At 45.9% G+C, this 72,089-nt stretch overlaps 1 protein-coding gene and 1 long non-coding RNA gene across 3 annotated transcripts; one reads left to right on the forward strand and one right to left on the reverse strand.

The window, feature by feature from the left end:
- The first annotated feature begins 18,754 nt into the window (after positions 1-18,754).
- LOC142365698 (uncharacterized) lies at positions 18,755-26,068 on the forward strand. The gene is made up of 3 exons (XR_012766567.1): positions 18,755-19,644; positions 19,721-19,784; positions 25,662-26,068. It is a non-coding gene; the product is annotated as an uncharacterized LOC142365698 (long non-coding RNA).
- LOC142365697 (uncharacterized) lies at positions 20,242-56,257 on the reverse strand. 2 transcript variants are annotated; one of them, XM_075446750.1, is made up of 4 exons: positions 56,223-56,257; positions 55,869-56,017; positions 55,089-55,155; positions 20,242-21,854 (listed from the first exon to the last, which is right to left on the reverse strand). In XM_075446750.1, exon 4 carries the CDS (start codon positions 21,715-21,717, stop codon positions 20,440-20,442), a length of 1,278 nt encoding a protein of 425 aa, XP_075302865.1. In that variant the 5' UTR covers positions 21,718-21,854; positions 55,089-55,155; positions 55,869-56,017; positions 56,223-56,257; the 3' UTR covers positions 20,242-20,439. The 2 variants fall into 2 exon arrangements, with proteins under 2 accessions (XP_075302865.1, XP_075302866.1); XM_075446751.1 differs by lacking the exons at positions 55,089-55,155; positions 55,869-56,017; positions 56,223-56,257 and adding an exon at positions 24,646-24,660.
- Between the last annotated feature and the right edge of the window lie 15,832 nt (positions 56,258-72,089).

The raw sequence follows: 72,089 nt of genomic DNA on the forward strand, positions 1-72,089 counted from the left end.
CAGCAGGCCCGGTGCTGGCAAAAGAGGACTGATGAGTAAAACCACTGTACCGTGAGCTTAATGAATAAGACTGTGTTCTGCCAAACTCCCGGTTGTATATGTTACCCTTTCGTTTGTTTTAAGTGTAAGGTGTGTAAGGATAATTGGTGGGTCCATAATAAAGAAGGAGAATCTACCCCAGATATCTGTGAAAAATGCTATCTAGCTGAAAGGAGATTGACAGAACAAACCCTTAAATACGCAGTAAAAACTGGGCATATTATTTGGCAATCTGATGAGTGGTGGGAAGTATTCACAAAAGGTGTAAATCCAGAACTTAATTGTGTGCATTCTAACGAATATAGGGAAGTGGACCCAGAGATATTCAGAGTGGTGTGTCGGAAGCAAGTGCCATACCTGGCTTGCTCAGCTCCAGAGATAAAGAATAAAAATTGGGAGGCATATAGAATCCGGAGAGAGAGAAAAGGGAGGTCCCCTGAAGACTACAACTGCTGCCAAGAAGATGGAATACCTTGCTGCTCCAAGCAACGGAGCAGGCAAAGGAGGCAGAGGCGTAAGGAAGTTGTGGGGAATTAACACCCTCCACTGTCTGGTAAACAGGCCTCCTGGAATCAAGTCTGGAATGGCAAAAACCGCTCGAACCCAAATTTCTCAAGTTGGGATGCTCGAAAATAGATTCCACCACTCCGAGATAATTACAATTACTATCGACCCACCAATTTTCCCGAAATGGGCATTAATACTGTGGGTATGCTGCCCCCTAACGGCCTTAGCGAATGAGCACCACCAACCTCTTAAATGGACCTTAGTTCGTGTGGAAGACTCAAAGGTTATTCGCACTAATATCACCCCGGGAGCTCCCACATTTGTGGTTACAAATTGTGACTTGTTAGAGCCTACCTTGGGAGATCTCTGTAAAGGACCTTATTCCAGGGTTTTGAACAATTTAAAGGCTACTTATTGGTGCCCGAGCTCCAATCCGGGAAGAGGATATTGTAATTTTCCAGGATATTTTTATTGTGCTTATTGGGGTTGTGAAACTATAGCTACCAGCTGGGAGGTGCCAATCGAGGATAAGAATTTAGCGGTAGAATGGAATCCACGAAATTGTCTCCAGCAGTGCTATGACGTGGCGCAGGATGCACCATGCACTGCTTTAAATATAACCATCAAGATAAGAAATCCCTCCGATCCAGGATGGACTGTAGGGAGGACTTGGGGTGTGAGGTTGTATGAATCCGGAACCGACAGCGCTGGATTTATATTCATAAAAAAGGAGAAAGTAAGAGGTCCTCCTCAGGGAATCGGTCCCAATCCAATTATTGGTGGGCCAGAGACAGCTACTAGTCTTGCCGAAACCACCGGAGATAGAACAGGAGAACCCCCCCTGTGGAAAGTAATGCAAGCTACCTATAACGCCTTGAACCAAACTAATCCAAACCTAACCACACACTGTTGGTTGTGTTATGATGTAAAACCCCCTTTCTATGAGGCCATAGGAGTGAATACTACGTACCGTTTAGACGACCGAACTGCACCACCCCAGTGCTCTTGGGAAGATAAGATAAGATAAGTGTGGTTTTGTGAAGCGGACTGAAGAAACTGACCAGGATTGCCAAGATTGCAAGCCTAATAGGTAAAAGGTAATTCCGGCAGGGGGAGATCGCGACCACCGACTCACTGACCCCCCTACTCAAGTACTACCACCTACTCAAAAAGAAACAATAGAAGAGGGTAACTGAGTCTGCGCAAGAATTTACGTAGGAAGCGAGAAAAGTATACACCAATCGCCAAAGAGAATAATATTGAATATGCATGAATAAAATAAATATGTGTATTTTTGATCTATATAAACTGCATGGAAAAGGTATGAGGTATGCACGTTCGGCAGAATTATCCCTCGTGCATCCAGCGCTGCAATAAAGAATGCCTGCCTTTTAACACTACATTGGTGTTACGAGGTTTTATTCCCGGATTTTCGGTGACACTTTGAGGGTTTTTTTCATTATGTGGAGATCCAACAGCATTCAACCAGCACACGCTGCAATTAAGTAGACTAAACCCAAAATAGTACAATGTTCTTTCATATAAAATACAGACATTAATGACTGCCTGTTACATCATGTCACATACAGTACAGATCATGGTATTCAGCCCTAGTATAACGTATTTTTATAAAGACAGCTTGTAAAGTTGAACTTGTGAGAGATGGACTTCAATACAGTGGGATAATACTTCCTTGGTAGTAGATTTACTCTTGTAATTAAAGTGACAATGACTTATCAGTCAAATAGGAATAGATCTGTCTGTCCACGTCACAAAGTTGGGTGATTCTACAAACTTTGTGCTTTGAGGTTTTTTTTCATTATGTGGAGATTTTTTGTAGTTGTTATTGGTAAATGGAAGGTAAAGGTAATTTAGTAGAGTGTAATCTGTGTTAAAGTATAGATTTGCGGGAATCTGCATTTGAAATATTACTGAACTGAACTTTGTTCCAGTTGCTTAGTTTTATAAGATTCTTGTGGCTTGCTTTATAGTCACTAATTTCAAATTCTTTTCGTTGTGTAGGTTTTACCTCATAAAAACTTTACCATGCTGTCCTATCCCACTCGGCAGGAATAGGGGAAGGTGATCTTTTTGATTCTCTGTGCGGTACTGAGAGTCATAACAATGACCAAGAGGCTTGACTAAAAACAAAGCTTTACTTGGAATGACAGTGGAATTACAAAAGATGATAACTCTGTAACTTCATGACGTTACTTTTAGTGCAGTGGGGTTGGAAACGGACTTGGCAAAAGATTTCAACAACACAACGTCCAATTTCACAAAGCCACAGAATACAGCAGGTTGACAAACTTATAACAACATTACCCTTATGTGCCAAAACAGCCAGAGACAGAGCAAGAGAAGAAATAAGAGAAAAGGTGTCACCACCCTTGGATCCAGCGGCGGTCTCTGAGCTGGTGGTCGGGGTCCTCCGGTGGTGGGTGCGCACCTGGTGGTCTGGGCCTTCTGGTGGCGGGCACGCGCCTGGTTGTTATAGATGCTCGTGCTCAAATCAAATTGAGGAGCCAATTTTTCATTAATCAATTGTGAATTTATTAGCAAGCGATAAAAGAGCAAAGAGCGCTGGGCGGCCGGGGAGCTTTTTACTCTACCTGCGGCGCGCGCCCCACCTTTACTAGAGTCCCTTTTTATAGTGTAGCGGTTCCGGTTCCACGTAGTATATCCTGGTATCCTTCTGCGGCTGCGCATGCTGTTGCTAGGGGGTCGCCCTGGTGCCTCTGGTGGTCGTGAGGATGAAGGCCGTAGTCTTCCTCCACGTTGTGGATCAGTCTCTTTCTTTATTTGGTCTTGATGACCCAATGTATATAGCAGGGAATTACCTAACGGCTAGAGTATTTGGAACAGGCATCCTTTAGTAACCCCCCGCTTTACGTTTTCGACATTGATTAAAGAAGTAATTACACAAGGGTTACACATTAACCATGGAACAAGTATCAAAGGGAGAAAGAGAGAGGGGGTTTCCCTGGAGGAGAGGGGGGCCTCTCTCCCTTCTGGCTGGTTTGAGAACAAATCTCATATGTTTTTGATTTATTACAACTTCCCCCTCTTTTAATTTGTAATAATTTGTTCTTCAAACCGTGCAACAGTCTCTCGTGCTAGAGAGAGAATCAGAGTTTCTTTTTGGCTTGTTTCATCTCCCTCCAAAGGCTTATATTGTTTTCTTAACAACATCAAATGGGCGGCTTCTAATCTGCCTTTTACTAGTTCAATTATCTTACTCATAATACAGGGCCCAAAAGTCAGAACCAATATTAACAATATTAAAGGTCCAGCAATGGTTGACAATAAGGTAGTTAACCAAGGTGAATGATTAAACCACGACTCATATCATCCCTGTTGAGTCTCTCTTTCCTTTTTGCGTTTCTCGAGGCCCTCCCTTAGTTTAGCCATGGTATCCCGCACGACTCCAGTGTGATCAGCATAAAAACACCATTCTTCCCCTAATGCAGCACAGAGCCCCCCTTGCTGTAAAAAAAGAATATCCATTCCCCTTCTATTTTGCAACACCACTTCAGACAGTGAAGTTAATGATTTTTCTAATGCACTAATTGACCTCTCTATTCGTTCCAAGTCTTCGTCTACAGCGGCCCTTAGGGAGCTAAAACCTTGTTGTTGTTGTATGAGGGATGCTATTCCCGTCCCAGCCCCCACTGCTCCAATACCTAATAATGTGGCTATTGTAATAGCAGTGATGGGCTCCCTTCTTGTAATGCGGGGTCTTTCTTCATCCCAATAGTCATAGATTAGTTTTTCTTCATGATATAAGATTCTTGGGACAATAATGACTTGAACACAATACTCACTAGAGGCATTAAAGACAGTCAAGGATACGCATGGGGTAAGACCCGTTTTGGAACAGATCCATTGAGCTCCTTCAAAGGGAATAACCCACTTCTCATTGGTTTTTCTCAATGTGGGCGAGATAAAGCTACAGAGCTTCCGCTTTTGTCCCCTCACCTTACCTATACAAACTCCAGATCCAGAAACGTGTTGCATAGTTATTCCTCTTTTCTTATCTTCCCAAGAGCACTGGGGTGGTGCAGTTCGGTCGTCTAAACGGTACGTAGTATTCACTCCTATGGCCTCATAGAAAGGGGGTTTTACATCATAACACAACCAACAGTGTGTGGTTAGGTTTGGATTAGTTTGGTTCAAGGCGTTATAGGTAGCTTGCATTACTTTCCACAGGGGGGGTTCTCCTGTTCTATCTCCGGTGGTTTCGGCAAGACTAGTAGCTGTCTCTGGCCCACCAATAATTGGATTGGGACCGATTCCCTGAGGAGGACCTCTTACTTTCTCCTTTTTTATGAATATAAATCCAGCGCTGTCGGTTCCGGATTCATACAACCTCACACCCCAAGTCCTCCCTACAGTCCATCCTGGATCGGAGGGATTTCTTATCTTGATGGTTATATTTAAAGCAGTGCATGGTGCATCCTGCGCCACGTCATAGCACTGCTGGAGACAATTTCGTGGATTCCATTCTACCGCTAAATTCTTATCCTCGATTGGCACCTCCCAGCTGGTAGCTATAGTTTCACAACCCCAATAAGCACAATAAAAATATCCTGGAAAATTACAATATCCTCTTCCCGGATTGGAGCTCGGGCACCAATAAGTAGCCTTTAAATTGTTCAAAACCCTGGAATAAGGTCCTTTACAGAGATCTCCCAAGGTAGGCTCTAACAAGTCACAATTTGTAACCACAAATGTGGGAGCTCCCGGGGTGATATTAGTGCGAATAACCTTTGAGTCTTCCACACGAACTAAGGTCCATTTAAGAGGTTGGTGGTGCTCATTCGCTAAGGCCGTTAGGGGGCAGCATACCCACAGTATTAATGCCCATTTCGGGAAAATTGGTGGGTCGATAGTAATTGTAATTATCTCGGAGTGGTGGAATCTATTTTCGAGCATCCCAACTTGAGAAATTTGGGTTCGAGTGGTTTTTGCCATTCCAGACTTGATTCCAGGAGGCCTGTTTACCAGACAGTGGAGGGTGTTAATTCCCCACAACTTCCTTACGCCTCTGCCTCCTTTGCCTGCTCCGTTGCTTGGAGCAGCAAGGTATTCCATCTTCTTGGCAGCAGTTGTAGTCTTCAGGGGACCTCCCTTTTCTCTCTCTCCGGATTCTATATGCCTCCCAATTTTTATTCTTTATCTCTGGAGCTGAGCAAGCCAGGTATGGCACTTGCTTCCGACACACCACTCTGAATATCTCTGGGTCCACTTCCCTATATTCGTTAGAATGCACACAATTAAGTTCTGGATTTACACCTTTTGTGAATACTTCCCACCACTCATCAGATTGCCAAATAATATGCCCAGTTTTTACTGCGTATTTAAGGGTTTGTTCTGTCAATCTCCTTTCAGCTAGATAGCATTTTTCACAGATATCTGGGGTAGATTCTCCTTCTTTATTATGGACCCACCAATTATCCTTACATACCTTACACTTAAAACAAACGAAAGGGTAACATATACAACCGGGAGTTTGGCAGAACACAGTCTTATTCATTAAGCTCACGGTACAGTGGTTTTACTCATCAGTCCTCTTTTGCCAGCACCGGGCCTGCTGGCGACAGGTGGAACTCAGCTGTCTCAAAGGGGAAAAAGGATTCTTGGCCACGAGCTGGCGGGGCTCATTGAGAGGGCTTTAAACTAGGTTCGAAGGGGGGAGGGGACATCGCCCAGCTCACTAGGGATGAGCATAGGCTTGGCGTGCCAAGGCCAGGGGTGAGATTGACAGCCCAGCTCAAGTGTGTTTACACCAATGCACATAGCATGGGCAATAAACAGGAGGAGCTGGAAGCCATTATACAGCAGGACGGCTACGACTTGGTCGCCGTCACAGAAACGTGGTGGGACAACTCGCATGACTGGCATGCTGTCATAGATGGCTACAGACTCTTTAGGAAAGACAGACCAACAAGGAGAGGTGGGGGAGTTGCTCTATATGTGAGGGAGCAAGTAGAATGCATTGAGCTTGGCCTGGGGGCAAATGAGGAACAAGTTGAAAGCTTGTGGGTTAGAATTAAGGGACAGGCTCATAAGGGTGACATTACGGTGGGTGTGTACTACAGGCCACCTGACCAGGAGGAGGAGGTTGATGAAGCCTTCTACAGGCAGCTGCAAGCAGCCTCACAGTCACAGGCCCTGGTTCTCATGGGGGACTTCAAACACCCTGACATCGGCTGGGAAGACCATACAGCTAGGCAGGCGCAATCCAGGAGGTTCCTACAGAGCATCGATGATAACTTTCTGATGCAAGTGGTGGAGGAACCAACAAGGAAAGGCGCGCTGCTGGACCTCGTGTTAACAAACAAGGAGGGACTGGTGGAGGATGTGAAGGTTGGAGGTAGACTCGGCTGCAGTGACCATGAAATGGTTGAGTTCAGGATCCTGCGTGGAGGAAGCAGGGCGATAAGCAGGATCAAAACCCTGGACCTCAGGAGGGCTGACTTTGCCCTCTTCAAGGAGCTACTGGGAGGAATCCCATGGGCCAGGGCTCTCGAAGGCAGGGGGGTCCATGAGTGCTGGTCGCTCTTTAAACAACACTTCTTTCATGCACAGGAGCAATGCATCCCCCTGAGAAAGAAATCTAGCAAAGGAGGCAGGAGACCTGCATGGTTAAACAAGGAGCTTCTAGCGGAGATCAGGCAGAAGAGAAAGGTCCATGGAATGTGGAAAGAGGGGCAGGCCACTTGGGAAGAGTACAGGAATGTGGTGAGAGCGTGCAGGGATGCGACGAGGAAGGCCAAGGCCCACCTGGAATTGAAGCTGGCAAAGGATGTCAAAAACAACAAGAAGGGCTTCTTCAACTACATCAGCAGCAAAAGGAAGGCTAGGGACAATGTGGGGCCGCTGCTGAATGAGGCGGGTGTCCTGGTGACGGAGGATGCGGAGAAGGCAGAGCTACTGAATGCCTTCTTTGCGTCAGTCTTCAGTGCTAAGACTGGCCCTCAGGAATCCCAGGCCCCGGAGGTAAGAGAAGAAGCCTACAAAGAGGACGACTTTCCCTTGGTCGAGGAGGACTGTGTGAGGGATCGCTTAAGCGATCTGGACGTCCACAAATCCATGGGCCCCGATGGAATGCACCCATGAGTGCTGAGGGAGCTGGAGGATGCCATTGCTGAGCCACTCTCCATCATCTTTGAGAGGTCCTGGAGTACAGGAGAGGTGCACGAGGACTGGAGAAAGGCCAATGTCACTCCAATCTTCAAAAAGGGCAAGAAGGAGGACCCAGGGAACTACAGGCCGGCCAGCCTCACCTCCATCCCGGGAAAGGTGATGGAGCAGCTTATCCTGGAGGCCATCATCAAGCAAGTGGAAGAAAAGAAGGTTATCAGGAGTAGTCAGCATGGATTCACCAAGGGGAAATCATGCCTGACCAATCTGATAGCTTTCTACGATGACATGACTGGCTGGGTAGATGAGGGGAGAGCCGTGGATGTTGTCTACCTGGACTTCAGCAAGGCTTTCGACACAGTCTCCCATGATATCCTCCTAGGGAAGCTGAGGAAGTGTGGGCTGGATGAGTGGTCGGTGAAGTGGATAGAGAACTGGCTGAATGGCAGAACTCAGAGGGTTGTCGTCAGCGGCTCTGAGTCTAGTTGGAGGCTGGTAACAAGTGGTGTCCCCCAGGGGTCAGTACTGGGCCCAGTCTTGTTTAACTTCTTCATCAACGACCTGGATGAAGAGTTAGAATATATCCTCAGCAAGTTTGCTGATGACACCAAACTGGGAGGTGTGGTAGACACACCGGAAGGCTGTGCTGCCATTCAGCGTGATATGGACAGGCTGGAGAGTTGGGCAGAGAGGAACCTGATGAGGTTCAACAAAGGCAAATGCAGGGTCCTGCACCTGGGGAGGAACAACCCCATGCACCAGTACAGGCTTGGGGTGGACCTGCTGGAGAGCAGCTCTGCGGAGAGGGACCTGGGTGTCCTGGTGGACGACAGGTTAACCATGAGCCAGCAGTGTGCCCTGGCTGCCAAGAATGCCAATGGGATCCTGGGGTGCATCAAGAAGAGTGTGGCCAGCAGGACGAGGGAGGTTCTCCGCCCCCTCTACACTGCCCTAGTGAGGCCCCATCTGGAGTACTGTGTCCAGTTCTGGGCTCCCCAGTTCAAGAAAGATGAAGAGCTACTGGAGAGAGTCCAGCGGAGGGCTACAAGGATGATGAGGGGACTGGAACATCTCCCCTACGAGGAGAGGCTTAGGGAGCTGGGCTTGTTCAGCCTGAAGAAGAGAAGGCTGCGAGGGGACCTAATAAATGCCTATAAATATCTGAATGGTGTGTGTCAGGAGGATGGGGCCAAGCTCTTTTCAGTGGTGCCCAGTGACAGGACAAGGGGCAATGGGCACAAACCGAGGCACAGGAAGTTCCGTCTGAACATGAGGAAGAACCTCTTCCCTCTGAGGGTGACGGAGCACTGGCACAGGCTGCCCAGGGAGGTTGTGGAGTCTCCTTCTCTGGAGATATTCAAGACCCGCCTGGACAAGGTCCTGTGCAGCCTGCTGTAGGTGACCCTGCTTCAGCAGGAGGGTTGGACTAGATGACCCGCAGTGGTCCCTTCCAACCCCTACTATTCTGTGATTCTGTGATTCTGTGAGTTTTAAGTTGTCCGGATCCTTCGTCGCCTCCCAGTAAGAGTCTTGAACAGGTCCTTTTATTCTAGTGGCGTGAGTCCAACCTCTCTCGGCCGTCTGGACAGCAGTGTCTGTTGTAAGCAACACAAGAAAAGGTCCCTCCCAACGAGGGGTTAATGAGGATTCTTTCCAGGTTTTTATCAGTACTTTATCTCCTGGTTTAACTCGATGTATCGCGATGTCCAAAGGCGGCCTTTGTACCACTAATCCTTTTTTCACTAGCTCTTGCCTTCGCCTCATTAATTCAACAATATATCTCTGTAACCATTGTTCCTCCACTTTTGGATGTTCAGCAGGGGTTTCCAGGTCATAGGGCATCCCGAACAGCATCTCAAAAGGTGAGATCCCTGTATCCGTCCGAGGTTGCGTCCTTAAATTTAGTAAAGCTATTGGAAGGCATCTTACCCAATTCATTTTTGTCTCTATCATTAACTTAGTTAATTGCTTTTTTATTTCCCCATTCATTCTTTCAACTCTTCCTGAACTTTGTGGGTGCCACGGAGTATGATATTCCCATCTAGTTCCCATAGAGTCCAAGGCCTCTTTAATAATCTTTGAGGTAAAATGTGGGCCTCTATCGGAGTCTATTACAGCTATGTTCCCATATCTTGGTACAATATTTTCAAATATTATCTTTACAACTGTTCGTGCTGTAGCGCGGGCCACGGGGAAGGCTTCCACAAAGATGATCAACTAGATCAACTAGAACTAAAAGGTATTTATATCTCCCTACTTTCGGGAGCTCTGTGAAGTCAATTTGAATTTTCTCAAACGGTCTTTTTGCAAGACCTCTTCCCCCTAATACTTTTTCCCTGAGCTGTTGTTTATTTACTTTTTGGCATGTTAGGCACCCTCCCACTGTTCTTTTGGCAATTTCATAAATCCCAATACAAATGTATTTAGTTCCAAAATGATCTACGAGTGCTTGTACCCCCCAGTGAGTTTGCCCGTGTAATTCTTTCATTATTTTCCAGGCCATACCTTTAGGGACTACCTCCCTTCCATCAGGGAGCACCCACTTCCCTTCTTTTTCAATTACTCCCATTTGTTGCAATTTTTCTTTTTCTCGGGCTGTAAAGCTCTTATTGCTCCCAATCACTTTTTCAGGCTCCTTTCCTTCCTTTATCATTAGTAATGCAGCCCTCTTTGCTTCTTCATCAGCCAAATTGTTTCCCCTTATTAAGGCAGAGATCCCTTTTTGATGACCCTTCACATGTACTACTGCTATCTGTTTTGGTCCTCTCAGGGCCTTTAAAGTTTGTTTTATTAAAGCTTCATGTATTAGGTTCTTCCCCTGGGTGTTTATTAACCCTCTTTCTTCCCAAATTTTTCCAAAGGTATGAACGACCCCATACGCATACTTAGAATCAGTGAATATAGATCCCACCTTTCCTTTTAGTATCTGCAACGCCCTCAGGACTGCAAACAATTCACATGCTTGGGCTGACCAGGTAGTATCTAAGGGGCCAGATTCCCTTACTTCTAAGGTGTTTCCATCTATTATGGCATATCCTGATTTTTGTTTTCCGTCCACCACTCTTGATGATCCATCTACAAATAATTTCTCCCCACTTGATAACTCTTCTTCCTCCAGGTCCTCCCTTATTTTGGTTTGGGATTCTATGAATCGAATACAGTCATGGGTCAGTTCTTCACTTGGTTCCCCATATAAAAATTGAGCTGGATTTTGTAAACTAGTCGTTTCAATTTCTAATTTAGGTGAGTGTATCAATATACCTTCATACTTTAATAATCTAGCATCAGTAATCCATTTTTCTCCTTTTTGTTGTAATACCCCTCTTATATTATGTGGAGCGTACACCTTTAATTCTCCCCCTAAAGTAACCTTCTTAACTTCCTCAACTAGAAGGGCGGTAGCCACTATAGCTTGCAAGCAAGTGGGCCAACCCCTACTAACAGGGTCCAGTAATTTAGAAAAATACCCTACGGGTTTCTTTTTGTCTGCCCACTTTTGGGTTAAAACCCTATATGCCGTTCCCTCTTCTGTGTTTACAAACAGATAAAAAGGTTTCTTGACATCAGGTAAACTTAACACCGGGGCATTTACCAAATCTGCCTTCAAATCCTCAAAACATTTCTCGTCGGTTTCGCTCCATTTTATTAATCCTTCTCCCACCAATTTTTGATATAGGAACTTTACCTTTTTGCTATAATTCTCAATCCACTGTCTACAGTAACCGAGCAACCCAAATAATTGTCTCACTTGTCTTTTACTCCTTGGCATTTGTAGTGACAAAATGCCTTTTACTCGCTCAGGACCTAATTTCTTGGTCCCCTTGCTTAACTAGTGTCCCAAGTATTTTACCTCCTCTTCAGTAAACTGTAATTTGGACTTGGATACTTGTAATCCTTTTAGACTAAAAAAATTCAGTAACTTTATGCTCTCTTCCCTTACAGCCTTTTGATTCTCCCCTGCTAATAATATGTCATCTACATACTGTACCAGTGTTACTTCAGGGTTCAGTTCATAGGTATTCAATACTTGTTCCAGGGCCTGCCCAAACAAGTTTGGTGACTCTGTAAATCCTTGCGGGAGCACGGTCCACCTTAACTGCTGTTTCCTATGAGTCTCGGAATCTTCCCATTCAAAGGCAAAGTAATCTCTGCACTCCTCCTTTAAGGGACAAGCCCAAAAAGCGTCTTTCAAATCGATAACACTGTACCACTTTAGTTCTGGAGAAAGCTGACTCAACAGAGTATAGGGATTGGCTACCACTGGAAATCTAGTGAGTGTTCTTTTATTTACTTCTCTTAAATCTTGTACTAAACGGTAAGAACCATCTGACTTTTTAACAGGCGGTATAGGGGTGTTATGAGGCGACATGCAAGGTTCCAATAATCCTTGTTTCAATAATCTGTCGATCACTGGTTGTAGCCCTCTTTTACCTTCCTGGGATACTGGGTATTGTTTTACCCTTATAGGTGTAACCACGGTGATGGAATTAGTTAATCATAAAGCACGAACAATGCTGCTATGTCCCTTGTACAGCCCTGCCCATCTGGACATTAGGTCTGGGAACAGAGGGTTTAGTCCCTAGGTAATCATTAACGTTAAACAATAATGGTGAAGGGGGATTTTTAACAGAAATAGCGTTACCAAATGGTTGCAGGTGTATTTGTGGTACCTATCTATTGTGTGAATTAATTGAAGCAAAAAGTCATACATCTCCCCCCAAAGAAGTTAGTTTTAATTAAAACCAGCAGGTGCCTAGAACTGGTCAAGATGACCCGTGCCGCAGGGACAAGAGCCAGAAGAGGACTGAGTTTGCGCAGAAACTGTGATGAAGAGGATAAGCCTTCATCTTAGGACCCCCGACGACCACCACTAGGAGGCACTGCGCAAGTGCGGGTGGGAGGAGTGTATGAAAATGGACTGATTTGACTATGAAAGAAAGGGCTTATGTAATCAGATGAATATGTATATTTTGATCTATATAAACTGCACGGAAAGGGTATGGGGTATGCACGTTCGGCGGAATTATCCCCCGTGCATCCGACGTCGCAATAAAGAATGCCTGCCTTTTAACACTACATTGGTGTTACGAGGTTTTATTCCCGGATTTTCGGTGACATAGGGACCTCAGGGTTCGTGATAGTAATTTCAAAGGGAGTGATATTTAATTTCCCCACTGACTCAGGGGTGTACCACACTTCAGGGTTAATTCTTGCTTCATCTTCCGCAGTAAGACTGCACAACTTAACTGCTATTTCTTTGTCTTTTACTTCTAAGTTAATCCCTAGCTCAATCATTAGATCTCTTCCTAATAAATTATAGTCTGCCTCAGGTACCAGTAAAAAGGATCTTATGCCGAATCGAGAGGGGGTTTCTATTTCTACCCCTTTTATCAACGGGACCTCAAAGGGCTCCCCTTTTGCTCCTATTACTTGCAATTTCTCCGGGGAGGGAGAACATCCCCAGGGCACTTTTTGGACTGTAGATCTTTCAGCCCCGGAGTCCACAAGGAACTTCACTTCTTGGCGCTGGGGGCCCAATTTCAACTTTATCAAGGGCTCTGTTCCTTTTTGGGTCCCCAGCAAATAGAGCCCCTGACCCCTTCAATCTTCTTTAAACATTTGCTCATCTTGCATCCTTTTCCTACAAGATTTTTTCATGTGTCCTTTCTTTTGGCAATAAAAGCATTCGACTTGCTTCGTATCCTTCATCTCTTTTCGGTCCCTCGGGGTTTTTTCCCTGGGTCTCGGAACACCCGTTCCCCAGGCACGGGCCGGAGTTTTATTCTGCCCCTCCCTGACCGCTGCCATCAGAATCCTTGCCTGTTTCTTTTGACTTTCCTCCTCCCTTCTCACATATACCTTCTGAGCTTCTCTCAGCAACTCATCTAATCCCTTTTCTTGCCAATCCTCCAATTTTTCTAACTTCTTTCTAATATCCACCCATGATTTTGCCACAAATTGAGTTTTTAACAAGGCCTGCCCCACAGGAGTAGCAGGGTCTAGCCCGGAATAAAGCTGCAAACTTTTTCGCAACCTTTCTAACCATTCAGTAGGGGTTTCATCCTTTTTTTGATATTCATTAAAAGCTTTATTAATGTTCTGCCCTCTAGGGACAGATTCCCTAATTCCTTGGACAATGTTTGTACGCAAATCCGACATATATGCTCGATGTTCAGCATTTTGATTATCCCAATTTGGTCATTGCAATGGCCACTTAACCTCTCCCCCGGGACCCTGCTGATGCTGCTGGTCCCACACTCTCATGCCTGCCCTTCGGATCATTTCCCTTTCTTCCATCGTGAACAATATACCCAAAATTGCTTGCAATTCCTCCCAAGTATATATATTAGGACCCAGAAACTGGTCTAATCTTTCGGAAACTCCCAGGGGATCTTCCAGGAGACTTCCCATTTCCTTCTTGAATTCTCTCACGTCTCCAGAACTCAAGGGAACTGATACAAACCCCATTCCTGGCTGTGGACCCCCCATCGCTATTTCTCTCAAGGGGTATAACCCTCCCTTTGATTGCTCAGCTTTTTTGGCCTGGCTTCTAGTCATTCTTTTATTTTCTATAGGGGTACCAGGAGGGGTGGAATGGGAGTCCCGAGAGAGTGGAGAGGGAGGAGGAGAAATGTGATTCAACTTAGGGGCAGAAGGAGGGGGAGGGGTATTGTCAGGGGACGACGCAGGAGAAAAAAAGGGAGGAGGAGGGGGGGGAAGTTCTTCGGGAGCTCTAGTCTTTTTCTTAGAATCCTTTTCTCTTAAGGTAAACACTCGGGTCCTAGTGTCCGTCCCGATCCACAAACTGGCGTACTCGCTTTCCTCTAAACTAAAAGGCTCCTTTGAATTCACATATATATTTAAAGCTCGACAGATCCAATCCTCAAAGGAACCAAAAATGGGCCAATATAAATGGTCCCCCCTTATTTGTTTTCTGCCCCAAACTTGCATACAATAGTATACCATTTTCTCTTTGGTTTTTCCTCGCCTAGACGGCCAATCTCCCCAATGGGCTATCATTAACCCTAAGGGACTGTCTGACGGGATATCGGGTAGCCCTATCTTCGGACCACCCATGAGATCAGAAGGCTTGCTTTTCCTCTGTCCCATCTTCCGAGGTGCCTCCGTACACTCACACACACGCTCCCCTCGTTCGTGGCCCACGCCCTCGCGGGCAATGGGAACCGCACTACAAGAGGGTCCACACTCGCTTCACCCGGTGGACTACTAAGCCCGGTGGACGTCTCAGTCAGTCGCACCTCGGGAAACCCACCCCGACCGAACGGAAACCTTTAATAATACTCACGCGTCCGGGAGTCTTCGTTCGGGTCTTCGTGCACAAAAATTACGGGGTACTGCAGTTTCTTTGCTCAGTTATCGAAATTTTAAGGGGTTCGTAGATCCAGGATTCGGCCACGGCTCCCTCCAGAACAGGGCTATCCTTAGATAGGGCGCCCCCCTGCCCTACAGGGGTCCGTACCAAAGGGCCTGGATCCGAGTCACGGCACCAAATTGTTATAGACGCTCGTGCTCAAATCAAATTGAGGAGCCAATTTTTCATTAATCAATTGTGAATTTATTAGCAAGTGATAAAAGAGCAAAGAGCGCTGGGCGGCCGGGGAGCTTTTTACTCTACCTGTGGCGCGCGCCCCACCTTTACTAGAGTCCCTTTTTATAGTGTAGCGGTTCCGGTTCCACGTAGCATATCCTGGTATCCTTCTGCGGCTGCGCATGCTGTTGCTAGGGGGTCGCCCTGGTGCCTCTGGTGGTCGTGAGGATGAAGGCCGTAGTCTTCCTCCACGTTGTGGATCAGTCTCTTTCTTTATTTGGTCTTGATGACCCAATGTATATAGCAGGGAATTACCTAACAGCTAGAGTATTTGGAACAGGCATCCTTTAGTAGCCCCCCGCTTTACGTTTTCGACATTGATTAAAGAAGTAATTACACAAGGGTTACACATTAACCATGGAACAAGTATCAAAGGGAGAAAGAGAGGGGGGGTTTCCCTGGAGGAGAGTGGGGCCTCTCTCCCTTCTGGCTGGTTTGAGAACAAATCTCATATTTTTTGATTTATTACGTGGTGGTCAGGATGTTCTAGTGGTGGGCACGTGCGCAGAAAGGGGCTGGCCCCCTCTCCTTTTATACCTTTTGGTGCCCATCTCATAGCTTCCTGAAAGTTCTCGAAAATGAGTCAGTGGGCGTGGGGGGGGAGGGGGGGTGGTGGTCTCACATTCCTCCCCCAAGGGCAAGTGCTCAACTTCCTTGCCTACATGACATAGGTGTGTTTCACAAGCCGACACCCTGCCTCCACAGGGTTTCGCTGGGTCTTCCACACTCCCTTATCAAGATGAGGAAGTTCCCAAAGCACATTGCCCGATTTAGGAGTTTGATCAATAGCATCCTCGGTCTCAGCTAAACAAATCTGCAGATTAATACAGTATGCGGACCCCGAGCCATGGGACGGAGACGTCTGGGACAGGGATGATAATGATGAACTGGAGGAAAATTCTGATTATGATGTGGCCCCAGAACCTATACCTATTCGACCATTGATTAAAATAGACACCACCGATGAGTGTGGAGAACAGGCTCGTACTACTGTACGAACCATCCCGTGGTCTCCTGATGAATTGGCAAAATTGCAGGAAAAATATTCCAGGCGTCCAGAGGAGTCCAAGACAGAATAGGTATGTTGAGTCTCCCTCACTGGGGGAGACTGAATCCTCTTAAATGAGGAAGAAGCAGGAGGTTATTGGGGTCCTGGAGTATTCCTAACTACTACTCTGGGTAATCATAATTATTCATTAACTATGCGGGCCGCTTATTGGGCTAGCGGCATGGACCCGCAAGACAGAGGAGAACCTCTTGTTATAAAACCCTCCGGGTTCTCTGATTTGGTGACATCTGCACAAAAGGCTGCCTGAATACAAGCAATGCATGAGAGGGATGTGTTAATAAGGTCCTCAGTGTTAGCCCCTATAGATCCGGCAAGATTAACTCCACTGATCCGCGGCCTCCCAGACAGTTTAAAAACATATGCGGCCAATGTACAGGATCGACTTCAAGTCGCTCGCCCTAGACAAGGCCGATGCCCACGTCGAGGGCAAGATCAGGATCAGGACCAAGATCAAAATCAAGTAATCACTCGCAGTGAATTTGTACAAGACATAGTAAACTACGGGCGCAGGATGGGATGGATCGGATCCTTACAGTAGTCTGATCCGCCACCTTGGCGACTTCGCCAGATTCACAGCCCTAAGGCTAAGCCCGAATGCAAATTAAAATTTGATAAGGAGCGTAACGAGCTCTGGCGTAAAGCTCGAGCTATGGGGTTGCCAAGGCACCTACTGATTGATATATCCACGACCGACCTCAAAATTCTGGTACAGTCATTAAGCCATAAATTTAATTCAACAAAGAAAGGTCAGCCGGCAGAAAACAAAACAACTCCTGTTAACACTGCACCCTCTGCCCCACAGCAGGAGCTAATTGATTTAACAGACACTCAGGCAAAAAAAGCTTATCCCCGGGGAGGGCTGTGAGCCTCCTTCCTCGGCTGGTACTAGCTATACAGTGGCTCTCTGATATACCTCCCAAACCTGTCATTGCCATTCAGGTGGGACCAAAGAAAATATTTTAAAATTTCCTCGTTGGTACGGGTGCTCAAATTTCGGTAATCACCAAGGAGACCGCAACATGCTTAAATGTAAAACCTGGTCGCGGTAAAGTAAAATTTACAGGCATTGATGGAGTCATGAGGAAATGCCCTACAGCAAGAATTACCCTGTGGCTCCCGGGCGAACAAAGATTAACCCGCACTGAAGTATTGGTCGGTGCTGCTAACACTAATATCTTAGGATTTGATTTGATTTGTTGTGTGGCAGAGTGTAGAAACTCCCCGATGGTTCAGTCTGGAGTTTTGCCAGGCGAGAAATTAAACAGAATGAGCCTAAAAAAATAAATTTATTAGAAATGTCCATATCTTTACCACCATCAAAAATTACAAGCACAAAACAGTACCCCTTGCCAGCAGCTGCGCAATTGGGTATTGACGGGGTGGTAAAAGACTTAGAAAAATGAGGCATCACCACTCGTACACACTCACCCTATAATTCCCCTGTTTGGCCAGTAAAAAAACCAAATGGGCAATGGAGGCTCACGATTGATTACAAGCAATTAAATGCCAACACTGCACCTTTAACCGCAGCTGTACCTAGCATTGCAGAATTGGTAACCCAAATACAGGGAGCCTCTCACACGTGGGTGGCAGCTTTAGATATGTAAAATGAGGCCACACTGGCCAGGCCAAGCTGATTTGTATCTGGAAGGCATAGCCCGAGGATGGCCTGTGTCAACAAAACTGTGTGAATGAGTGGTAACTGCCTGTTCACAATGTCACCTGCGACTTAACAAGGATCATCCAAGTAAGGCGCCTCCCATGCACATCCGAAATAAAAAAAACACTGTGGCACACCTGGCAAATTGATTACATAGGTCCATTGCGACCCTCAGGGGGTAAAAAACGTATATTAGTAGGGGTGGAAGTTGTTTCAGGAATTACCATGGCAACGGCTGTCCTGGCTGCAACTGGAGATAACACAGTTTACAGCCTGAAGGAGTGGTTCAGCACCCTCCATCTTCCTGGGGAGATTCAAAGTGACAATGGAACACACTTTACAGCCGCAGTGGTACAAGAGTGGGCAAAAGAAGCAGCAATTCGGTGGGTATTCCATTCTCCGTACTACCCCCAAGCAAATGGTATTGTTGAGCAAACAAACGGGTTCGTTAAACGATTTGCTAAAACCCATGAATCTGGGTGGCATCTGCAACTATCCAGTGCCATCTATCAATTAAATAATAGATGGGCTGGAGACGGCTGTCCGAAAATGAAAGCCTTCTCTGCTTCTGCCACAACTTTGGTTCCAAAGGCAGACGTAAAACCAGGAGAACACCCTACCGGCTTTTACGCAGGCCAGCCAGTGCTAGTTAAAATATCTCAGACTGGAACAGTGGCACTAGTATTAACAAAACCAAAAAATCTTTACGCTTGGGAAGTGAAAGATAGCTCTGGAAAACTGCATCGAATCAGTACTAGATGGATAGTACCTACCTTTTAACCTATTATATGCCGATTTCAATGACAACCGAGCACTTTCCTTTCTTATCTGTTTGCAGGTATTCCAAACGCTGGGAAACTGCGTCTAAAATCACGGACTATCATGTGTCAAAATAGACTGCCCTCAAGGACTGCTGATTTTTTATCTGTGGGACACTTCTATTCCTAATCCATGGAATCATCTGTAAACCAAAGTTCCCAGAGACTCCAATAAATCTGACAAAGAAGATAATAAGTGATTTAATTCTGCTAGGAATACTGATTTCTAGTTTTACTTGTATATTATGTGACTTTTTTACCTTTTGCTTTATTGTTTAGGTTACTGGGTTTTGATGCACAATAATTTTCTTGTGGTTTTGATAGTTATAGACTTGTCAATATGAATCTATTATCATGCATCAGCAGTGGTAGACAAATATGTGTAAGTTTAATATGCGTTTATATATTGGGTGTAATGATTGTGCATGTGTTCCATAGAGATTATAATCAAAAAACAAAGAAATTTTTGGGTATGGTAGAGGAAAACACAGCCTTTAAGTTGTTGCAAGGATTTCTTAGAATGATGAATTGGACTCAGGGAACCACTACTGCAACAAGCCCTGCTGAAAGTATTTTCCCCATCTTTCCTATAGGCCCCCTTCAGGTACTGGAAGGCTATAAAGTCTCCCCGGAGCCTTCTCTTCTCCAGGCTGAACAGCCCCATCTCCCTCAGCCTGTCCTCATAGGAGAGGTGTTCCAGCCCTTGGATCATCTTTGTGGCACTCCTCTGGACCTGTTCCAACAGCTCCATGTCCTTCTTGTGCTGGGGGCTCCAGAGATGGACGCAGTACTCCAGGTGAGGTCTCAGCAGAGCGGAGCAGAGGGGCAGAATCACCTCCCTCGACCTGCTGACTATGCTTCTCTTGATGCAGCCCAGGATACGGTTGGCCTGACGGGCGGAAAGCAGACTCCACAATCTGTAAGACTGTAAAGTAGGTATGTTTATTCGGCGCCGGGCGACACGGGGGGTAGTCCCACCAAAGTCGTGCGCGCCGAGCAGCAACGTGTCTCTTCAATTTATACAATCGAATATTACATATACATTAGATTTCCCAATACACCTATACATATGCATCTATCCTCATTGCATATCAAAATCAGTTCCGAGAAATAATTTCCGTATTATAATTAGTTCCAAGAAGTAATTTCCATAGTCTCCTCCCAGCTGCGCTTGCGCAGTGCCTCCTGGTGGTGGTCGTTGGGGGTCCCAAGATGAAGGCCCATCCTCTTCATCACGGTGTCTGCTGATTGACCTGCGCAAACTCAGTTCTCTCCTGGCTCCCATCCATACAGCAGGGTCGGTCTTGACCGGTTCTAGGCGACTCCCAGCCCCTATCAGGAACTAACCCCTTTGTATGGAGATGCAAGACTCTCTGCTTCGGTTAATTTAGACAATAGATAGGCACTATCAGTTCTCTTTAAATGCACCACAACTATTAGATAATGCTACTTCTACTACAATCCCTTTTAACCCCTTCCTTCAGTCCCCCCTTTTCAAAAAGGTTAGTAAATTCTTTTACTACTCTTAGTTCTATTATAGTACATCATCATTCAGCATCTTCTCAAAATACTTATTGGACTCCAGCTTTCGTCATAATTGGTTCTTTTTCCATTCACTATAAGAATCTCCCGTACTCCTGCAACACCAAAGGCTACACCTAATCAAAATACACAAAACGATACCTAGCATTATGATCAAAAGCATTGTAACAAATAATTGCCTCAGCCATCCTAAATTAGGTAACCAAGAGGTGAGTTTTTCCCATATTTCCGAGAAACCCCAGGATGTATCATCTTGGGCAACTTGATGTAACACCTTGGCCTTTTCCCAGATTTTATTCAAATCTGTTTCTATTCTTTTATTCTGGTTTACATAGGTGCAACAGGTTTGATTAATAACCATGCACAATCCTCCTTCCTTAGCTAAAAGCATATCTAATCCCATTCGATTTTGCTTTACCACCTTGCTTAAGGATTCTACTTCTAATTGTATTCCTCGTATGGCATCTAATGTTAAATTTTCCAGAGTTTCAACAGTAGCCGATATATTAACTATAGCTTTCTCTAACTCGCTTACTCCCAAAGAGGGGATTAACCATCGAACAAAGCTATGAAAGCCAGTACCTCGAATTACCAATGGATTCTCCGCTCTCTTAAAACGAATCCAGGGAGTTCTTAAAAGTCCCGTAAGAGGGGAGGTACCTTCGTGAATGCTTGCTCCAGGCATAAGGTACCCTCTAGTATAATGTCCTTTCCAGCTTAAAGGTAAGCTCATTCTAGCCCTCCCGTCACCGCAAAGCCACCAATATCCAGGTCCCATGTTGCATCTTGGACCCTTGTTCTGTTCTCTACCATTTTCCCTACCTTTTTCCTTTCTTGGTGTTTGAATGAGGTATAAACTTGAAGTCAAGTTTAATCCTATCTGTTTCAATCTTTCCACATCAAAAGTCCCTAAATCTTTGGCAGTAGGACAATCTTTCATATCTATCCACGTTTTGTCTTCGAATCCTAAACAATGACCCAAAATCATTACCTTTTCTGAGAGCGGGAGGTCTAGGTCAAAACTTGGTCCTACTCTTGTATTCCCCTTCCCATACACACATGATCCATTCATGTTCATTCCGTTAGTGTAAATGGTCCAATTTCTAGTCGGTATTCCTATTAAAGGGAGTTCTAGCCCACCCCGAGGGAGAGTATTGCACATCCAACAATCAGATAAGTTCAATATTCTTGACATATTTTCAGTTATTTGTAAATAGGTGTTTTGGCTCCAGGCTTCCCCTCTAGGTAACGTCCATCCTAAAAATATAATTTTTATCAATGCCTTGATACTTTGAGCTTCAAGGGTCCAATTTCTCGTGATGCCCATGGTAGTTTAGGTGCCCTTTTGACTCTGGTGTGATGAATCCAGGCGTTCTGTTCCTTGATCCTGATGGCCGTGAAGGAGGTGAGCAGTACTTGATATGGTCCTTCCCACTGTGGCTCTAAAGTTTTTTCTGCAAGAGACTTTATATATACATAATCTCCAGGGTGTATATTATGTACAGGTCCATCTAGACCCCTCCCCCGGGTCCCAACCACATGTTTCCTGATTTTGTTTAATTGTTTGCTCAATGCCACTAAATAAGAAGTCATAATTTCATCCCCAATTTGCGTGGATATCCCCTTCTGTATCCCGTAGGGTCGTCCATACAGGGTCTCAAAGGGGCTCAGTCCCTCTCTTGCCCTTGGCCTTGTCCGTATACGCAAGAGGGCTGGAGGGAGGGACTGAGGCCATGCCAAATTTGCTTCTTGCCCTAATTTCACAATTTGTTGCTTGATTAAGTGGTTCATTTTCTCCACTTGGCCGTTCGACTGAGGGCGGTATGGGGTGTGGAGTTGCCAATCTATACCCAGGTGATGGCTAATTTGTTGTACTATTTTTGAAACAAAATGTGGTCCCCTATCAGAAGACATAGTTGCTGGAACCCCAAAATGTGGTATTATCTCTTGTATTAATACTTTAGTCACTTCCTGAGCTTTAGCCGTCCTGGTCGGGAATGCTTCCGGCCAACCTGAAAATAATACCAATAGATATCGGTACCCCCCTTTTCTTGGGAGTTCCGTGAAATCAATTTGCCATTGCTGCCCAGGCCCATTACCTTTTCCAATCTGACCCATTTCTGGTTTAGGGTTATTTTTCGGATTAGTCTGGAGGCAAAGATCGCACTGCTGAGTCACCTGTCACACCGTGGTGTATAAATTTCTGGCCGCAATCTCTCTAATTAAATGTTTATACAGAGCCTCTGTCCCCCAATGCCTTTTCCTATGTTCTTCCCTTACCAGATGCCATATCAGACAGGAGGGAATGATTAGTTTTCCCTGTGGGGTTTGAGCCCACCCCTCCTCATTATATGACCCTTCTAAATCTGTGATAAGTTTCTGATCTTCCTTAGTATATTCTGGCTTACCTTCTAGGGGGATTCGTCCGTCAGGGATTAAAACCCTTTCAGTTTTTACCTCTGTTTTAGCCACCTGTTTTGCCTCTCTGTCCGCCAGCTCGTTTCCTTTTTCCAATTCTGAGCTCGCTTTCTGGTGCACCTTAATATGCATGATTGCCACTTCCTCGGGGAGTTGAACTGCCTCCAGTAGTTTCAAAATTTCTTCTGCATGTTTGATGTTTTTCCCTTGAGAGTTCAATAATCCTCTTTCCTTCCAGATCGCTCCATGCGCATGCACAACTCCGAAGGCATACTTCGAGTCTGTGTATATATTCATAACTTTGCCTTGGGCCAATTCCAAGGCACGGGTTAAAGCAATTATCTCTGCCTTTTGCGCAGAGGTGTTTATGGGCAAAGGTCTTGACTCTATGATTTCTTGACTGGTGGTAATAGCGTACCCCGCGTGTCTCTTACCACTCAGAACATAGCTGCTTCCATCTGTGAACCAGTTTTCTCCATTTTCCATAGGGCTGTCTCTCAAATCCGGGCGACTTGCATAGGTTGCTTCAATGGTCTCCAGGCGGTCATGATGCACCGGTTCTCCTGTGTTTCCACTGAGAAAGGAAGCTGGGTTGACAATGTTAGTAACTATAATCTCCACATCATCCTGTTCTACCAGTATGGCCTGATATCTCAGGAATCTTTGTGGAGAAAGCCAGTGTCCTCCTTTTGCTTCCAATACTGCGGATACCGTGTGGGACACCAAGACAGTCATTTTCTGGCCCAAGGTAAATTTTCGGGCTTCCTGTATATTTAATATTACAGCTGCAACCGCTCGCAGGCATCCAGGCCAACCCTTCGCAGTTGCATCCAGTTGTTTGGAGAGATAAGCAACTGCTTGTCGATATGGACCCAGATCTTGTGCTAGTATCCCCAGAGCAATCCCCTGCTTTTCATGAGAGAAAAGGAAAATCGTCTTACTCACATCTGCGAGCCCTAAGGCAGGGGCCGACATCAGAGCCTTTTTCAGTAGTTCAAAGGCTTGCATGGTCTCCTTGTTCCATTCAAGGTGATTTTGTCCAGTAGCTGTTAGTGCATATAGTGGTTTAACAAGTAGTCCATAATCATAAATCCACAGCCGGCACCACCCGGTCATTCCCAAGAAAGTCCGTAACTCTTTCACTGTCTGAGGTCTCCGAGTTTGGCATATTGCCTCCTTACGGGCCTGTCCCAAAGTTCTTTGTCCAGCACTAATCTCATAGCCCAAGTAAATCACCTCGCGCTGCATTATCTGGGCCTTCTTCTTAGATACCCGGTACCCTTGGAGCCCCAAGAAATTTGGTAGACTCACCGTCCAAGTGATACAACCGTCTTCTGTTTTGGTGGCAATCAGGATGTCATCCACATACTGTAGTAACTTCCCTTCTTCAGACGGGATTTCCCAGGACTTCAAGTCTTTTGCAAGTTGATTGCCGAAGATAGTAGGACTGTTCTTAAATCCTTGTGGCAGCACCGTCCAAGTGAGCTGAGTCTTTCGACTACTTTTGGGGTTCTCCCATTCAAATGCGAATAATTTCTGACTGGTTTCATGGAGAGGGAGGCAAAAGAAGGCATCTTTCAGATCTAAAACAGTAAACCAGGTTAATTCGGGAGCCAATACGGTCAACAAAGTATATGGGTTTGCTACTACTGGGTAGAGGTCCTCTGTTATTTTGTTTATGGCTCGCAAAATCCTGGACCACCTGATACGACCCGTCAGATTTACGGACGGGTAGTATAGGGGTGTTAAAATCTGACTCGCACTCTTTCAATAATTCTATCACTGGCCGGATTCCTTCCTTATCTTCCTGTTTTAGGGGGTATTGTTTAACTCTTACCAGTTGCCGGCCTTCTTTGAGTCTAACTTCAACAGGTGGAGCATTCTTCGCTCTTCCAGGGACATCAGTGGCCCATACCCCAGGGTATACCTGGTTTAGGATCTCCTCGGGAATTTTTCCTTCTGTGGGAGGACTGGTTAGAAATAGACTCAGTACCTGAATATATTGTCGATCCTTTACCTCCAGAGTAATTTCTCCTTTTTCAAATGTAATTTTTGCACCCAATTGTTCCAACAAATCCCTTCCCAGAAGTGCCTTTGGGGAATTGGGCATATACGAGAATTTGTGGATGCCCCATTGCTTTCCTAATTTATACTTCAAAGGTTTACAAAAGTATGCCTTTTCACTTTGGCTAGTTGCCCCTTTTACCATGATATAGTCACCCCCCAGGGGCATCAAGGCTTGATTCAAAACTGAGTATGTTGCCCCCGTGTCAACCAAAAATTCTACCCCTCATTGTTCCTTCCCTAGCTTCATTATAACCAGTGGATCCACTAGGGTGGATTCACCAGATCCCCGTCAATCTTCCTTTACACGGGCTATTTTTTCTATCTGGCGGCCTTGTTCCTTTTCCTTATTTTTTGGACATTCCCTTTTCCAATGACCAAATCTTTTACACAGCGCACATTGGTCTTTACCCAACCGGGACAATTCCCGTCTAGGCCTTCTTCCTTCCTCTTCCCTAACAACTGTCACTATTCTCTGCCCTTGCCTGCATCCCTCTTCTCTATTGCTAAGCACACTCCATGCTTCATCCAGCAGGACTTCCAAGTTCCTACCTTCTGTAGGACGCAACTTCTGGAGTTTGTGCCTAATGTCTCCCGTAGACTGACCCAAAAATAGGGAGACTAGTTGTTGTATCCCTACCTCTGACCCAGGGTCCAGCAGTATGTTACGGCGCATTACATCCCTCAATCGATCCAGGAATTCGGATGGAGACTCGGAAGGACCCTGTTTAACTGCATATAAAGCTGACCAATTTATGGTTCTGGGAATGGCCTTTTTCATTCCTTTAGAAATCCACTCTTGGCATGCCTGCAATCTCTCCGTGTGAGCAGACCTGTTAGCATCCTGTGGAGTCCTGGCTGGACGAGAGGGGACATAGTTTGGTGCGTTGAGCAACCCAGGTTCCGATCCGGAAGTGAGCCTTGGGAGCGGCTGACACGGAACCCTGCTGGGAAGGCAGAGCGACGAGCTCGGGACACTGGAGCAGGGGGAACGTCACCGTTTCCTGCCACACTGTCACTTCCTTCCTGCCACGTTGCTGTTTCCTGCCACAGTACTGTTTTCACTTCGAGATGCAGCTCTGCACCAATCACAACGAGTTGCAGTAGTTTTGCCTATATATGGATTGGGGGTTTATTTAACCATTCAGATGCTGTAATAGTTTTGCTATATAAACCTTGTTTTTGCTGACTAATAAAGGTGAACGATCATACTCATATTGGGGTCACATCATTACAACGGATCCGTAACCCACGCCAACATTTGGTAGCAGCGGATGGACGGTTTCCCTGCAGGAGTCCCTCAGTCTGCGGTGAGCAGCTATAGAGGGGGGCGTGGGAACAACGGCTGGGAGGGTCCTGCCTGGGTGCGAACGCGCAGGGCAGACACGGACGGCCGACTCCCAGGAATTTTTGAGCCACACTGGGGCTGCCTGGCGCAGCTAAATTTTAACGTGGAGGCCGTGGTCGCAAGCACGGAGATAGGGGCTGCGGCAACGTTGCTCGTCGGTATGCTCTCTAAGAGAGGAATAGACGCAACGGCAAAGCAACTTGTGAAGGTGATTGGGCCGGGGAGGAGATGGGGTCCACACTGATATAGAAAGAGTCAGCAGTGGTTAAGCTCCTCCAACCCATCCTCTCCGTGAGAGGGTTACAATATGACTCAGCTACCTTGAAGTTTCTGTTGCTGCTGCACGGAGAAAGGACTTAAGCCGTTACTTCTGCTTTCGCTACATTAACACCCGAGGGAGGGACCTGCTTGGCAATAACTCTGCTGTTTCAGGGTCCTAGCCTCCCTATACCACCTGTGAAAGCAGGAGGGGGTCCGAGTCGGCAGCCCGTGGAGGCAGGGAAACCTGCGGTCCAGGAAAAGGAGTACGCGCGGCGAGACCCACTGGCACAGGGGTTTCCACCCCCACCTCCAGAGTCACCGCCACCGCCATTGCGCCGCGGAGAGGGATTCGCTGAGGCGCCACCGCCCGCAGGTCGGCCGGGCGCCGCCGCTGCCCCTTCCGATCGTCCCACGTCCCGAAATCCTGTACCGCGGTATCCTCCACTTCCTCCAAAAAAAAAAAAAAAAAAAAAAAAAGAAAAAAAAAGAAAAAAAGAAAAAAACAAAAAGTGGCCAGAGTCATTCAGAAAAGTCCTTTTGTTGCAAATGTACCACCTGAAGAAAGCCGTGAGCAGGGGCTGGGTCTGTTCCCCCCTCCGGCTCGCTGGAGGATGGGATAGTCACCTAGAAAGGAGCGAAAGCTCCATCAAAAAACTTTTACAGTGAAGTTTGAAAGACCAAAGTCTTGCAGTTTAAAATCCCTGAGAAAATCATTACTTGGAAATCAGTGCATACAGCTTTAAATGCTCTAAAACTTACAGACTATCTTAGAAGCAGCTGCTACTCCTCCTGCACTGTTATCTCAAAAGCTAGGACAGAGCAGCAGTCTGTTGAAATTTAACCCTGCATACGACGAAATTCCTACCGAACAGGAGAAATGCGGGAAGTAAATCTGCCAGAACCTGACGATCCTTTGAATCCAGAGAAATGGGAAGTGGCGTGTAAAAATCCGGCATCCCGAAAGTGCACGACAGGGTCTCTCTACAGCAATTGGCGTACCCGACCTGAGATCAAAACAAGGTGAATTCCGACATAAAACTGCACAGTCCCTCAGACGCTGTACAGCCGCCGCGCCAGCAGTCACCGCATCGAACGGGTCAGCAAACCTTACACCTTGTGGTGTAAGTGGATAGAGAACTGGCTGAATGGCAGAACTCAGAGGGTTGTCATCAGCGGCGCTGAGTCTAGTTGGAGGCTGGTAACAAGTGGTGTCCCCCAGGGGTCAGTACTGGGCCCAGTCTTGTTTAACTTCTTCATCAACAACCTGGATGAAGAGTTAGAATGTACCCTCAGCAAGTTTGCTGACGACACCAAACTGGGAGGTGTGGTAGATACACCAGAAGGCTGTGCTGCCATTCAGCATGACCTGGATAGGCTGGAAAGCTGGGCAGAGAGGAACCTGATGAGGTTCAACAAAGTCAAATTCAGGGTCCTGCACCTGGGGAGGAACAACCCCATGCATCAGTACAGGCTTGGGGTGGACCTGCTGGAGAGCAGCTCTGCGGAGAGGGTCCCGGCCAGCCCAGAAGCGGCGCGGCGAGAACCATCTTTCTGACATTGAAGGACTTGGTTACAAAAAAATGTATACAATTCAATTACTGCAGTAGAATTTCTTGTGAACAAACAGCTGGACTTTATTATCTTTCCAAGGTTCAGATGGTCTATCTAGATTATGTTATTCACTCTGTTGAAAGGTGAAAATATTGACATTATGACTGAAGAGTTGTCCCCTCTATTTACTTTGTCAAAAAGGACTCAGATTTATTATTTTCCCGAAGATTAATGCCAAAAGCAAAAACTGTTTTACAAAAGGTTTCAGATAGAATTGCCATTACCTTTACCTTCAGAATTAATGTCAATTTGCCAACAAATTTGTATATAATTTATGAGGTTTTTTGTTTTCCAGCCTTATCCTCTTTTAGGTCGGTTATGTGCTGATGCGCAGGAGTTGAAGACTCTGGAATGGATCTTTTGATATCATATGGCCAAGAAAATATTAACCACTTCTCGGAAATGTAATGATTATGTATGTTAACATGGCATAAATATCTAGTAAGAGTATCTTTTCGGTACACACATTTGGGTAGAACTATTCCCTGTGCGTTCAGTACCGCAGTAAAGAATGCCTGCTTTCTAGAACTCCAACATTAAGTTTTAGAAAGTTAACTATTTTGCTGCTTTCTAGTAATAGATTTTGGGTACCCAGGTAAGACGCTGCTCTTGAACATCAATGGTCCGAGGGATTGCAGGACCTCCAGCCGGCACCGAGGGATTCTCGGGGAGAACCTCTGATCACTGGACCAAAAAGTTCTGAGCACGAACCATTAATAAGGCAAAGGCATTCTTCCAGTATTGTTTCTTGTTGCCTATTTGTTAGTCATACTAAAAGCTTCACAGCATTGAGCTATATCCCTGACGAGAAGGGAAAGCGTCCTTTCTAATCCTGAATTGAAAAGAGAGTACTCTTCCTGAAACTGAAGCTTGGGAATTTGTCTGTTAAATGTTGAATATTATTGTAAGTCCTGTCTTTGCAATATTTGGATTTATGCTGAAAACTTGGTGTGCCTGTGTGTGTGTGTGTGGTCACGACCATGAACGTGTGGTTTTATGTTACCGTGCTTGTATTTCTGTGTTCTGATGGATTTATTTGGTTTCTGTGATCTAACGGATTTGTCTGGACTAAGTAACAGTTTTGTGTCTTTTGGTTTGGTAAGTTCTGCAGGTATTGACTATTTCTGTTTTTTTGACTTTTGACTGTTGTATTTGGACTCTGATTTATCAGGATTTTGGAAGCATTTGGTGCAGCAGGGAATAGATGTGGTGATGTTTGCAGCTTTATGCTTTTATGTACATTAATTTTATCCTATATAGTTAATGAGTCATAGTTCTAGATACATTGATCTTAACCTAGGTAATTAATATGGATAGCCAATACTAAATGTTATGGATGTTTGTACATGTGATAAGTATACCTATAACCCAAGTGCAAATTTACTGAGCTCATATTATTGATACACTGCTGTTTCGACGCCTAACGCGGTGAGATGCATCCCCTCCCATTGACAAAAATGATATGTTGTGATCAAGCAGTACTTTAGTCCCACCATCCACACAGGAAGAAAATTGGGTACAAGTAAATCCAGCAAGAAAATTGAATACAAGTAAATCAATGTACACCCATGTGCTAGGTAACGGATTTACCATCAGTATGTATCATTCTCAAGTTAATTTAATCTTTCTTTATATCCAGCAGGTTATGGTATGCACTTCACATCTCTGTGTCTTCAATTAGCATTTGTGTTCTTATATCTGTTAGTATTGTAGTTTGTGTGGGCCTCTGAGAAAGTGGTAGCAAGCTGAAGACCAAAATTATGTCAGCTCTCATCATCATCAACAACCTCATCAACTATACCTGGCTTGCTCAAAAAACAAAAAGGGGAATTGTGGAGTCCTGGCTGGACGAGAGGGGACATAGTTTGGTGCTGTTGAGCAACCCAGGCTTGGTAACGGAGATAGACCTTGAAAGTAGCGAACACGGAACACTGCTACAGAAGTAGAGTGGCGAACACGGAACGCTGGGCAGAGAAGCAAGCCAGTGTTACCACAAAAGTCTTGCAATCCCTGCTAGAAGATCAGAGTAGTCTACGACATGCGGTATTGCAAAATAGAGCCGCAATTGATTTTTTACTGCTGGCCCAGGGACACGGCTGTGAAGATCTTGAAGGCATGTGCTGTATGAACTTGTCCGATCATAGTAAGTCGATCCACAAGCAATTACAATGGCTCGAACAGCACGCCAATCAAATACGACAAAACCAGGGATTTTTTGATGGATTTCTCACCTCGCTCTTTGGTAATCTGCCCGCTGGTCTTAACGGTCTAATTATAGAAATCTTGCGCATATGTATCGTGTTACTTACTGTTGGAATTATAATATGTATTTGCTTTAGCTGCCTTAAAAAGGCTCTCTCCAAGATGACGAAGTAAACCTGGCTTGCTCAAAAACAAGAAGGGGGAATTGTGGAGTCCTGGCTGGACGAGAGGGGACATAGTTTGGTGCGTTGAGCAACCCAGGTTCCGATCCGGAGGTGAGCCTTGGGAGCGGCTGACACGGAACCCTGCTGGGAAGGGAGAGCGACAAGCTCGGGACACTGGAGCAGGGGGAACGTCACCGTTTCCTGCCACACTGTCACTTCCTTCCTGCCACGTTGTTGTTTCCTGCCACAGTACTGTTTTCACTTCGAGATGCAGCTCTGCACCAATCACAACGAGTTGCAGTAGTTTTGCCTATGTATGGATTGGGGGTTTAACCATTCAGATGCTGTAATAGTTTTGCTATATAAACCTTGTTTTTGCTGACTAATAAAGGTGAACGATCATACTCATATTGGGGTCACATCGTTACAACGGATCCGTAACCCACGCCAACAGCATCCCACTTTGGGTCTTGGAGGGGGAAATCCTAGTCCGGGAAGATACAGGGCTGTCTGGAGGAGTGGGGATTTCATCCGAGTTCGCATCCTGTTCCTGTGGTCGAGGGGGAGGCTTAAACAAGTCAGTTAGATTAGTGCATCTTTGCCCAATGCTACATGCTGAACAACACCGCCTCAATTTACCTCTGAGTTCTTTATTATTTTCTGGCTCAAGTGCGAGTACCATGGGGTCCTGTGGTGGTATCATTCCACAGTCCCTTTGTCACTCTGGATGGTTTTGGACGGTGAAAAACGTATCTGCATATGAAACCTCATCCCATTTTCCTTCTCTCCTCAAAAACAGCATTAATTGCAAGAGAGTATTATAATCTATTGACCCGTTTAATGTCCACTTGGCCCCATCTTCCAATTTATATAGAGGCCACCGTTGATTGCAATATTTGATAAGGGTCCTTTTACTTTCTATGCCTCCGGTCCCAACAATGTCTTTCCAGTGAGCGAGCACACAGCCTAAAGGACTCTTTTTCAAAATTCCTCCCTGATTGTTACCCATTTCGCGACTTATTGCCCTTTTAACTTGCCCTTTGCTATTCTTTTAATAAGTTTCCACGCAAATCGCTTCTTACAATTCGTTATAGTTTCTTCCCAATCTTTCTCCCAAATTTCCGGAATCAAATTTTCCCTTCCACACACCAGCTTCACTGCCTCAATTTCTTGGTGAGTTCTTTCCCAACTATAAAACCGTGGGGTCCGGGGAAGGCACCTAGGACACTGCGCTCCTCGCCTCCTAGATGCACAGTACCCCTTTTTATCACAAGATTTACACTTCAACAGGACCCAAGCTTGGTGCCAATTCTTACATAATCTAGGAGCTAGCCCACATGCGAAGCAGGGAATTATTCCTACTTGCCCACCAACCCCAGGACTTATAAGGATTTCTGGAGGTTGTTCCCAATCTAGGGCTACCTCTCACCCTGCGGGAGTCACGTATGCCCCTTTCAAATAAAATCTCTCTTCTCCCCTTTGTATCCAATTCCCCCCCTCATTCAAATACTCCCAAGGTTCGAGCCCAAACCACCTAAGGAGTGATTTCTTTTGCTCTGCCACTTTAATAATTAACCAGTTCCCGTTCCCCGTCACTTAGGAGAGTGATTAGGCACTACGGCAGCCCAAGTTGCACATTAAAAATTTACAAGCTTTATAATTATTCCAAGCGCTTTGTCCGTCTCTGGTCGTGCTCCTCGCAGAGTTACGGAACCGCAGATCGGGACTCCCACTCACTTCACAGCAATGCTGTGTCTCAACCACACATACACACGCACGAAGACAAAACTTTTAACATAAAATCCCCGGGTATTCAAATTATAGCATTATCACTTCAGTTAACATTTATACAAAAACCACCCAAACGCAGTTACAGTTAGCATTCATACAAAAACCACCCGAACGCAATTGCACGGAGGTCCGCTTACCCTTCCAAACATTAGCAGGTCCGTCCTGGCTCCCGGCACTGGGATGCAGCGGTAACCTCAGGTTTGCTCGATCTACCCTCAAGATCGCTAGCGGCCGCTCTATCGGTCAGCAAACCCCCCCTTCCTTACCAGGGCACCCTTTCCCCATGGGGACTATGCTGCACGCCAGACGTCTCAGTGCGATTTACCAGCAGCCCCGGCCACGCGTATGACTTACAGGCCCTTCCCTACAAAACATACCGTTTATATCCATGGCTTCAGGAGGTTGTTGTCTGCTCTCCGGGTGAGAGGCCGGCAGCGGAGGCTCCTCCGAGGAAAGCGCTCGGGGAGTGCCTAGGAGCGTCCGCTCCACAGTCGCTCCCACGGTCGAGTAGAGATCTCCTGGCTGGCTCGCCAAAACTGACATGCGGAAAGCAGACTCCACAGTCTGTAAGACTGTAAAGTAGGTATGTTTATTCGGCGCCGGGCGACACGGGGGGTAGTCCCACCAAAGTCGTGCGCGCCGAGCAGCAACGTGTCTCTTCAATTTATACAGTCAAATATTACATATACATTAGATTTCCCAATACACCTATACATATGCATCTATCCTCATTGCATATCAAAATCAGTTCCAAGAAATAATTTCCGTATTATAATTAGTTCCAAGAAGTAATTTCCATAGTCTCCTCCCAGCTGCGCTTGCGCAGTGCCTCCTGGTGATGGTCGTCGGGGGTCCCAAGATGAAGGCCCATCCTCTTCATCACGGTGTCCGCTGATTGACCTTTGTTTCTGCGCAAACTCAGTTCTCTCCTGGCTCCCATCCATACAGCAGGGTCGGTCTTGACCGGTTCTAGGCAACTCCCAGCCCCTATCAGTAACTAACCCCTTTGTATGGAGATGCAAGACTCTCTGCTTCGGTTAATTTAGACAATAGATAGGCACTATCAGTTCTCTTTAAATGCACCACAACTATTAGATAATGCTACTTCTACTAAAATCCCTTTTAACCCCTTCCTTCAGGCCTTCTGGGCTGCGAGCGCGCATTGGTGGCTCATGTCTAGTTTTTCATCCACCAGTACCCCCAAGTCCTTCTCGGCAGGGCTGCTCTCAATCCCTTCCTCCCCCAGCCTGTGCTGATAGAGGAGGTTGCCCCAACCCAGGTGCAGGACCTTGCACTTGGCCTTGTTGAACCTCATGAGGCTCGCACAGGCTCATTTCTCGAGCTTGTCCAGGTCCCTCTGGATGGCATCCCATCCCCCAGGTGTGTCAACCGCACCACTCAGCTTGGTGTCATCTGCAAACTTGCTGAGGGTGCACTCAATCTTGCTAAGTCATTGACGAAAACGTTAAACAGCACCAGTCCCAGTACGGACCCCTGAGGGACACCACTTGTCACCAGCATCCATTTGGACATTGAGCCGTTGACCGTTACCATCTGGCTGCGACCTTCCAACCAATTCCTCGTCCACCAAACCCTTATCTCTCCAATTTAGAGAGAAGGATGTTGTGAGGGACTGTGTCGAAGGCTTTACAGAAGTCCAGATGGATCACATCCGTAGCTCTTCCCTTGTCCACTGATCTAGTCACGCCATCATAGAAAGTCACTAGGTCGGTCAGGCAGGACTTGCCCTTGGTGAAACCATGCTGGCTGTCTCGAATCACCTGCCTGTCCTCCATGTGCCTTAGCATAGCTTCTAGAAGGATCTGTTCCATGATCTTCCCAGGCACAGAGGTGAGGCTGACAGGTCGAGAGTTCCCAGGGTCCTCCTTCCTACCCTTTTTAAAAATGGGCACAATGTTTCCCTTCTTCCAGTCACCAGGGACTTTGCCTGACTGCCATGACCTTTCAAATATGATGGAGAGTGGCTTGGCAATGACATCAGCGAATTCCCTCAGGACTCTGGGATGCATCTCGTCAGCTCCCATAGACTTATGTATGTTCAGGTTCCTCAGGTGGCCATGAACCTGGTCTTCCCTTACAGTGGGAGGGGCTTTGCCCCCCTGGTCCCCATCTTGCAGTCCATCGACTTGGGAGGGGCAAGGAGCGAGGCTGTCAGTGAAGACTGAGGCAAAAAAGTTGCTGAGTATCTCAGCCTTCTCCTCGTCTGTTGATACTAGGTCACCATTCTTGTTCATCGGGGAGGTACACTTTCTTTAACCTTCCTTTTCTGGCTGACGTACCTGTAGAAGCCCTTCTTGCTATTCTTTGCATCCCTTGCCAAATTCAGCCCCAGCCTCGCCTTGGCCCTCCTGACCTTATCCCTACACAACCGGGCAGCATCCCTATACTCTTCCCAGGATACCTGTCCCTGCTTCCACTGCCTGTGCGGTTCCCTCTTGCCCTTTAGTTTGACCAGCAGGTCTGGACTCAGTCATGCTGGTCTCTGTCCTGGGATTGGCCAGGACAGGGTTAATTTTCACCAGAAGCCAGGAGGGGACACATCCGGGCGGGCTGACCCAAACTGGCCAAACAAAATAGGATATTCGATACCATGTGCCATCATGCTGGGTTCCGGTTGGGGGGGTGCTGGACGGAGGGAAGGGAGTCGCGGCTCAGGAGCACGCGGGGCACCAGGCGGTGGGAGTTGCTCTGTGCATTTCGCTATTTTGTTTTGTATATTCTCCTTATCTGTATTGTTGTTGTTACTGTTTGCTTCGTTTACTGTTCTGCTAAACTGCCCTTATCCTGACCCATGAGTTTTTGCCTTTTTCTTTCCATTCTTCTCCCTGCCCCCGTGGGGGGAGGGGCGGTAGAGCGACTGCGTGGCCCTTTGTTGCCGGCCACGGCCAAACTACAACAGTCTCTCCCCTTCCTTGCCTGACTTCTTACACCTGGGGACTGAGAGCTCTTGCGCTCTTTGGAAAGAGTCCTTAAAGGTCTGCCAGCTCTGTTCTGCCCCCCTGTCCCTGAGGACCGTTTCCCAGGGGGTGCTGCTGACTAACTCCTTGAAGAGCTGGAAGTTGGCCTTCCTAAAATTCAGGGTCCTGACTATACTCCTTGCCTTTCCCACATCCCTCAGGACTGTGAACTCCACCAATGCGTGATCACTGCAGCCCAGGCTGCCTCCAGTCTTGACATCACTGATGAGCTCCCTTGCGTTGGTGAGCATCAGCTCCAGTATTGCATCCCCTCGGGTAGGGCTGTCTATTACCTGGCTTGAGAAGTTATCCTCAATGTATTCTAGGAATCTCTTGGATTGCCTACAGGTCGCCGTGCTACTTTTCCAGCAGATGTCGGGGAGGTTGAAGTCTCCCAGTAGGACGAGAGACTGCGAGCACGAAGCCTCCTGGTGCTGGAGGAAGAAGGCTTCATCAGTAGGCTCCCATTGATCAGGTGGCCTGTAGTAGACACCCGTGACCAGGTTCCCTTTGTTGCCTCTGTCTCTGATTCTTACCCATAGGCTTTTGACCTACTTGTGGCTTTTCTTCATGGTCAGCTCTTCATACTGTATCCATTTCTTGATGTAGAGGGCAACGCCTCCACCCCTCTTTCCCCACCTGTCCCTTCTGAACAGCCTGTAGCCATTGATAGCCATGCTCCAGTCATGAGATTCATCCCACCAAGTTTCAGTAAGGGCAATCAGGTCATAGCTTTCTAGCAGCATGGTAGCTTCCAACTCTTCCTATTTGTTTCCCACGCTGTGTGCGTTCGTGTAAAGGCAGTTCATCTGGGCTGTTGGCTGTGTCACCTTCATAGAGGAACGCCCCTTTTTTCCCTTGGGGTGTTTCACAGAAGCTTCCTTGTTGGCTCCTACTACCTCAGGAGCTCCCAGCTCATCTCTGCAAGACTTTGGATGTGCTGCAGTGTCCCTGACACGCCTCTGGGCAACAGGTTGAGGGCCCATACCAGCACTCCATCTCTCTAAATATTGTGTATCACCCCACAGTTTGTCACAGGCAAGCCTGCTATGTTCCCCCTCCCCCTTCACATCTAGTTTAAAGCCCTGCCAATGAGGCCCGCAAGCTCCTGAGCAAAGACCCTCTTTCCCCTATGAGAAAGGTGAATCCCGTCTGATGCCAGCAAGCCTGGTGCTGTGTAGGCCATCCCGTTGTCAAAAAAGTCAACTTTGTGTCCGTGACACCAGTCACAGAGCCATGTATTAATAGATTGGGTCCCCCTGTTCCTTGCAACGTTGCCGCCCACAACTGGAAGGAGTGAGGAAAAAGTGACCTGTGCCCCAGATTCCCTCACTAGCTTTCCCAAGGCCCTGAAGTCTCTTTTGATCACCCTTGGGCTACGTACTGCAACTTTGTCCCCACCCATGTGGAAGAGCAGTAATGGGTAGTAGTCCGAGAGCTGCATTAGGCTGGGAAGTTTCCTAGTGATGTCTCTCACCCAGGCTCCTGAGAGGCAGCAGACTTCCCTATGAGGAGGGTCTACAGTCCTTGCCTGAGCGATATCATTAAGTGTACCCGTCTCCAGCCCCGCCTCTGGCTCCTGCCTGGCTAGAACCCTCACCCAGGCTTCAGTGTGACTCCAGTCCTGTTTAGGCCCTGTTGCCTGGATGGACTTCAGACACATGTTGTAGTTTGTCTCCAAACCTGTCTCTGGTTCCTTTTCCTCCTGACTGGATTACCCGGATGGACCCTGGACCTGGCTCATGACTTTGCTGTGTCTGGGACTGCCGATGGACCCTATTACCATTACCCAGCTCTCCTCATGTATAGATGCTGTGGAACTGTTTCCTGGTCGGTGAGGGCACTGTCCCTGCTGGGATCACTCTCAGCTTCCAGCTTGCCTTCACTTCAGGATCAGCCAGTCCTTGCTGCTCCATGACACATTGCTAGTCATTAATTCCTATCAAATTCAGTTTCATCAAGTGCATGCAGTATATTTGCACTTTAGAGCCTCATTATTTGCAATCAAAGCATAGGACTTAATTTTTATGTAGTCTCTCTATAATGAACAATTTTAAATCTTATCTTTTTAAAAAGATAATAACCACAGGTTTTTTTTGTTGTGGGAACCAGTGTAATTAATTAGCTTTTACAATACACATCTGTCTTGAGGTTAAATGGTTGGCTGCAACATAAGCAACCTATGTGTCTCCAACCAATGTTTTAAAAAAATTATCACACAAAAACTTTAAATGCTATTTAAATGCTATTCTAAACGCAAGTGCAAGTAAGAATTGCATAGCACTAGTTTAGAAAAAAAAAAGTAGTTAATTCTAGAGAATACTGTATAAGCATCTGCAGTATAGGGACAACAACTCTTTAAATTGATGAGGGATAAATTATTGTGTGTTACAAGAGTAATACAATGAAGCTACCAAGCTACTTAAATGAAATGTATTTTAAAAGAAAGCTTGACTGCCCTGTTGTTCCATAATTACCTTAATTTTCTTTAATTTACAGCTATTTTATTAGCATAAACACACCTTACAAGCATTTTTGGAGAACTCACCTTTGAGAATAAAAATAACTTCATCGGCTACCATATTTGTGTCTTCTCTTGTACTCTTATTTATACACTGATCCTCTCCTTCTCCACTGGTACTATTCTTTCCTTTTGCTAGTCTCTTTTCATATTTTTACTATCTGAGCAGCTATTAGCTCTCTGAAAGGAGACTACTAGCCTTGATATTGTTCACTCTTTTCTAAAGTTAAATAAATCCTTAAGGCAAAATTGGTGCTTCAAATGCAAACTTTATTCTTGAATTCCAGTTCAGACAAAATCATTCAGATTATTTATCTCATTCTCTGGTAGGCAAAATCAACACTGACATATGCAAAACATCACTGCTGCAGAATTTCCCTTCAGATAACTTACACAGCACATACAAGCACTCCTTGAATACGTGACAGATCAGTTAAAGCTAATGCATGAAGAGGTCTTTATTTTCCTTAAATTAAAATATAGTTGTTCTATTGAAAGTAGTAAACAATTTCTTTATTGTTGGGTCTTTAAATAACCACAAAACACATCTCTAGTTTTATAATGAAAGATGGTACTTCTGAACATTATTGAGATCAGATGCAACATCCATAAAAATCTCTACTTAAACCAACTGAAATAAGATGAAAAATTAAACAGTTATGCTGTGCAACAAAATTTTGGTTTGGACTTTAATACAAAATGGCATCACTAACATATAGTAGGACATTACTTTGTTAGACTGATAGCAAATGACAACATCAGAAGTATATACATACTGAGTATACATTCATAAAAGACAGGTCTTCAAATATTTTATATAAAATACATCAAACCAAATTTTTAAAAAATAATGAATAGAAGCTTTTCAAGAAATCTTTCATGTTAACACTCCAAGAATAAGCAGCTGCAAGAAGTGTTTGCCCACACGCATTCTGGAGCTGCCTATAGTCTGTCGAGTCAAAAGTTAATTTACTTCCTCAACATCAGTCACAGGTCAAGGGAAGATTAAGACAGACACAGATTACTGCAGCTATAAAGTGGCTCATTAACAAAACGGTACCTAAACATACTGTTATACTTGCCAGGAGGGAACAACTGCACTTTGAAATTCAGACAGAAGTATGCCATTCATTTCTTAGGAAATATGCATTATAAAGAAGGTAACGTTAACTGTTCAGCTTGCCTCCTGCTAGTTTAATTAGAAACAGTAAAGGATGTGATCTTAAGATAGTGTGGAGGTATACTTTGTAACAAACTCAGAATGAAATTCTTATAAAAAATTAAAAAGCATATCAAAATCCACTGTATTGTCATGAGAATGAAAACATGTACATGGATAGAACATAATACAATAAGCTCTTAAGGATTATACAAATTTACTGAAACTGTTTGTATAAAAGAAGATTTTTTCTTTTAAACTTGGGAGGTTTTTTTAAAATATTTGCGAGTAGGTTCAAGCTTCCCTGCTAACTATATACGCCTCTCAGCATTTCAGTCTCTTACAACAGACAATTTAATCTACAACAAACAATTTGGTCAACAGCAGAAAAATCAACAGCTGCTGGGGGAATGGGATATCTTTAATTTCTTGTGTTTCTCAGAATACTAAAAGTTTAATTTCAGGCCCTATGGTAACAATTAATTAAAAAAAAAAAAGAAAAAAGAGGGGGAAACAGTCATGGTTCATTTTTAAATAACAAAAAATGCACAAGTTTAAGAATAGATATTTTCCTGTACCACAAAGAATTAGATAAAACATAATATTTATGAACAAGAGTGTGTGCTACTCCCAGACAGAACTGAGTAGTGACATTGCCTTTGTATCTCCAGAAATTTACCTTACACCTACCACTGTTTTCAAACATGCTTAAAGTTCACAGACTCTTTAAAAAAAAATAATTACAGAAACAGTCACACAGTTAAGGATGATTATAAATTATTACCATACTAAGTAGATTATTTGTCCACAGAATAAGTTATATTATATATGCCGACTGGATCCATCCCACAGGGAAGTCTGCTGCCTCCCCGGGGCCCGGGTGAGAGATATCACTAGGAAACTCCCTGGTCTGGTATGGCCCTCTGACTACTACCCGCCCTTAGTTGTTCAGGTTGGCAATGATGAGGTTAGGGACAAAAGCACAAGGGAAATCAAAAGGGACTTCAGGGTTCTGGGGCGACAGGTTAAGGGATCAGGAGCACAAGAAGTGTTCTCCTCTATCCCTCCAGTTGCAGGGGAAGATGAGGGAAGAAACAGGAGGAGTCAACAGATCAACACCTGGCTCCAAGCCTGCTGTCATAGGCAAAATTTGGGGTTCTTTGATCATGGGTCAGTTTACATGGCACCAGGCCTGCTGGCAACAGATGGGGTACACCTGTTGCAAAAGGGGAAGAGGATCCTAGCTCAGGAGTTAGCAGGGCTCATTGATAGGGCTTTAAACTAGATTGGAAGGGGGAAGGGGATAAAACCAGGCTAGCCAGTGAAAAGCCTGGGGGTGGTAACTCAGCTGTTAGTGGATGGTATGCTAGTGAGGACTTTCACTCTGCTGAGTCAGTAAGGGTATGGAACAGGGACCTGTGCGGCAGCAATGGTGCAGCTTCATTGGGGGCTCAGCTCAAATGCCTTTATGCAAATGCATGTAGCATGGGGAATAAACAAGAGGAACTAGAGATGTGTGCACATCTGTGGGGCTATGATATCATCGGCATCATGGAGACATGGTGGAACAGCTCCTATGACTGGAGTATTGGGATGGGAGGATACAGGCTCTTTAGGAAAGACAGGCAGGGGAAATGAGGAGGAGGTGTCGCCCTCTATGTCAAAGAGCAGCTGGAGTGCATGGAGGTCCGTCTGAGACTGGATAAGGAGCCCACAGAGAGCTTATGGGTCAAGATTAAAGGCAGGGCAGGGCTGGGCGACATTACAGTGGGAGTCTGCTACAGGCTACCTGACCAGGACGAGCGAGCGGATGAGGCCCTCTATAGGTAGATAGGAGAAGCCTCACGTTCACAAGCCCTGGTCCTCATGGGGGACTTCAACCACCCCGACATCTGTTGGAGGGACAACACAGCAGGGCACAGGCAATCCAGGAGGTTCCTGGAATGTGCTGAGGACAACTTCTTCCTCAACATGACAGAAGAGCCCACGAGGAGAGGTGCTATGCTGGACCTTGTTCTCACCAACAAGGAGGGGCTGGTGGGGAATGTGAAAGTCAAGGGCAGCCTTGGCTGCAGTGACCACGAAATGGTGAAGTTTAAGATCCTTAGGGCAGCAATGAGAGTGCGCAGCAAGCTCGCTACCCTGGACTTCAGGAGAGCAGACTTTGGCCTCCTCAGGGATTTGCTTGGTAGAATACCATGGGATAAAGACCTAGAGGGAAGAGGGGCCCAAGAAAGCTGGTCAGTATTCAAGGATCACCTCCTCCAAGCTCCGGAGCGATGCATCCTGACCTAGAGGAAGTCAGGCAGAAACGCCAGGAGGCCTACATGGATGAACAAGGAGCTCCTGGCCAAACTCAAGCAGAAAAAGGAGGCCTACAGAGGATGGAAACCAGGACAGGCAGCTTGGGAAGAATACAGAGAAATTGTCCGAGTAGCCAGGGAGCAAGTCAGGAAAGCTAAAGCCCTGACAGAATTAAATCTGGCCAGGAATGTCAAAGGGAACAAGAAAGCCTTCTGTAGGTATGTCAGTGATAGAAGGAAGACTAGGGAAAATGTGGGCCCTCTCCAGAAGGAAGCTGGAGACCTGGTTACCTGGGATGTGGAGAAAGCTGAGGTGCTGAATGACTTTTTTGCCTCAGTCTTCACCAGCAAGTGCTCTAGACACACCGCCCAAGTTGCAGAAGGCAAAGGCAGGGACTGGGAGAATTAAGAACCGCCCACTGTAGGAGAAGACCAGGTTCGAGACTGCCTAAGGAACCTGAAGGTGCACAAGTCCATGGGGCCTGATGAGATGCATCCGTGGGTCCTGAGGGAACTGGCGGACGAAGTTGCCAAACCACTCTCCATCATATTTGAGAGGTCGTGGCGGTCTGGAGAGGTCCCCACTGACTGGAGAAGGGGCAACATCACCCCCATTTTTAAAAAGGGAAAAAAGGAAGACCTGGGGAACTACAGGCCAGTCAGTCTCACCTCTGTGCCTGGCAAGATGATGGAGCAGATCCTCCTCGAAACCATGCTAAGGCACATGGATAACAAGGAGGTGATTGGGGACAGCCAACATGGCTTCACCAAGGGAAAATCGTGCCTGACCAACTTGGTAGCCTTCTATGATGGGCTTACAGCATTGGTGGACAAAGGGCGGGCAACTGACATCGTCTCCCTGGACTTGTACAAGGCATTCGATACTGTCCCGCATGATGTCCTTGTCTCTAAATTGGAAGGACATGGATTTGACAGATGGACCACTCGTTGGATAAAGAACTGGCTCGATGGACGCACTCAGAGAGTTGCAGTCAATGGCTCGATGTCCAGGTGGAGACCAGTGATGAGTGGTGTGCCTCAGGGGTCGGTACTGGGGCCGGTGCTGTTTAATATCTTTGTTGGCGACATGGACAGTGGGACTGAGTGCACCCTCAGCAAGTTTGCCGACGACACCAAGCTGTGTGGTGTGGTTGACACACTGGAGGGAAGGGATGCCATTCAGAGGGACCTGGACAGGCTGGAGAGGTGGGCCTGCGTGAACCGCATGAAGTTCAACAAGGCCAAGTGCAAGGTCCTACATGTGGGTTGGGGCAATCCGAAACACAAGTACAGGCTGGGCGGAGAGTGGCTTGAGAGCAGCCCTGAGGAGAAGGACTTAGGGGTACTGGTGGATGAGAAGCTCAACATGAGCCAGCAATGTGCGCTTGCAGCCCAGAAAGCCAACCGTACCCTGGGCTGCATCAAGAGAAGAGTGGCCAGCAGGTCGAGGGAGGTGATTCTGCCCCTCTACTCTTCTCTCATGAGACCCCACTAGGAGTACTGCGTCCAGCTCTGGAGCCCCCAACATAATAAGGACATGGATGTGTTGGAGCGGGTCCAGAGGAGGGCCACGAAGATGATCCGAGGGCTGGAGTACCTCTCCTACAAGGACAGGCTAAGAGGGTTGGGGCTGTTCAGCCTGGAGAAGAGAAGGCTCTGGGGTGACCTTATAGCAGCCTTCCAGTACCTGAAGGGGGCCTACAGGAAGGATGGAGAGGGACTTTTCACAAGGGTGTCTAATGATAGGACAAGGGGGAATGGCTGTAAACTAAAAGAGGGCAGATTTAGATTAGATACTAGGAAGAAATTCTTCACCATGAGGGTGGTGAAACACTGGAACAGGTTGCCCAGAGAAGCTGTGGCTGCCCCCTTCCTGGCAGTGTTCAAGGCCAGGTTGGATGGAGCTCTGAGCAACCTGGTCTAATGGACGATGTCCCTGCCCAAGGAAGGGGGGCTGGAACCAGATGATCTTTAGGGTCCCTTCCAACCCTTACCATTCTATGATTCTATGATTCTATACAGAGATGTCAGCAAAAGCAACATTCAAAACTGGGTATGTAGCTAAAAGTTAAAATTACCAACCGTATTAATGTAATTAGTGTTTCCATCCTCACCATTCATAGACTGCTTAACAGGCAAGACTTCCCACAGTGCCTCAGGGGAGACCTATTACATTAGTCTAACACACTGAGAGCTATACACTTTTCTAATAATTCCTACTGCTGATTTGTTCTGCATTTATTTCCTCCCCCAGATAGAAACACCAGATACTGGTTTTGCTCGTGTCTAGTCATGAGTGAAAGGCCAAATCAGCATGTTATTGAGGTAGATGATGTCAATTAAATTCTCAAGGTACTCTGGGTTTTGGAACTTAAATTCTGAATCTTACTTGTGCATTTTGAATCTGTCTGGTTTTGTGAAAAACAGCTTTTAATGTGAAAATTCTTATCAGTCAGAAATACAACGCAACCCAACAGTCTTCTGGGCTTTTCTAATCATACATAAATATTGCATTGTCCTGGGTTTGGCCAGGACAGAGTTAATTTTCACCGGAATCCAGGAAGGGGCACAGCCGGTTGGGCTGACCCAACCCCCACCTGGCCAAACAGAGCCGGGTATTCCATACCATGTGCCGTCATGCTGGGTTCCGGTGGGGGGGGGCGGCGCGGCAGGAACTCACCCGCGGCTCGGGAGGGCTCAGCGGCAGTGCGGTCAGAGAGCGCGGTTCTGTTCTGCTGGTTTGTTTTGTATATTCCCCTTTTTCTGTATCGTTGTTGTTACTGTTCCCACCGTTTGCTGTTCTGTTAAACTGCCCTTATCCCGACCCACCAGTTTCTGCCTGTTTCTTTCCATTCTCCTCCGCACCGTGGGGGGGGGAGGGGCGGCCGCGTGGCACTTTTGTTGCCGGCGGCAGCCGAAACCAGAACATGCATGAAGCTGAGATCTATAGTAGAATGTAGGTTTCCAGCCATACGGTGATGGCCTCCACCTTTGTGAGCACATAGCGCTTGCCTTGGCGGGTTTGCGGCAGTGTGATGTAGTCAATCTGCCAAGCCTCCCCATATTTACATTTTAGCCATCGTCCTCCATAACACTGAGGCTTTACCCGCTTGGCTTGCTTGATTGCAGCGCATGTTTCACATTCATGGATAACCTGTGCGATGGTGTCCATGGTCAAGTCCACCCCTCCGTCACGAGCCCATTTGTATGTCGCGTCTCTTCCTTGGTGGACCGAGGTGTCATGGGCCCACCGAGCTATGACTAGTTCACCCTTATGTTGCTAGTCCAGATCCCCCTGAGCCACTTCAATCTTAGTAGCCTGATCCACCTGGTGGTTGTTTTGATGTTCCTCAGTGGCCCGACTCTTAGGGACGTGGGCGTCCACGTGACGGAGTCTTACAAACAACTACTCCAGACCAGCAGAAATTTCTTGCCACAATTAGGCAGCCCAGATGGGTTTGCCTCTGCACTGCCAGTTGTTCTTCTTCCATTGCTGCAGCCACCCCCACAAGGCATTGGCCACCATCCAGGAGTCGGTGTAAAGGTAGAGCACTGGCCACTTCTCTCGATCAGCAATGTCTAAAGCCAGCTGGATGGCTTTCACCTCTGCAAACTGGCTGGACTCACCTTCTCCCTTGGCAGTATCCGCGACTTGTCGTGTAGGGCTCCATACAGCAGCCTTCCACCTCCGCTGCTTCCCCACAATGCGACAGGACCCATCTGTGAACAGGGCATACTGTTTCTTCTCTTCTGGCAGCTGGTTATACAGTGGGGCCTCTTCAGCACGTGTCACCTCCTCCTCTGGTGATGCTCCAAAATCTTTGCCTTCTGGCCCTTTTGGGCCCGCTGTGTGATCAGCGCAACCCAATTACTCCACGTAGCATCGGTGGCATGGTGCGTAGAGGGGACCCTCTCTCTGAACATCCAGCCCAGAACCAGCAATCGTGGTGCCAGGAGGAGCTGTGCTTCAGTGCCGACCACTTCTGAAGCAGCTCGAACGCCTTCATATGCTGCCAGAATCTCTTTTTCAGTGGGAGTATAGCGGGCCTCGGATCCTTTGTATCCCCGGCTCCAAAACCCCAGGGGTCGACCTCGAGTCTCCCCTGGTGCTTTCTGCCAGAGACTCCAGGTTGGGCCATTCTCCCCGGCTGTGGTGTAGAGCACATTTTTAACATCTTGCCCTGGCCGGACTGGACCAAGGGCTACGGCATGAACTATCTCCCGTTTAATCTGTTCAAATGCCTGGCGTTGCTCAGGGCCCCATTCAAAATCATTCTTCTTCCAGGTCACGTGGTACAGAGGACTCACAATCTGGCTGTAATTTGGGACGTGCATCCTCCAAAAACCCACAATACACAGGAAGGCCTGTGCTTCCTTTTTGCTGGTTGGTGAGGACATAGCTGCTATTTTATTGATGACATCCATCGGGATCTAACGGCGCCCATCCTGCCATTTTATCCCCAAAAGCTGAATGTCTTGAGCAGGTCCCTTGACTTTACTTCGCTTTATGGCGAAACTGGCTTTCAGAAGGATCTGAACTATTTTCTCCCCTTTCTCAAAAACTTCCTCCGCTGTGTCACCCCATGCAATAATGTCATCGATGTACTGCAGATGTTCTGGAGCTTCACCCTTTTCCAGTGCAGTCTGGATTAGTCCATGGCAAATGGTGGGACTGTGTTTCCACCCCTGGGGCAGTCAATTCCAGGTGTACTGGATGCCCCTCCAGGTGAAAGCAAACTGTGGCCTGCACTCTGCTGCCAAAGGGATGGAGAAGAATGCATTAGCCATGTCAGTTGCAGCATACCACTTGGCTGCCTTTGACTCCAGCTGATATTGAAGTTCTAGCATGTGTGGCACGGCAGCACTCAGTGGTGGTGTGACTTCATTCAGGCCACAGTAGTCTGTTGTCAGTCTCCACTCTCCAGTAGATTTTCTCACTGGCCATATGGGACTATTTAAAGGGTGAGCGAGTTTTGCTGATCACTCCTTGACTCTCCAGTTGACAGATCAGCTGATGAATGGGGAGAAGGGAGTCTCGGTTGGTACGATATTGTCGCCGGTGCACCGTTGTGGTTGCGATTGGCACCTGTTGTTCTTCAACCCTCAGCAACCCCACAACAGAAGGATCCTCCGTGAGACCAGGCAAAATGGACAGCTGTTTAATTTCTTCTGTCTCCAAAGCAGCTATGCCAAAAGCCCACCGATACCCCCTTGGGTCCTTGAAATACCCTCTCCTAAGACAGTCTATCCCAAGGATGCACGGAGCCTCGGCGCCAGTTACAATGGCGTGCTTCTGCCACTCCTTCCCAGTGAGGCTCACTTCAGCCTCCAATACACTCAGCTCTTGGGACCCCCCTGTCACTCCCGAAATGCAAATGGACTCTGACCCTTTGAAATCTGATGGCTTTAAAGTACACTGTGCACCAGTGTCCACTAGAGCTTTATACTCTTGTGGATCTGACGTGCCAGGCCACCTAATCCACACCGACCAATAAACACGGTTGTCCCTTTCCTCCACCTGGCTAGAGGCAGGGCCCCTCTAATCCTGGTCAGAGAATTTGCTGCTCACCTGCTGTAAAAATGACTTGGAGGTCCCTTCCAGAGGATCGGAATCAAGATCAAAATGTCTACCTTGTCTGGAGAGCTGGCTGCTGGAAACTGGAGCAGCATTTTTCTTAACGGAATCCCCTTTGGTGATTGTTTTACCTCTCAACTGACACACTTGTGCCTCTAGACTTGAGGTGGGTTTTCCATCCCACTTCCTCATGTCCTCTCCGTGGTCACGCAGGTAGAACCACAGGGTGTCCCGTGGTGTGTAGCCTCTGTATTCTCTCTCCTGAGCAGAGGAACGCCTGCCCCTAACAGCTGAGACACTGGCCCGTACAGGTGGGGAGTAGGACATATTCTTTACGAGTCGCTTGACCAGTTTCTCCACAGCTGAGACAAGGGAGGAAGAGAGACTTTCCTCATATTGCCGGAGTCTGACAGCCACTTCATCCACCACTGGTGCCTCCTTACCTTTCCAGTCTACTACTGCTAGTGAGTTGGCATATGAGGATGGTGCGCTCCGCACAAACTTCCTCCACATAGATGGTGTGCACTGGATTTTATCTGGGTCTGTGGGTACCTGCTCATTGTCTGTGTCATAGTAAACCAGCTCCCGCACAGCTAATTCCCTCAAGTACTGAATACCCCTTTCCATATTGGTCCACTTGCCAGGATAGCATACAAAATCATCACTGAAGGGGTACCTCTCCCTCACACCCGACAGAAGTCTCCTCCAGAGGCTGAGGACTTGGTCCTTTTTCCCAATGGCCTTGTCAATGCCCCCATCCCTGGCCAGGGATCCCAGCTGCTTGGCTTCCTTGCCCTCTAATTCCAAGCTGCTGGCCCCGTTATCCCAGCATCGCAGCAGCCAGGTGACAATGTGCTCGCCTGGGTGGCGGCTGAAATCTTTCCGCGTGTCTCGCAGCTCGCTCAAGGACAGGGACCGGGTGATGATCTCTGTCTCTATCTCCCGCGATGACCCTGGCTCATTGTCATCCCTCCCGGAGCGATCTGATTTCTTTGCGTCTTTCTTTTGTTTTACAGGGGAGACTGCTATTGGCACAGTTTGGTTATTGGGCTCAGCCGCGATGCCTGCTGCTGGAGCTGGGCCTGGAGCCGCTGTCGTGCCTGCCGGGGAAACCAAGACAGACCCTGTGATCATGGCAGTGGCAGCGGTGGTGCCGGTTGGGGAGGCTGTGACTGCCTGCTGGGCTGGAGGGGCTGCAGGGCCGGCTTGGGGGGCAGCACCAGTTGCAGTACCTGCAGCTTCGCTTCCCCCCCTTTCCCCTTTAAGGCACTGAACAGTGTTGAACAGGGCAGCTCGGTAGGCATGGGCCAGACCCCAGCATGTTGCAGTGATTTGTGTCTCCCTGGAATTCCCAGGGTGGCAGCACACTTTATCCAAATATTTTACTAGTTTCTCCGGATTCTGCACTTGTTCAGGGGTGAGTTTCAAAGACACCGGAGGTGCCCACTGCCCTAGGTACTTGCCCATGCTGTCCCACACACCCAGCCACTCAGAGCTATCCAGCCCCGGGGCAGGTCTCTGCACAATGTTCTTAACTATTTGTTTAACCCTAAACAAAACCTGCAACCCATTCAGGAGGCAGAACAATAGGAGAGTGCTGGCCTGAGCATCCCATGGGTACTCGAAATTCTCAAAAGCCGTTAGGACTAGCCTGAAGGAGAGAAGGGGGGTTGAAAGAGTGGGGGAAGGTATCCCGCCTGGTTTTCCCCACAGAGTGGGTTCAATTATTAACGAATTCTAAGACGTAGGATCGGAGGTACGGAAATGACCGCAGTGCCGCATGCAAATACAAGCCTAATTTCATGCATAGTGATGTCGATATCATACAGTATAGTAAAATCGTCATCCTGATCTTTTTCCCAGTGATGATGAACAGCACGGCAATGAACACATAAAGCAAATACGGGTTTAAATACCAGAGACATTTTACCAAAGTCAGAAACATTTTTACCGGCAACTATTTAACTAATACAGTAAATGCATACTAATAAATTTTAACAAAGTCTAAGAAAGCTGTTTTAACACCCGCCGCTCAGCCCTGCCGTTATCCCCGCCCCACGCTTGGGCGCCAAATATAATGTTATGGTTTGGCTGCGGCTGGCAACAAAAGCACCGCGCGGCAGCCCCTCCCCTCCCCGCAGAGGAGAATGGAAAGATCAATAGGAGCTGATAGACGAAGCATTCTTCCTCCAACTCCAGGAGGCTTCGGCTCGTTCTGGTGAATATTAACCCTGTCCTGGCCGAACCCAGGACATAGAATAACACGGTTAACTGAATCATGATGCTTAAACCTACATTAAGGCAACATCAAGGTCATTTTTGCAACCCAAAAAGTAGTATTTTTCAAGTATTAGTTAAACATGCTAAACAGTATATATTAAACCACCACCACTAAAGCAATTTTTATTATTTTGTTAACACAGATTTGAAATTGTATCTGTTGAGAGCTGGCATTCAAATTCCCCTGTCCATGTATCCATACGGCATTTCATAATCTTTCTATCAATTTCTTAATTTGACAAATACATTTCTCTCAAACTTAGAGATACTAAATATTTGGTATTAGGAAATACCAACATGAAAGCCCTTTGGGGTTTTGTTTTGGTTTGTTTTGAAAACAAAATAAGTGTAGTTTTCAAACGCAGTGTCAGAACCTATTTTAAACCATTTAGTCCCTGAAGGAAAATATTATGTCCTTCTGTTTTAGGATACTAGTGCCAACAATCCTCACCTCTACCCTCCCAGGGTTTTGTTTTGTTTTTAATATCCCCACTCCTCTTCAAATCTTCAAAGTAGAGAGAAGATCATTAGGTTCTCAGATCAGTCAGTTCAGGGAAAAAAAAAGTTATTCTAGCATGTAATAATGTTTTTTATTAAAGATATGCCAGACTTTAGGTAAGTAACCTGCAGTTTTGAGCCCACAATGACTAGTCGCCACAGAGGTGGTAAGAAAAGCTTTCAGCTGTTCTAGTGCAGAAGCAAGCACATTGCTTATTCACTAGTTATCTTTCAATATAAACATACATTAAATGTCTGTCTTCTCTATTAAACCTTCTCTTGCTAAAAAGGCTGTCATTCCTCCCCCTTTGAGTTTCTAATTCCAAAAGTTAAAGAACCAAATGTAATTAAAATCAGTCACTCCAAGTTATATGCCCAATAATGAGCAGCAATTTAAAAAGCGTCATCAGGAACATTTTGCTGTCATCACCTCCTGCTCTATTTATTTTTCTGCAAACACATTAGAAAAATAGCCATTTCCATAACAATACATCCCTCCCTTGCCCCCATTCTCAAACTTTGACTCTCCCAACCTCTTTTCCCCTCTTTCACGTCTTTCTATTGATCCTCTTCCTCACATGGACCAATACTGAAACTACCTGAACTTTAAGAAACATTATGGAAATCGCATACAAATTTAAGAACAAGAATGATCTTGATCTTAGCTCACTAGGAGACAAGTTGTGCATTAGAAGGCTAAACTACATGATACATGGTAGTTTTCACTTTTTTTATTTTTATAATCTGTGACAGAATTCTTCACTTTGACAGCAACATCCTAATGCTCTAACGCTTCATTGCATCCAACATTTTCTTTCTTCCATGGGGCCTTTCCAAAGCTTCCTCTTTCCATTTTAAAGGAAACAGGGAGCCCTCCTACACCCTACTTTCCACAATACCAAACAGGCAAGCCAAAAGCAGGAAATCAAAAACACCATTCTGGTTCACCGAAGTCACTCTGACCTAGTAATAAAAGTGCATATCCACGAACAACACACCAGTCATAAATAAGACAGCATGTTGTTGGTCCGTCAGCTCTTACAGGACAGAAGCAAGTAATGATGGATTAGCAACTTTGAGGTCCTATGTAAAGTACTGCAAAAGGAATCCAGTCATCCTACTTGTTAGAAATCTCCTCCTCTCTCCCTCAAAGCATGTGAAACTGATGGATGGGGCAAGAGGGCCTTCCATCACGAGAGCCAGACACCAGATCATGATCAAAAGACATGTGAAAATAAAAAATAACCATTGATGATGCTTTCAGTCACAGTGAATACAGAAGATTTTGCTGCTAGGCCCTCTCTTATCCACACAATCATTATTTGAACAGTATGGACAGAGTCAAAAGGAATGGGTTTTAAATTAATTATACACTTGGATATATGGAACATCTACTTCTCCCAAACTACTGCTTCAGGCTATCTGCAAGATCAGATGAATGCTCACTGCTGCCTGGAGTCTTGTTTTAAATCTTATCCTCATTAAGTGTACAAACTGCAGTGTTTTTCATCATCTTCTCCACTTGCTATGTCTACTTGTCTCTCCACATCTTTTAACTTGAGTGTGGTCCAAACCTTCACATCACCACAATCTTATGACCAAGAAACTCCCTGGAGCTTTATTTTGCATTTCAGTTTACAGTTGTATTATTGTGTTGTAATAGAGTCTGATTCACTGTACTTCTCTGATATGCGTTAAAAACAAAATAGATATTCAAGATAAAACTGTAAAATTAAAGTTAAATACATATTTTAAAAGGTCTTTTTCCCCTATGAATAACCAAAACGAAACTATGTATAAACACCACTTATACAGGAAGACCTCAAAGAACTTTTTCCCATGGTCTTATCTTGAGGTTTTATTCCAGGTGGTGTCTGCAGACACAGTTAGCCACTGGAATTAATTTTGATGAAGTTAAATGAATTTAACTACTTTTTTTATTAAAGAAAACAAAAGCTTCTGATGTGTCTAAACCTGACAACACCACACATACATTATCTTACACAGCATATGAGAGTAAGTAGCAGACATGCACTACAGCTGGATGAAATAATAAATAATACGACTGCTACAACGTGCTACTTACTCCAAACTTGACAAAAATGTTATACTGGCTAGCACTAACTGGCTAAATGGTGCTTCTATTAGCCAGACATAGCCAGAGCTTTGTGTATCTTTGTGTAGCTCCCTGGTCTACCCAGATCTAGATCTGGGAAGTCTACTAAGCCAGATTTTAAGAACATGCAACAAAAAAAGCCAATACTATTTTGAAGTAAAAAAACCCACAAACCAAAAAACAAACAAAACCAACAAAAAAACCCAAAATAAAGACTAAGCTAGTTATTTTGAGGAACAAAAAACTTTTCTGAAATTTTAATAAACATTTTCTCTATTATTGATGAAAGAACAAGATAACAATTGAAACAGGTTTCTTCCGTATTTTAGAAGTCCTTTATTTTCCCACAGAAACGGCTTCCCCTTCTTTTTCTGCAGAGGAAAGCTTGTTATGTTTCCTCATTCTCTTGAACATACAGCATGAATTGAATAACAGGCTTTCTACTACACAAATGTCCACAATTCTTTGTTTTCATAACCTCAGGTATCCATTTATGATGAACTAGCAAAACATTTGCTATTATGCTCAGAGTCTTTACAAAAGAATTATGAGAAGCAGGTAATTTATTTTGAAGAACCATTATCTAGCACTGAAAAACGACAAGAACAATCCATTATCATGAAATGTAGGCACTGTGTGGCCAGGTATCACACCTGCACACACAAAATACTCTGCTTCTGCAAAAGAAATCAGTATCTCTTTATCCTGACTGCAACACCTTGTGAAATAAAGTGACTCTCTGAACTACTAAGTGGTTTCGGAACAAACAGCGGATTCCCAGTTCAGTAGAAATTCATTTGAAGTTCTCTTTTCCCAGCTCCGCCTACACATATTTTCTAATGCAAGGAGACACTGCAATCTTTCCCAAGATGAAGACATTTAAGAGTCCCTCCTCTGCTTTCCTTCTATTCACATAAAACTTGCGAAGAAATGTAACTGTGTTATTTAAATTATACCTTTTAATCAAAGTTTAGCTGAAGATAACTAAGAGGTAAAATTTGAATTAATTGGGTAAAAGACAGACAAACAAGGTGCATTTTCCTTCCCGAAAAGGTCAAACTCAAAAGAGCACGTTCAATAAAATTTTAAGCTCCTCAAACCTTGACAGATCTTACAGCATGAAAGCTTTAAAACTGCTATCTAAGCAAAAGAGATACTTCTACTTTCTGTATCAGCTCAAGCCATCTGCTGATGGTCTATTAGACTCACCACTAGACAGAAGAATGACGGACTCAATAACCATTGCTTCAGTGATTTAAACTAGGCAGGCAGAACTTCCTGAAGATGTCAGAAACATTGCTGCATGTTCTCTTAACTTCAGGCTGAACACTTACTTCCTTGTTGTGTTACCAGTCACCTGTTCAGAATCATCAAGCAACTTGGGCATGCATATTTCTGAAGTGCTTAAACGTGCACTGATTATTTAAAATTTAATCTTTGCATTACAGGAACTCATAATATTTGTAAGAATCAAGTATAACTCATGGAAATCAGTATAAAGTCTCTCTTGTAACTATTGGAAAATGATCTTGGGAACTCTTCAAAATCAGAGGACAGATATATTATTCTGCAATTAAAGTTCTGAAAACTGGAGAACTATCGGAAGTTTCACATGCAAAAAAACCACTACAAATAAAACTATTGCTTGAAGGTTTTAACTTTAATCCTACAGTGGTCAAACAATAAGCTATATTACTCTTATAATTTAGGTAAAAGACATGAAACTGTAATTTAACAAAGTTGTACCAAACTAGACTAAACCTTGCTCTTAATCTGAGTAAACAAAAGCATAGTGCTGAAGTGACAGAAGAATCATTCAAATGCCCTCACAGTTGACAATTCCAGCATCTTCTTCAGTTATCTCCTAAGAACAGTGTTATATTGTATTGCTAGTAACTCTAATGCCTATATTTACTTTAAGACTCATATCTGGCATACAGGTACAGTACATTCTTTCTACAGATTGACAAGTACACAAATTGCTCCAATTAGATAGACAAAGACTTTAAATATGCTCTGAATTTGCTGTAAAAAAGAAGTTACTCACACCAAACTGTATCTGTCAAAATGCTTTCCTGAAAGGAAGCCAGCATCACAGGATCTGTATATCCAGTTGCAAGATAAGCTGCAAACCATTGGATTCTCAAAGAAGTAGGCTTTTGGATAGTTGCTGATAATTATAACTGGAAAACAAGCCTAAGTGGTTTGTATTATAAGACCATTCACAACTCTGTAAGGTAGAGAAATTCCTTTATCCCCTTTTTACAAAATGAGATGTTAGATACTGAAGCTAGAAATGGAACTTAGATACTGCCAAGCTTTGAGGCATCTACCTGTCTACTGAAATTTATGATATTGGAAGCAAGAGATACACTTTCTCTCTTGCACCTATGTGGGAAACGGTATAACTTGAGACAGAACAGCACTGTCTCATGACCCTGAAGGATCAGCGCATCCTGGGCCTCCCTTCTCTGTTCTCAGGAGATAAGCTGTTTTCACACATCCACCTACAAAAGATCCTGGAAAACAGCAACCGTGAACTGGCATTTGCAAAGCCACGAATCCAAAGCTGATTGGCTCTAGTAACTATTGTATTCATATATAAGGTATTCACTTGAGCAATAAAATGATTCTGATCGAGCACAAGATTGGGGTCCGTGAAGTCATTCACCACACACCTCTATCTATCTAATTTTATAACCTCACTATGAGCTGCAGAAAGACATCCTGAATTTAAAACTTAGTCATGAATCCTTTTCTGAAATTATGTATCTTGATTCTCCCTTCCAAATAGGAAGATTACAGAGGCTGCTTAACAATATTTTTAGCATAAAACAGCAACTGAAAAGAGGAGAGATATAAGTTTCAGTACCTACTTCATCAAGAAAATAATTATTCTACCAAAATTATGCAATGAATGACATGCTTAACTATTTCTTCATACTGACAAAACTACTGTCTTATTCTGAAACATCTTTTCCTTGTTCCAAGGAAAATTTTGTTCTCACTCTTCCAATATGCAATGATTGAAAAGCTATAAAACTTTCAGTAAGAGACCCATAGTGCTCTTCCCCGCCTCTTCTCCAAGAAACCCGCAGCTTTATGATCAGGCCATTCTCCTAAGGAATGTGAAATGTAAATTCTAGTCCCCCTCAGGCAAATATCTCCAACTTCCCTCTTACTGAAAATATTAAGGGACACTAATACTTCAGTCTCTCCCTGTGGCAGGGAAGGAATCTGGGGCACTATTTAAAGTAAGAAATTTCCTGGAAAAAACTTAAGAGTTGCTACCTCACATCTCCATACTGTTTATTCCCACCCCTACTACATCCTACTATTTGTTCTGGAATAACTGCTTAAAAGGTAGAGTGGTAAAACTTTAAAACAAACAAAAAAAATAATTTTTAACCTGAATCGGTTGACTGATCCAATTTACCACATGGCACAGGCAACAGTTGTGTCAACACCACAGAGGACTAAAAGAAAGGCAGAAACAAGCAGTCAAACATGAACAGTAAGTTTTTGCATTATCATAGAGGAATTCCTAACTTCATATTCACAGATTACAAAGCATTTTTATGAGACTGAGGATTAATTTTCAGCACTGTAAAACAGGTGCCATTTTAAGAGGGAGGAAACAACAGCAACCAATGGGACAGAGCATAAAAACCGGGGAAAAAAATCGTACAGCCGTAGTCCTTCTTTATTTGCATATGTGTGGGGTTTTTTTTATAGAGATATGTATAAAACCCCAACAGATTAAAAAAAATTACTGAAACTTTCTTTTACGCATGTTTTTATTTAAAGATTTAAGTAGCATGGAAAAGCAAACCCTCACGATCATAGTAAACGCCACTGAACTATATTTTTTCCTCCTGACTAAAAGGGAGTCACAAAAACGTAAGTCCTGCAACATGCACACATCTTCAATTCCAGTTTGGGTCATATATTGGACTTTCAACACAGGTCTCTACACTGAAGAAACAAACAACAAAGCACCACCAAAAATTATAAAGCGATTTCCAGCATTACTTCCAGGAGTAAAGAGCAGAAAGAGAAGCTACGTATCCCCTGCAAGAAGTAACAGAACTTGGGAAGGGGAAGGAAAGGAAAAGCTACAGGGTATAGAAGAGGGCAAAGGGGAGTAAACCTCAGGGAAGATCGTGATGACATTGGAAGGAGCCATCACCTTCTCCAGCTCCCTGGCCACGGAGCAAACGCTGCCCATCACGCCGGGGCTCCTCTGCCGTTTCGACCAGCTCCCGGCCACCGGGTGCTGCAAGGACTCCGGGCAGGCGGTCACAGCGAGAAAGACAGCAAGGACATACACGCACAGCCCTGGAAGAAGGCCTCGGTCAAGTGCCCGCTGACAGCCCGGCCGCCCCCTGCTCGCGGCGGGGCCCTGTGGGGCCCTGCGCGGCCCCCCCGCTCAGCGGCCGCGGCGAAGCCCTAGATCCGGGTCAGGCTCCTCGGAAGGGCGACGGGCCCCTCGCTGCGGCAGTGCCGGCCACCTGGCCGGCGGACCGCCCACGGTGCCCGTTACCTGGCCGGCGACAGGCGGGCCGCGGCAATCCCGCTCCCCGCGACAAGGTGCCTCAGAGTCGCTGACACTGAGAGCCGCCGCCGTAACGCTTGCCGCAGCCGCTGGGAGACGGCGGCGTCGCATGGTCAAACCTCCTCCGCCCAGACAGAACGCGAAGGTGAGGGCGGAAAAAGGGAGCGAGAGGGAGCAGGAGGGGCGGGCAGTGAGGGGGACAAGGATAGGATGCGATAGAGGGCTGGGGAAGGGGAGAAGGGAAAGGGTGGGGGACTGCTAGTCCCCCATCGCCAGCACTCAAGAAGGTCGGGTTTGATGCCCTGAGCCCCTCAGAGGAGCCATGCACGCACTTGGGGCACAGGCGCCCCTTTCCCCTGGTGCCCACCCCGGCCATGCATTCGACCCAGAAATGTTTTCTGGCAGCTTTGGGCATGATGCCATCTCGATGGCAGGGGCTAAGCCTCTGGGAGGGATGGCACAGGCCTTTGGGCCCAGCAGCCTCGCAGCCCTCCTGGCAGGGTGCCTGGCCGGAGGTGCCCCTGGCACCCTGCGTGTGTCACCCATGCGGGCCAGCAAGGCAGGGAAGGCATGGTGGACTCCAAGCCCTGGTGCCCCAAATGCCTGGAGCCCCTCCTGGTTGGGCACAAAAGCTATGGGACGGATATTTTTGGCCCTGTTCTTTCCCATTACGTTTCACAGACAAAACGGTGCACTCCATTCAAAGAAATCAAAGCTTTGATATGTCTTCTTGCAGCTGATTTTTAACGTATTTCTTAGTTTCATTATCTAAAATGGATTCATGTTCTTGGTTCACTAAGATAAGCAAGTGTCTGACATACTGTGGTACTTTTAGGGGCTCTGTTTTGATTTTAAAACAATTCTAGCCTTATTTTCTATATTCAAACAAGGATGAATGACAAGACCCCTGTACTCTTAAAGTGGAGTCACATTTTTAATACATTAACTGTAAAAGGGAAGTAAATAACAGTACATATGCCCTGGAAGCAATATGGCACTGTGTTCATGGTTAAAGAAGATAGATTGCTATAAATGAAGAGTCAAATACAATCGTGTTCAGTGCCAAAATCTCAAATGACATAAAGTTTCTGGAAATGCGTGGTGCAAAAGCACAGTGTTATAGTGGGATTTGTAATATTGTGAAGGACTGAAAAGTTTTTGGTTCTGGGAGAACAAAGGCAATATTGTTAAAATTATTCTAATTATTTTCGTATTAAAAATCTGTTGACATTTTGAAAAAAGCTTAGCTAAAGTTTCAGCTTAAATTTTACTGAAAAAAAAAAATTAGAAGCTTGTTAAACAAAAAGGTGGTGAAATTCCTACGGGAGGAGATGTTGGTTTTGACTAACTTTTTCTACATTGCTACAGGAGCTGACCTTGTTCTCTGTTTTGACAACACAGTTTGACAGGGTCAGATATAAAAATTCTGCACAAGCAAGTACATTCAACATTTTCCTGCCCCAAATAAAGGAAGAGAGAAGAGGAACAGTTCTAATGAAAAGCTAAACAAACTTTCAATGAATGTTTTCTGCAGTTATCACATCAACAGAGCATTAATTTCCAATGAGAACAAACAAGCAACACCCTTGTATTATATAATCCTAATTAAATGTCAGACCTAGAGCCATTATTTCATAGCCTTTGCATTAAGCAAAGGTTGCAAAACACTTTCTACTGTAAATCATCCTGTTAGAACTTTCCACTGCTGAATATGTAATTTTCTATGCTTTCTTTCCATCAAATATTTTAGAATTGTGGGGAAATGAAAATGTATACTGGTTTTCCCTTTCAAAACAGCAGAAAAACTGCAGAAAAAGAAGAAAAGTGAAAAATCATTCTGGGCAGCATAATACAAACACACAGTAAGGACAGTGGTTTACAAATTGAATGATTTGACAGATAGGAGTATTTAAAATTAATTTTTCAGTCATTAGTGAATATAGTCAAACTCAGATGTAGTAAGACAGACAGCAGGAGTAATCTTGTCATAATGATGAATTGAATATGACTTATATAGAGAGGTGATATCCTTTGTTAAATATAGGTGGGAAAATACCCCAAACTTTTTTGCTTACCAGTTTTTCTTCAAGGGTTTTGAGAGAAAGACTTGAAAAAATCTGTTTCCCAAAATTTCTTCTGATTTTTTTTCAACTGTATCAGTTATCAACCTAATAATGCATGTTATGTCTCACACCGAACCTTCGGTCACATGCAGATAGACATAGTAAGAATATCTGCATCTCAGGAAATTCAAGAATTTTTCTCTCTCTCTTCCAAAATACATGAATGATGGTAGGTTAGAGGAGGCATTCACACCAACTCAGATTTACTTCAGTGTCCTGGGTTCAGCCAGGATAGGGTTAATTTTCACAAGAAGCCAGGAGGGGACACAGCCAGGACAGCTGGCCTAAAGTAGCCAAACAAATGGGGTATTGGATACTGTGTTCTGAGTGTGGGAGCTGGCCGAGGGGGGGGGGGGGGGGGGGGGATGTTAATCGTTGCTGAGAGCTGCTGGGCATCTTTGTGAGGGTGCGCTGAGCATTGGGTGGTGAAAGAGAGTTGCTCTGTGTATTCCATTGGTTTGTATATTCTTCTTATCAGTATTATTGTTGTTACTGTTTGCTTCCTTTGATGTTCTGTTGAACTGCCCTAATCACAGCCCCCAAGTTTTGCCTTTTTTCTTCTCCTCCCAACCCCACCATTCTGTGATTCTGTGGGGGGAGGGGTGATAGAGCTACCGAGTGGTCCTTTGTTGCCGACCAGGGGCCAAACCATGACATTCAGTTAATCTACACTTGTATCTTTTGTGGTGCTTCAGCTAGGAGAAATCTTTTTCTGGAAGCAGAGGAATATTTTATAGCTCTTCAAAGGCACCAGCTGGGAGCAATTTGGTGAAGTCAGTTGCCCTTGAGGGCCCAACTGTAAACTGAGGCAAGTTGTTTGAGTCTGTCTACTTTCCATCAGCTGTCATATCATCATAGCTCAGCTGAAGACCTTTAGAGTAGATCCAGCTTTCAGGATCTTTGTATCTGGTGTCTTCTTTCACTATCAGAGATGGAAGCGGAAGTTTGGGCAGCATTGAAGGCCTCCTGTGCTTCACATGGCTCAGTTCTTTGAACTCCTGCTCTCCCTGCTACCTCTTCTTTGGGTGAAGGGGGAAGGACAGAGGTAGTACACGGCAGCTGGAGTTTGGAGCTGCCACTTTATTAACTGACTCCATCAAAGGAGGGCACCAATTTCAGGAGCTGCCTTTGGCAGCTGCAGATATAGGATCATCTTGTGCTAGGTCACAGCGACTGATGGGCTTGAGCATGTGTGCAAGGGAATGTACTGCTAATTGCTAGTACAGTCCCTGGAACCCTTTTGGTCCTGGCCAATTAGCACTGTCCCAAACAATGTCTGAGCACAGACTGGGAACTAGCATGGGCCTGGGACTGTTCCTAATGAGCCATTGATGAAGCCATTATGGGTTTTGGATTGCCTTTTTGGAGCAGGGGAGAAGAGGGGAAAGAGTTTAGCTCCATGGATGTGAGCTGTGCTATGTAAACTGAGCTGTATCAGGGATACAAAAAGGTCCTTGGACTGTTTATTTACTAATATAAATGTGAACATAGCATTTGTTACTGAGGTATTATTATATAGTAGTCACAAACACGAGAGACTATTTCAAGACAAATAACCATAGCTCTCCAGAGATAGCAGGTGTGGCAATTCCAAGTACACCGTTTACCATTAAATTAATATGCACCAACAGTCCTTTGCAGTCTGGTGCCTGAGAAAGGGAGAGAGATACAAATTTTTCTGTTTCCTGCTATATCCGCAGGTTTAGAAAGAGACCTATAAGTTACTCCTATGTAGTTTTAAGTTGGATGTATACTGTTTTATCTGATTTGCTTAAATTCATGTAAATGTATTCATGCATATAACACCTTTTTAAATCATTGTGTCTTAGGTTAATGATAACTGTAAATGTAACAAATGTATCGTGTAGGGGATGTTATCACTTCCGGTGGTCAGAATCATTGCACAACCAAAACAAGTCTTGGTTCTTTGTGAATAATTGGGAAGGCTGCAAGATAAGGGACTCCTGAATAATCCCTTTAGGAGCCTGGGCCTTGGGAGAACAGGTATGCGAACTACAGAGATAAGGAGGCTGCAGGATAATCTGAAGACCCCGCTGATCACTGAGAGACGCCAAACAAACATGTGCGACGGACATTACCATATACTAATGAGTTCTCGGAAAAACCATTACTATGATAAGCATTTCTTGGAAATGTAATTAATATGTATGTTAACATAGCATAAATACCTAGTAACTGTGTCTCTTCGGGGCACATGTTTGGAGGAGAGATCCCCCGTGTGCCCGGTGCCGTAATAAAGAATACCTGCTTAATAGTCTTCCAACTATTGAGTCTTCAATTCCGGCTTTTCACGGCATCATTTCTGGCGACCCAGATGGGACCCGCTCTGCTCGGCTGCAGGACCCACTGAGAACAGGACTCCCTAGGGTATCCCCGGGATTTCCCGGAGGGACTCCTCGCCTCACTCAGATCACTGCAGGAGCAGACAAGAACCATCTAAATGAGTAAAGGTATTCTTTTTTTTTTCCTTTCTTTCTCTGTTTTGGAATGTGAGACCGGTCATTTGGAGAGTTCTCATAAGTTGTAGGAGACGTCCTACTCTGAGCGCTGTACACCAGGCTTCTAGTGCCTGAGGGTGTACGTCTTGGTACGTTGGTGCAAGCACGGGTTGTGCTTTGCACTGCTGTAATAACGTGCTTTTGGTATTGGTGCGTTGGTGCAAGCACGGGTTAAGCTTTGCACTTCTGTAATAACGTACATTCGGTATTGGTACGCTTAGGAAATCCGCTTAAGTTGTACTTCTGGCAATATGGATTTGTTGGTATTGAACTCGGATATCGGATATCTCGGATACTGGCTTGTTAACATACCCATCTGTCCTGGGTTTGGCCATAACAGGGTTAATTTTCACCAGAATCCAGGAAGGGGCACAGCTGGGTGGGCTGACCCAACCCCAACCTGGCCAAACAGAGCCGGGTATTCCATACCATGTGCCGTCATGCTGGGTTCCGGTGGGGGGGGCAGCTCAGCGGGAACTCGCTCGTGGCTCGGGAGCGCGCGGCGCCGGTCCTGTCCTGGAGAGAGGGTCTGTTGTGCGACTTTGTGTCATATTTTCTCCTTATCTGTATCGTTGTTGTTACTGTTCCCTTTGTTTGCTGTTCTGTTAAACTGCCCTTATCCTGACCCACCAGTTTCTGCCTCTTTCTTTTCATTCTCCTGGGCACCGTGGCGGGGGGAGGGGCGGCCGCGTGGCGCTTTTGTTGCCAGCGGCAGCCGAAACCAGAACATTATTTGGCGCCCAGGCGTGGGGCGGGGATAACGGCAGGGCTGAGCAGTGTGTGTTAAAACTGCTTTCTTACATTTTGTTAAATTTTGTTATACGCATTTTTCTGTGTTAAACAGTCGCCGGTAAAAACGTTTCTGTCTGTGATCAGATGGTTGTGGTTTTTGAATCCGTACTTGCTGTACTTGTTCCCTGTGGTGCTATTCATCATCACGGGGAAAAGGATCAGGATTATGATTTTACTGTACTGTACAATATCGACTTATGACATGATAACATTACTGTGCATGAAATTAGGCTTGTATTTGCATGCAGCACTGCGGTCATTTCCATACCTCGGATCCTATGTCTTAGAATTTGTGAATAATCAAACCCAGTCTGTGGGGAAAACCGAAGGGGATACCTTCCCCCACTCTTTCACACCCCCTCTCTCCCTCAAGCTAGTCCAAACGGCTTTTGATAATTTTGAGTACCCATGGGATGCTCAGGGCAGCACTCTCCTTTTGTTCTGCCTCCTGAATGGGTTGCAGGTTTTGTTTAGGGTTAAGCAAGTAGTTAAGAACATTGTGCAGAGACCTGCCCCAGGGCTGGATAGCTGTGAGTGGCTGGGTGTGTGGGACAGCATGAGCAAGTACCTAGGGCAGTGGGCACCTCCGGTGTTTTTTAAACTCACCCCTGAGGAAGTACAGGATCCGGAGAAACTAGTAAAGTATCTGCAAAAAGTGTGCTGCCACCCTGGGAACTCCAGAGAGACACAAATCACAGCAATGTGCTGGGGTCTGGCCCACGCCTACTGAGCTGCCCTGTTCAACACTGTTCAGTGCCTTAAAGGGAAAGGGGGGGGAACGAAGCGGCAGGTACTGCGACTGGCGCTGCCCCCCAAGCCGGCCCTGCAGCCCCTCCAGCCCAGCAGGCAGTCACAGCCTCCCCAACCGGCACCACCACTGCCACAGCTGCAGGGTCTGTCTTGGTTTCCCCGGCGAGCACAGCAGCGGCTCCAGCCCCAGCTCTGGCTGCAGGCATCGCGGCTGAGCCCAATGACCAACCTGTGCCAGTAGCAGTCGCCCCCGTAAAACTAAAGAAAGATGCAAAGAGAGCAGATCGCTCCGGGAGGGATGACAATGAACCAGGGTCATCGCAGGAGATAGAGACAGAGATCATCACCCGGTCCCTGTCCCTGGGCGAGCTGCGAGACATGCGGAAAGATTTCAGCCGCCACCCAGGCGAGCACATTGCCACCTGGATGCTGCGATGCTGGGATAATGGGGCCAGCAGCTTGGAATAAGAGGGCAAGAAAGCCAAGCAGCTGGGATCCCTGGCCAGGGATGGGGGCATTGACAAGGCCATTGGGAAAAAGGACCAAGTCCTCAGCCTCTAGAGGAGACTTCTGTCAGGCGTGAGGGAGAGGTACCCTTTCAGTGAGGATTTTGTATGCTATCCTGGCAAGTGGACCAATATGGAAAGGGGTATTCAGTACTTGAGGGAATTAGCTGTGCGGGAGCTGGTTTACTGTGACATAGACGATGAGGAGGTACCCACAGACACAGATGAAGTCCAGTGCACACAATCCATGTGGAGGAAGTTTGTATGGAGCGCACCATCCTCATATGCCAACTCACTGGCAGTTGTAAACTGGAAAGGTAAGGAGGCACCAACAGTGGATGAGGTGGCTGTCAGAATCCGGCAATATGAGGAAAGTCTCTCTTCCTCCCTTGTCTCAGCTGTGGAGAAACTGGTCAAGCAACTAGAAAAGAATATGTCCTACTCCCCACCTGTACGGGCCAGTGTCTCAGCTATTAGGGGCAAGCGTTTCCCTGCTCAGGAGAGGGAATACAGAGGCTATACGCCCCGGGGCACCCTGTGGTTCTACCTGCGTGACCACGGAGAGGACATGAGGAAGTGGGATGGAAAACCCACCTCAAGTCTAGAGGCACGAGTGCGTGAGTTGCGAGGTAAAACAATCACCAAAGGGGATTCTGTTAGGAAAAATGCCGCTCCAGTTTCCAGAAGCCAGCTCTCCAGACAAGGTAGACATTTTGATCTTGATTCCGATCCTCTGGAAGGGACCTCCAAGTCATTTTTACAGCAGGTGAGTAATGAATACTCTGACCAGGATTAGAGGGGCCCTGCCTCCAGCCAGGTGGAGGAAAGGGACAACCGTGTTTATTGGACGGTGTGGATTTGGTGGCCTGGCACGTCAGATCCACAAGAGTATAAAGCTCTAGTGGACACTGGTGCACAGTGTACTTTAATGCCATCAGAGTTCAAAGGGTCAGAGTCCATTTGCATTTCGGGAGTGACAGGGGGGTCCCAAGAGCTGAGTGTATTGGAGGCTGAAGTGAGCCTCACTGGGAAGGAGTGGCAGAAGCACCCCATTGTAACTAGCCCCGAGGCTCCATGCATCCTTGGGATAGACTACCTTAGGAGAGAGTATTTCAAGGACCCAAGGGGGTATCGGTGGGCTTTTGGCATAGCTGCTTTGGAGACAGAAGAAATTAAACAGCTGTCTATTTTACCTGGTCTCTCGGAGGATCCTTCTGTTGTGAAGTTGCTGAGGGTTGAAGAACAACAGGTGCCAATCGCGACCACAATGGTGCACCGGCGACAGTATCGCACCAACCGAGACTCCCTTCTCCCCATTCATCAGCTGATCCGCCAGCTGGAGAGTCAAGGAGTGATCAGCAAAACTCGCTCACCCTTTAAATAGTCCCATATGGCCAGTGAGAAAATCTACTGGAGAGTGGAGACTGACAGTAGACTACCGTGGCCTGAATGAAGTCACACCACCGCTGAGTGCTGCCGTGCCACACATGCTAGAACTTCACTATCAGCTGGAGTCAAAGGCAGCCAAGTGGTATGCCACCACTGACATCGCTGATGCATTCTTCTCCATCCCTTTGGCAGCAGAGTGCAGGTCACAGTTTGCTTTCACCTGGAGGGGCATCCAGTACACCTGGAATCGACTGCCCCAGGGGTGGAAACACAGTCCCACCATTTGCCATGGACTAATCCAGACTGCACTGGAAAAGGGTGAAGCTCCAGAACATCTGCAGTACATCGATGACATCATTGTATGGGGAGACACTGCGGAGGAAGTTTTTGAGAAAGGGGAGAAAATAGTTCAGATCCTTCTGAAATCCGGTTTCGCCATTAAGCAAAGTAAAGTTGAGGGACCTGCGCAAGAGATCCAGCTTTTGGGAATAAAATGGCAGGATGGGCGCCATCAAATCCCAATGGATGTCATCAACAAAATAGCTATGTCTCCACCAACCAGCAAAAAGGAAGCACAAGCCTTTTTAGGTGTTGTGGGTTTTTGGAGGATGCACGTCCCAAATTACAGCCAGAATGTAAGTTCTCTGTACCACGTGACCTGGAAGAAGAATGATTTTGAATGGGGCCCTGAGCAATGACAGGCATTTGAACAAATTAAACGGGAGATAGTTCATGCAGCAGCCCTTGGTCCAATCCGGTCAGGGCAAGATGTTAAAAACTTGCTCTACACCGCAGCCGGGGAGAATGGCCCAACCTGGAGTCTCTGGCAGAAAGCACCAGGGGAGACTCGAGGTCGACCCCTGGGGTTTTGGAGCCAAGGATTCAACGGATCCGAGGCCCGCTATACTCCCACTGAAAAAGAGATTCTGGCAGCATATGAAGGTGTTCAAGCTGCTTCAGAAGTGGTGGGCACTGAAGCACAGCTCCTCCTAGCACCACGATTGCTGGTCCTGGGCTGGATGTTCAAAGAGAGGGTCCCCTCTACGCATCATGCCACTGATGCTACGTGGAGTAAGTTGGTCGCGCTGATCAGCCAGCGCGCCCGAATGGGAAACCCCATTCGCCCAGGAATTCTGGAGGTAATCATGGACTGGCCAGAAGGCAAAGATTTTGGAGCATCGCCAGAGGAGGAGGTGACACGTGCTGAAGAGGCCCCACTGTATAACCAGCTGCCAGATGATGAGAAGCAATATGCCATGTTCATGGATGGGTCCTGTCGCATTGTGGGGAAGCAGCGGAGGTGGAAGGCTGCTGTATGGAGCCCTACATGACAAGTCGCGGATACTGCCGAGGGAGAAGGTGAGTGAAGCCGGTTTGCAGAGGTGAAAGCCATCCAGCTGGCTTTAGACATTGCCGATCAAGAGAAGTGGCCAGTGCTCTACCTTTACACTGACTCCTGGATGGTGGCTAGTGCCTTGTGGGGGTGGCTGCAGCAATGGAAGAAGAACAACTGGCAGCGCAGAGGCAAACCTATCTGGGCTGCCCCATTGTGTCAAGATATTGCTGCCCGGCTGGAGCAGTTGGTTGTAAAAGTCCGTCACGTGGACGCCCACGTCCCTAAGAGTCGGGCCACTGAAGAACATCAAAACAACCACCAGGTGGATCAGGCTGCCAAGATTGAAGTGGCTCAGGTGGATCTGGACTGGCAACATAAGGGTGAACTCTTTATAGATCGGTGGGCCCATGACACCTCGGTCCACCAAGGAAGAGATGCGACATACAGATGGGCTCATGATCGAGGAGTGGACTTGACCATGGACACCATCGCACAGGTTATCCATGAATGTGAAACATGCGCTGCAATCAAACAAGCCAAGCGTGTAAAGCCTCAGTGGTGTGGAGGACAATGGCTAAAATATAAATATGGGGAGGCTTGGCAGATTGACTACATCACACTGCCACAAACCTGCCAAGGCAAGCGCTATATGCTCACAATGATGGAGGCCACCACCGGATGGCTGGAAACCTACCCTGTGCCCCATGCCACTGCCCGGAATACCATCCTGGGCCTGGAAAAACAAGTCCTGTGGCGACATGGCACTCCCGAAAGAATTGAGTCGGACAACGGGACTCACTTTCTTAACAGCATCATAGACACCTGGGCCAAAGAACTTGGTATCGAGTGGGTGTGTCACATCCCCTACCATGCACCAGCCTCTGGAAAGGTCGAGCGGTACAATGGGCTGCTAAAAACCACTTTGAGGGCAATGGGGGGTGGGACTTTCAAAAATTGGGATACTCCTTTAGCAAAGGCCACCTGGTTGGTTAACACCAGAGGGTCCACCAACCGGGCTGGTCCTGCCCAGTCAAAACCTCAGCGCCCTGTAGAAGGGGATAAAGTCCCTGTAGTGCACATGAGGAACATGTTAGGGAAGACAGTTTGGGTTAGTCCTGCCTCGGGCAAAGGCAAGCCCGTCTGCGGGATTGCTTTTGCTCAAGGACCTGGGTGTACCTGGTGGGTAATGCGGTAGGATGGGGAAGTCCGATGTGTACCTCATGGGGATTTGATTTTGGGCGAGAATGGTCCATAAATAAATTGTATGAAGTTAGTTGTTAAATAATCCTGTCACTGTCTGTTATCACTGTTATAATTGTTATATGTTATACCAGTAGTAGCATAGTAAGAATCGTCCAGATCAAAGAAGGATGGACTTTTTTTGATGAAAACCTAGCAGAGCACAGCGATGATGGGACTGGACCTGGTTTTCAACAACTGGCATCCAGGTACTTCATCAAGATCAAAATCTGCAGACCGTGGGCACGGGCCGCACCAGATACATCAGCCGTGAGCTCCGGATGCAGCAAGTGACCGCCCATCACCACACATCACCTCTCCTGCCACGGAAGACCATTATGACAGATGGAGCCGAAGTCATGGGTTAAATGAACTCAACGGACACTTTAGAGGGATGATCCATAGACTAAGGGAATGATATCTGGAGACAGAAGTGTTGGTGATCAGCTGGACAATGGGGGACCTGGGCATGACGTAGATGGTATGGAATAAGGGGTGGATAATGTCCTGGGTTTGGCCAGGACAGGGTTAATTTTCACCGGAATCCAGGAAGGGGCACAGCCGGGTGGGCTGACCCAACCCCAACCTGGCCAACCAGAGCAGGGTATTCCATACCATGTGCTGTCATGCTGGGTTCCGGTGGGGGGGGCGGCATGGTGGGAACTCGCTCGCGGTTCGGGAGCGCGCGGTGCCGATCCTGTCCTGGAGAGAGGGTCTGTTGTGCGAGTTTGTGTCATATTTTGTCTTTATCTGTATCGTTGTTGTTACTGTTCCCTTTGTTTGCTGTTCTGTTAAACTGCCCTTATCCTGACCCACCAGTTTCTGCCTCTTTCTTTTCATTCTCCTCCGCACCCTGGCGGGGGGAGGGGCGGCCGTGTGGCGCTTTTGTTGATCGTAAATCCGGCAATTGAATGTGAATGAGCGTGAATGTGAGTTAACTTGGTGAATGAGTGAGTGACTGAAAGGCGGTAGGGTTGTAAAGTGGGGGTGAGGGGAAAAAAAAAAAAAAAGAAAAAAAAAAAGAAAGCAATAAACCGAAAAAAAACCACCCAACGTTGCACCGTGAACCTCTTTCTCGTGACCAGAATATTAATTGTGACATTTTTGGAACGTGGTCAGAGCGGGACGGAAGGGGACGACAGGTTAAAATTGTTAAGATAAAGACTAACAGAAGTACAGAATCAACAAAGTAAAATGGGGGACAGCAAAGCAGTGGTATTTTAAAGAAAAGCCCCTTAGAATGTATTCTAGCACATTGGAAAGACTATGTGACTGTGTATGAAGCCTCTGTGTGAAAGACAAATAAGTCAAAAAAAAAAAAAAACAGAAAAAAAAACAGAAAAAAAAAGAAAAACAACCCCACCACGTACATTTGGTACGTTCTGCTGATTTCCATTTTTTGACTTGGGACTGTTATATTTGAACTCTGATTCATTGTGGCCGTGGTTTATGATTTCTTAAGTATCAATGCAGGGTCTTCCCATGGGGGGATTTGAGAGTCTCTCCCAGGATCTATATGGCAACATTGGGAAAAGTAGGGGGAGACCCCTCACTTGACAACATCTTAATAATGTATGGGGTTTGGTTTGCTAATGAAAATCGGCATGATTTAGGAATTGAACTGGGAATTTGGGGATTGTTTTTAAAATACTTACAAGTTGGTATATATTGTGGGGTTACAAGTTCTCTAGTTATTTGGCATTGATCGATCATTTAGGGACTCTGGTTTGGGGGTATGTATTAAATATACTGTATATATTGTTTTGAAAGAGCTCTATGTATATATGTATATAAACATGTTAACTGAAGTGGTTTGCCTGTGTATATTGTTGTACTTAGGTGATACAGTTTGTAAACAGAAGGATTTTAAAAGATCCCTTCTAGAGTGTGTGTGTATGTGTGTGTTGTGTTAACCGATCGGTGGAGAAGTTGAGAAGTTATTTTATTGTAACATGAGCTTCGGAGGGAGATGATCCCCTCACAAGGAAACAATTAATTGAATTACGATATGTTGTTAGAATTGATGCGGTTTTGTAGACAATTAAAAAAAATAGGAGATGAAAAGTTTAACACGGTATTGAGAAAAAAAAAAAACACAAAGGAAAACGCCTCTGGATTTTACCAAGGCTTGTGTAAAGTGATTAGAACAGAAAGGTATCAAGTCACAAGTTGCTTTGCAAGCTGCTGCTCAATGAAGAAAAAAAAAAAGCAAAGTTCTTAGAAGTTAAGCAACAGAACAACGAAATGAAAAAGAGGGGAAACAAGGTAACTTTTTACAGTATGGACTACTAGTGGAATGTGAATCAGAATACAATACTCCTGTGTTACCAGTAAAAAACAAAACAAAAAACAAAAAAAAAAAACCACCAAAACAAAAACAAGTGGAACTTATTGGGTAGTACAGGATTTAAGAGAAGTGAATAAGATTGTTAGGGACATACACCCTGTGGTAGCAAGTATGGTTTATGGAATTGGATTTAAAGGATGCGTTCTTCTGTCTGCCTTTAGCCAAAGAAAGTCTGAATTTATTTGCATTTGAGTGGGAAAATCCTACCACGGGTAGAAAAATCCAGCTTCCCTGGACAGTGTTACCCCAAGGTTTTAAGAACAGCCCAACATTCTTTGGAAATCAACTAGCATATGAGAACTTGAAGCACGGAACCCTCCCTCCAGAGATGGAACACTTTTACAATATGTAGATGATTTATTAATAGCAACTGAAATAAAACATGACTGTATACAGTGGACTATCAGTTTGTTAAACCTTTTGAGACTAAATGGGTATCAAGTCTCTCAACAGAAAACTCAGATAGTGCGGCAACGGGTAACCTACCTTGGATACGAGCTGTCTGGACAAAGAGAACTAGGAACAGAACAGAATGAAGCCATCTGCAGGACTCTACCTCCCTCAGACGGTAAAAGGGCTCAGGACCTTTCTGGGACTGACAGGTTGGTGCCGGTTATGGATTTATAATTATGGAATAATAGTGAGACCCTTATGTGAACTTTTGAAAAACAACCCCACCCGACTGATCTGGTCCAAAGAAGCTCAAAATGCATTTCAGACACTTAAGAAAGATCTAATGAAGGCCCCGGCTCTGGGCCTGCCTGATGTTACTAAACCCTTCTGGCTGTTTTCTTATGAGAGACAAGGCATAGCTCTGGGGATCCTAGCTCAACAGCTGGGACCCTACAAAAGAGCTGTGGCCTATTTTGCTAAACAGCTGGATGGAACAAGCAAAGGATGGCCAGGATGTCTGCGAGCTATGGCGGCGGTGGTCTTGAATACTCAGGAAGCCTGAAAATTCACCTTGGGCCAAAAGATCACAGTACCGATCTCACACAGAGTATCAACTGTACTGCAACAAAAAGGGAACTACTGGCTTTCCCCATCCCAATCTCCACGATACCAGGCCATTCTAATTGAATCAGAGGATATTAATATTGTAGTAACTAATATTACGAACCCAGCTTCTTTTCTCAGGGGGTCAATCTCTGAATCATCGGTACATGATTGCTTAGAAACCATAGAGACTGTGTACTCCAGCAGACCAGATTTGAAAGAGGAACCCCTGGAAGATGCACAGGACTCCTGGTTCACGGATGGAAGCAGCATTGTCGGACAAGGTATTCGAAAGGCCAGGTATGCGGTGACAACAGCAGACGAAGTAGTTGAGTCTCAATCACTACCTGCTGGAACATCAGCTCAAAAGACTGAAACTATTGCCCTAACTAGGGCTCTGGAGTTAACAAAAGGAAAAAGGATAAATATGTGGACAGATTCCAAATACGCCTTTGGAGTTGTCCATGCTCATGGGGCAATTTGGAAGGAGCGAGGACTACTAACTGCTCAAGGGAAGCAGATTAAATACGCTGAGGAAATCCTTCGCCTATTAGAAGCCATTCAACTGCCAACAAGAGTTGCCATCATGCACTGCCGAGGACACCTGAAGGGTAACACTGACCAGGAAAGAGGTAGCAGGTTGGCTGACTATGAAGCTAATCAGGCAGCAGAGAAAATGCAAGAGATTTTAGCCTTAATTCCAGATAACAGAAATAGAAACCTGAATGACCAAGAAAATGTTGAGTATTCTAAAGCTGATGAAGAATTAATAGAGGGATGAGGAGGACAAGTTCCATCCCAGGGATGGGCCTACTCAAGTGTTGGCAGAATTATAATCCCTGCTGAACAGATATGGGGGGTGGTTAAAGAAGAACACAATAGGACACATTGGGAAGCAGACTCCCTGTATAAATTTTTTAATCAGAAATTAATAGGGAAAAATTTGTATACTACAGTCCGACAAGTAACCCAACAGTGTGAAGCATATTTGAAAAATAACCCAAATACAGGTAACCGGGTACAATTAGGAAGTATTGGGAAGGGAAGTATACCAGGAGAACATTGGCAAACTGATGTCTCTGAACTTCCAAGAAAAGGAGGGTACAGGTACTTATCAACACTCATGGATACCTTTTCAGATTGGCCAGAAGCATTCCCCTTGCAGAACAAATAAAGCAAGGGAAGTAACTAAGGTATTATTAAATGAAATAATAGCTTGGTTTGGGGTACCAACAATTATCTCCTCAGATAGGGGGACACGTTTTGTGCAGAAGTAGTGCAACAGGTCAGCAAACTATTAGGAATCGATTGGCAGTTATATACGCCCTACAGACCACAAGCCAGTGGGCAAGTAGAAAAGAGGAACCATATGATAAAACAACAGATAGCAAAAATATGCCAAGAAGCGAATCTATGTTGGTACCAAGCATTGCCTATTGCACTACTTCGGATACGTGTAAAACTTAGAACCAAAGAAATTCTGATCCCTTTTGAGACAGTATATGGGAGACCACACCAGGCTAAATATCAAGGGGAAGATTTGAACCAGTTGGAAAATCAGTATCTACAGAATTATGTTATATCCTTGGGAAAACAATTAGAAAAAACTAGTAAAAATGTCTTGGGTACCAGGGATAACGGGTTAGATCACTTGATCCACCCATTTAGCCCTGGAGATTGGGTTTATGTTAAGAGAATTTTCAGGTGATCCATTGAGAGAGAAGTGGAATGGACCTTACCAGGTATTGCTGACCACTTTCACTGCAATCAAGAATCGAGGACAACCGGCCTGGATCCATAATTCTCAAGTGAAGAAGGCTCCTAAACCAGGATGGATGGTCGAAAAGGCTGGCGGTTT

The sequence above is a fragment of the Opisthocomus hoazin genome, chromosome W (assembly GCF_030867145.1).
Source record: "Opisthocomus hoazin isolate bOpiHoa1 chromosome W, bOpiHoa1.hap1, whole genome shotgun sequence".
NCBI lineage: Eukaryota > Metazoa > Chordata > Aves > Opisthocomiformes > Opisthocomidae > Opisthocomus > Opisthocomus hoazin.

Coding starts and splice junctions, on each gene's coding strand:
- LOC142365697 (XM_075446750.1), bottom strand. CDS start 21,717: ATGGGCATCACGAGAAATTGGACCCTTGAAGCTCAAAGTATCAAGGCA.